The sequence below is a fragment of the Sapajus apella genome, unplaced genomic scaffold, assembly GCF_009761245.1.
Source record: "Sapajus apella isolate SASKATOON/1434 unplaced genomic scaffold, GSC_monkey_1.0 scaffold2, whole genome shotgun sequence".
Taxonomy (NCBI): Eukaryota; Metazoa; Chordata; class Mammalia; order Primates; family Cebidae; genus Sapajus; species Sapajus apella.
This window is the reverse complement of record NW_022436942.1, coordinates 18,312,620-18,384,708: the sequence shown is the minus strand read 5'-3', so window position 1 is coordinate 18,384,708 and position 72,089 is coordinate 18,312,620. Positions and strand designations below refer to the sequence as shown.

At 39.1% G+C, this 72,089-nt stretch overlaps 1 long non-coding RNA gene across 1 annotated transcript; it reads right to left on the bottom strand.

The window, feature by feature from the left end:
• Window positions 1-16,166: 16,166 nt before the first annotated feature.
• On the bottom strand, window positions 16,167-25,539 carry LOC116558795. The gene is made up of 3 exons (XR_004272171.1): window positions 25,529-25,539; window positions 19,179-19,188; window positions 16,167-16,277 (listed from the first exon to the last, which is right to left on the bottom strand). It is a non-coding gene; the product is annotated as an uncharacterized LOC116558795 (long non-coding RNA).
• Between the last annotated feature and the right edge of the window lie 46,550 nt (window positions 25,540-72,089).

Genomic DNA, 72,089 nt, shown 5'->3' with positions numbered 1-72,089 from the left:
GGAAAGGAATCAATCCCCACTGTCGAGTGTTTTTTTTATTTTTTATTATTAATAAGGTTACCTAATCCCATTCATAAGGGAAGGAGCTCTCATGGCCTAATTACCTCTTAAAGGGGGTCCCATGTTCAAACAATAGCACTGACATAATAGGTTCACAGAATTGGCAGAAGATCTTACTATTCATGTCAAATGAGAAGTGTTTGAAGGGACTGAGGATTAGTTGGAGTATTTGAGACTAAAAGGAGATTTGATTGCTGTCTTCAAAAGTTGAAGGGTTGATAGTGAAAGAGAGATTTGCTTGGATGTAATTGTTGAAAATAACAAGGAAGCATATTATGGCTCATAATGAGGATTCTAATAATTAGAGTTGCTATAAGTTCAGATGGTTTTCTCTGTAAGCTAGTTGGACTCCTGTCCCTGAAATATTCACAGGTAAGTTGTAACACAGTGATAACAGATGCTGAGGACATTTTTGCCTGGAGTTAGAGTTGTTAAGCAGATAACCTTAGTAGGCTATTTCAGCTTTTGAAATCTAAAAGCTGAAAACTCCTGGCGCTTTTCGGCCCTGGAATCTTCTGGTCTGTGGGCAGTGCAAATTTGTTTGGAAATGCAGTGTGCACTCACCAGCACAGCACTTGAGCTCTTATAAGGGACAGACTATCTCCTCAAGCAGTTCCCCGACCCCTGTTTACCTGAAGAGACACCTCGTAAAGGAGAGATCAGGCCGACAACTGGTAGGCACCCTTCTGGGACAAAGATAACAGAAGAAGAAACCAGCAGCAACCCTTACTGTTCTGCAGCCCCCAAGGGTGATCCCCAGGCAAGCAGGGTCTGGAGTGGACCTCCAGCAGTCCTACAGTAGAGGGGCCCAACTGTTAGAAGGAAAACTAAGAAAGAAATAATTTCATCATCAAAAAAAGGGACGTCCACTCAGAGACCACATCCAAAAGTTACCAACTACAAAGACCACAGGTAGATAAAGCCACTAAGATGGGAATAAACCCACACAAAAAGGATGAAAACACCAAAAGCCAGAACCCCTCTCTTCCTCCAAAAGATCACAACTCCTCACCAGCTAGGGATCAGAGATGGATGGAGAATGAATCTGATAAATTGACAGAAACAGGCTTCAGAAGGTGGGTAATAACATATTTCTCAGAGCTGAAAGAAGATGTGCTAACCCAATGCAGATAAACTAAGAACCTAGAAAAAAGGTTAGATGAGATGCTAACTAGAATAAACAGCTTAGAGAAGAATATAAATGACTTGATGGAGCTGACAACACAGCACGAGAACTTCGCAAAGCATACTCAAGTTTCAATAGCCGAATCGTCCAAGCAGAAGAAAGGATATAAGAGATTGAAGATAACTCAATGAAATAAAACACAAAGGCGAGAACAGAGAAAAAAGAGTGAAAAGAAATGAAGAAAGCCTCCAAGAAATATGGGATTATGTGAAAAGACCTAATCTATGTTTGTTAGGTGTACCTGAATGTAACATAGAGAATGAATCCAAACTGGAAAACACTCTTCAGGATATTATCCAGGAGAATTTCCCCAACCTAGCAAGCCAGGCCCCATTCAAGGCCAGGAAATACAGAGAAGACCACAAAGATATTACTCAAGAAGAGCAACACCAAGGCACATAATTGTCAGTTTCATCAGGTTGAAATGAAGGAAAAAATGCTAAGGGCAGCCAGAGAGAAAGGTTGGGTTACCCGCAAAGGGAAGCTCATCAGACTCACAATGGATCTCTCTGCAGAAATGATACTAGCCAGAAGAGAGTGGGGGCCAATATTTAACATCCTTAAAGAAAAGAACTTTCAACCTAGAATTTAATATCCAGCCAAACTAAGCTTCATAAGAGAAGGAAAAAGAAAATCCTTCATGGACAAGCAATTGCTGAGAGATTTTTGTCAACACCAGGCCTGCCTTACAAGAGCTCCTGAAAGAAGCCCTAAACAAGGAAAGGAACAATCAGTACCAGCCACTCCAAAAATGTACCAAATTGTAAAGACCATTGACAAAATGAAGAAAATGTATCCAGCAATGGGCAAATCATCCAGCTAGCATCAAAATGGCAGGATCAAATTCACACATAACAATATTAACCTTAAATGTAAATGGGCTAAATGCCCCAATCAAAAGACACAGACTGGCAAATTGGATAAAAAGTCAAGACCCATCCATGTGCTGTATTCAGGAAACCCATCTCACATGCAAGGACACACATAGGCTCAAAATAAAGGGATGGAGGAAGATTTATCAAGCAAATGTAGAGCAAAATGAAGCAGGAATTGCAATCCTAGTCTCTGATAAAATGGACTTTAAACCAGCAAAGATCAAAAGAGACAAAGAAGGATCAAAAGAGATCAAGGATCAAAAGAGACCATTATTACATAGTGGTCAAAGGATCAATGCATCAAGAAGAGCTAATGATCCTAAATATATACACACCCAATACAGGAGCACCCAGGTACATAAGCAAGTTCTTAAACACCTACAAAGAGACTTAGATTCCCACACAATAATAGTGGGAGACTTTAACACTCCACTGTCAATATTAGACAGATCAATGAGACAGAAAATTAACAAGCATATCTAGGACTTGAACTCAGATTTGGATCAAGTGGACCTAATAGACTTCTACAGAACTCTCCACCCCAAATCCACAGAATGTACATTCTTCTCAGCACCACATTGTACCTACTCTAAAATTGACCACATATTTGGAAGTAAATCACTCCTCAGCAAATGCAAAAGAATGGAAATCATAACAAACAGTCTGTCAGACCACAGGGCAATCAAATTAGAACTCAGAATTAAGAAACTAACTCAGAACCACACAGCATCATGGAAACTGAACAATTGGCCCCTGAATGTTGACTGGATAAACAATGAAATGAAGGCAGGAATAAAGATGTTCTTTGAAACCAACGAGAATGAAGACACCAGGTACCAGAATCTCTGGGACACATTTAAAGCAGTGTCTAGAGGGAAATTTATAGCAATAAAAGCCCACATGAGAAGCGAGGAAAGATCTAAAATTGACACCCTATCATCAAAATTGAAAGAGCTCGAAGAGTAACATCAAAAAAACTCAAAAGCTAGCAGAAGACAAGAAATAAGTTAGATCAGAGCAAAACTGAAGGAGTCAGAGACACAAAAAACCCTTCAAAAAATCATTAAGTCCAGGAGCTGGTTTTTTGAAAAGATCAACAAAATAGACCACTATTCAGATTAATAAAAAAGAAAAGGGAGAAGAATCAAACAGATGCAATAAAAAGCGATAAAGGGGATATCACCACTGATTCCACAGAAATACAAACTACAATCAGAGATTACTACAAAGAACATTATGCACATAAACCAGTAAACCTGGAAGAAATGGACAGATTCCTGGATACTTGCACCCTCCCAAGCCTAAACCAGGAAGAAGTTGAAACTTGAATGGGCAGCAATCAGTAGCCTACCAACCAAAAAAAGTCCAAGTCCAGATGGGTTCACAGCTGATGTCTACCAGATGTATAAGGAGAAGCTGGTACCATTCCTTCTGAAACTATTCCAAGCAGTACAAAAAGAGGGAATCCTTCCCAAATCATTTCATGAGACAAACTTCATCCTGATACCAAAACCTGACAGAGACTCAACAAAAAAAGAAAACTTCAGGCTAATATCCATGATGAACATAGATGCAAAAATCTTTAATAAAATACTGACAAACCAATTGCAACAGCATGTCAAAAAGCTTATCCATCACGATCAAGGAGGCGTTTCTCCAGGGAAGCAAGGCTGATTCAACATACATAAGTCTATATAAGTAATCCACCACATAAACAGAACCAAAGACAAAAACCACATGATTATCTCAAAAGATACAAAGAAAGCCTTCAACAAAATTCAACAGCCCTTTATGCTAAAAACTCTCAATCAACTAGATATCAAAGGAAATTATCTCAAAGCAATAAAAGCTATTTGTGACAAACCTACAGCCAATATCATACTGAATGGGCAAAAACTGGAAGCATTCCCTTTGAAATCTGGCACTAGACAAGGATGCCCTCTCTCACCATTCCTATTCAATATAGTATTGGAATTTCTAGCCAGAGCAATTAGGCAAGAAAGATAAATAAAGCATATTCAATTAGGAAAATAGGAAGTCAAATTGTCTCTATTTGCAGATAATATGATTGTATATTTAGAAGACCCTATCACAGCCCAAAATCTCCTCAAACTGATAAGCAACTTCAGCAAAGTCTCAGGATACAAAATCAACGTGCAGAAATCACAAGCATTCCTATACACCAATAACAGACTATCAGAGAGCAAAATCGTGAGCAAACTCCCATTCATAATTGCTACAAAGAGGATAAAATACATAGGAGTACAACTAACAGAGAATGTAAAGGCCCTCTTCAAGGAGAAGAGGTCAAACCACTGCTCAAGGAAATAAGAGAGGACACAAACAGATGTAGAAATATTCTATACTCATGGTTAGGAAGAATCAATATCATGAAAATGGTCATACTGCCCAAAGTAATTTATAGATTCAATGCTATCCCCATCAACCTACAATGACCTTCTTCACAGAACTGTAGAAAACCACCTTAAACTTCATATGGAACCAAAAGAGAGCCTGCATAGCCAAGTCAATTCTAAGCAAAAACAACAAAACTGGAGGCATGATGCTACCTGATTTCAAACTACACTACAAGGCTACAGTAATCAAAACAACATTGTACTGCCATCAAAACAGAGATATAGACCAATGGAACACAAAAGAGGCCTTGGAGGCAACGCCACACATCTACAACCATCTGACATTTGACAAACCAGACAAAAACAAGCAATGGGGAAAGGACTCCCTGTTTAATAAATGGTGTTGGGAAAACTGGCTAGCAGTGTGCAGAAAGCAGAAACTGGACCCCTTCCTGACGCCTTACACTAAAATTAACTCCAGATGGATTAAAGACTTAAACACAAGACCTAACACCATAACAACCCTAGAAGAAAACATTGGCACAGCCATTCAGTACATAGGCATAGGCAAGGACTTCATGACTAAAACACCAAAAGCATTGGCAACAAAAGCCAAATTCGACAAATGGGACCTAATTAAACTCCAGAGCTTCTGTACAGCAAAAGAAACAACCATTAGAGTGAACCGGCAACCAACAGAATGGGAAAAAATTTTTGCAGTCTACCCATCTGACAAAGGGCTAATATCCAGAATCTACAAAGAACTAAAACGAATTTACAAGAAAAAAACCAAACCCATCCAAAAGTGGGCGAAGAATAGGAACAGACACTTTTCAAAAGAAGACATATGTGAGGACAAGAAACATGAAAAATGTTCATCATCACTGATTATTAGAGAGATGCAAATCAAAACCACATTGAGATACCACTCCATGCCAGTTAGAATGGCGATCGTTAAAAAATCCGGAGACAACAGATGCTGGAGAGGATGTGGAGAGATAGGAACACTTTTACACTGTTGGTGGGAGTGTAAACTAGTTCAAGCATTGTGGAAGACAGTGTTGTACTTCCTCAAGGACCTAGAAATAGAAATTTTATTTGACCCAGCAATCCCATTACTGAGTTTATATCCAAAGGATTATAAATCATTCTGTTATAAAGACACATGCACAGGTATGTTCATTGCAGCACTGTTTACAATAGCAAAGACCTGGAACCAACCCAAATGCCCATAGATGATAGACTGGACAAGGAAAATATGGCACATATACACCATGGAATACCATGCATCCATAAAAAGCGATGAGTCTGTGTCCTTTGTAGGGATATGGATGAACCTGGAAACCATCATTCTCAGCAAACTGACATGAGAACAGAAAGTCAAACACTGTATGTTCTCACTTATAGGTGGGTGATGAACAATGAGAACACATAGACACAGGGAGGGGAGCATCACACACTGGGGTCTATTGCGGGGGGCCAAGGGAGGGACAGCAGAAGGGTAGGGAGGTCAGGGAGGGATAACATGGGGAGAAATGCCCAATGTAGGTGATGGGGGGATGGAGGCAGCAAACCACATTGCCATGTGTGTACCTATGCAGCAATCCTGCATGATGTGCACATGTACCCCAGAACCTAAAGTACAATTAAAAAAAAAATTTTCTTACCTCCTCTCAGTAATATAAATTACTTATTGTAAAAGTCATAAAGTAACTGTTCTTCAGCCTTTAATTCATTATGTACTTAATTATTACAAAAAAGCATATTTTACAACCAAATGGAAATTTCAAGAATTGTCATGGATTACATGATGTTGTATTTTTAAAAATTTGATTATTATAATACTGTAATTTCTAACTTACCACCAAAAAAGAATAAAATAATACTCATGCCTAATTGAAACTCATCTATAATCAAGCAATATGAGGAATTAAATACAAAAAAAAGACTGTATTATAAAATTTCATGCCCCAAATTACTTTGTGCAGGTCATTAATATTTATAACTAAACTGTCCTTTGATGTGCATTAATAATGTACCTTGGGATTACACAAAGAATAATTCATAAATATTCTGGAAATGGGGAAGAGGCTATAATTAAATCACAGTAATTAACATGGATATTGGATTATGATTTGAATGAATCACAAATTTTTACTATGTAGGTTGATATGTTGATTTTTCCATGAGATTCAGAAGGTTGAGATTCAGCATTTAGAAAGTAGAGATGTATGAAAGTAACTTTCTAGAAAAAGAGCTTTTCTTAAAGTCTGTGCTCACAGTTCATATGAACTTGTAAACATGAACTAGTCACTGAGAAAGTACATTAGGCAACAAAATTATATATTCATTTATTAAAGATTTTTAATATTCAGGTTGTCTGTTGCAGAGCATAATGTTAATTTCTTTATTAATTCAACCAAGTTTCACTGATGTTATGCTTTTTAACTGATTTTTTAAATGTAAATTTAAAAACCAGTATTGCCTTGTCTATTAGGAAATTGAAATAACTTATTTTAATATTTAATCCTTACGATGTTTGGAACTTCTTTAATCTTCAGGCAGAGCGGTTTTGTCAAGATCAACTTTATTAATAATTTAGGTTTTCTTCTAGACTTGAAAGCCTTCATTGTGTGCTGCCACTATAGAGCTGTATCAAACCACTGGGCTCCCATGAAAATGTATTATCAACATTCAAACTGTAAATGTGAGCTGGAATTTTAATATAGACATGTTAATTGTTGTCTTTACTGTGACATATTTATACTCATATGGATTTTATCACTAGTGGTTTAGGTGGTTCCCAGATCAGCTTTTTCTTCTTTTTCCTGTTTCAGAGAATGGCAATAGCATCTGCCCCAGTCACATGATTCTGATGCCTTGACTCCTTCCCTACTGCCAGTCACATGCTTAGTACATCTACGATCTCAGTTTCTCTGGAAAACACCAATTTCTTTCCATCTTCCCTATCACTGCCTTAGTCTGAATCACCATAATCTCAGGATTTCAGCAATGGTCTTCCTTTCTTTAGTGCCGATATCTTTCAATCCATTCTCCTTATGGTAGCTGAAGGAATCTTTCTGAAATACAAAGCTGATCACAGTGTTCCATCTACTCCTTTTCAATTTTGAGTATCTTCAACATCCTGTTGATGGTTTAAACCTTATTCTGGTCACATAGTACCTTAGCCATTTCACCTGCAATGAATATTTACTCCACTCCAATTCACCATTCTCTCTACTGCTCCAACTTCAAAACCATAAGTTCATACATTTCATTCACTGAACAAGATGTCCTATATTTTTAGTTTAATTCCTCAATTATTTATGAAACCAGTTCTTTGATGACACTGAGTGCTTTAATCAACATTCTTTCTATTCGTCCACCCTCTCTTGTCTTCACTTTTCTTCCTTATACACTTTGAATCCATTAAAATAACTATACAATTTGTTATATAAATGAGTAATTATGATTGTACTCTGGGAAATCTACACACCTGTAAGGTCTAGCCTTGCATATTCTCCAGGCATATGCCCATACGTCCAAGTGTTGCACAGAGAAGCCATATGGCAGACAGGTTGGAGTAAACATAAATTTGTGATCACCACCTACCTGAATGTTTTTCTTCCTCCAAAAATCATTTAGAGACAATCCTAATCCAATGTAGTAGGATTAAGAGGTGAGAACTTTGGGAGGTGATCACTTCATGAGCACAGAGCCCTCATGAATGAGATTAGTGCTTGACATGATTTTGTTGGGGTTCAGGGGTTCAGGGGTGCCCTCAGCTCCCCTGAGAGGATGTTTCTCCAAGGTTCTTGGTCTCCTGTTCTCTCAGGAATGGAAGAGGGGACCAGGTGTGCTTGCAAAATAAATACCAGTCCCCAAACAGAGTTTTTGCAGAAAGGTGGTTTTATTTAGGTAGAGAAAGAGAAAAAAAAGGAGAAGAAGAAAGAGAACTTCCACACGAGAGAGAGAGAGTGTGTGTGGAAGGGGATCCAAACATGGAGTCCAAGGGGGTGTGGAAGAAGGGGACTTTTAATCTGGGAGGAACCCCCACCTTCTCCAAGACCCCTGGCCAATGAAAGGAGTTCCTCCGAACTTCTGCTGGAGTGATTGACTTTTGATTCTTCCCACACCTGCAAAAATTAAAACAAGAGTACCTTAAATCTCCCAGATGGAGAGAGATGGGTGGGGGGCATAGTCCTGGGGCGTTCTTGCCTTTAAAACTATGCCCCTTGTGGACCCGGTAAGAGAATACATTCCCACATTCCCCCCTCTGAACAGGAAAGCCCAACTTCTGCTGGAATACGGGCATCGATCGCCCTTTACTTCCTGCTGAAATGGGGCATAGAAGTGGCCCTGCAGTTAAGGTTTCCTCCAGAGGGGAGGCTTTCAGGGGTGCAGATTGATCTAGGGGTCCATGATAGAGCCCATGAGCCAAGGACATCTGGGGTTTCAAAAGCAGAATTATTTGTGACCTTATGGTTCTAGAAGAAACAAATGTGACAAAAGGGTTAAAGATGAGAGGCCCAGAGGTCAACAATTATATGGTTATAAATGAGCCTAGAAGAGAATAGAGCCAGGACAGTCAGTTGTTAAATCAGCTTTACAGTATTGCTTCTTGAAGGTTTTTAGCCCTGTCTTTGATTGATTCCCAAGTTCTATTTGCAAAACAACACTTAACTGGTTACAAAATAGCATTTTTCCTAGAAAGAAACAGGTTCCTTTCCCACTATGAAAAGGATACTCAGAGTTTGAGAGATAGCAAAGTTGAGGGTTATAGTCCTGTTAATGCCAGGATATAAATTAGACTTATGCATGGTTACTTCCCTGAGGATCTTGTTGGAAAAGCAAATGTAGAACTTCTAATGGCTCACAGGATACAAAGGGTTGTCTCCTGGAACTTCAGCTGGCTGAGTGGAGGGTTTATGACTTTCTTCAGGACGTATCCAAGGCTTCAGCCGAGCGTGATGAATCCATGAGTCAATTTCCACTACCTTAACTGCTGTTGGGGTGGACAGAATGACAAAAAATTGTCCTTCCCAGGATGAGCCTAGAGAGGGAGAGTCTGAGGGGAGAGAATTAACAAGCACTAAGTCTCCAGGGCAGGAGGGAAATGCTGAGACTGCGCCAGTGTCCAGGAGAAGACTGACTTCCTGGCCCTTTATGGTTATCTTTACCCCGAGGCCATTGAGGGTGACAGGTCGTGCTGGCACTTGCTCCAGGCACCTTCAGTCCTGCCATTGGATCATCTCAGGCCCTGGGGACCTTTTTCCCCTGGGAAAGTGTGCTTTCCACTGATTACCTTGGCACAGCAGGCATGGATGAGATGGTGGTCCATTTCTCTGAGGACAATTTCTTATAAAATGTCCCTTCAGATTGCACTGGTAATAAGCTTTGCCAACCTGGCCACTAAACCGAGCCTTTCCCTCATTTGAGCCCCTGGGGTCTGCTTGCTTGAAAGCCATGACTAAGGCAGCAGCTTTTCTTGATCTCTCCTGTTCCTTTTAGCCTGTTCTTCCCAGTGTCTATTATAGAACACCGAGGTTGTCTGATTCAGTTATGATTCTATACTCTGTTCTAGCCCTAAGGCCAGTTTCTGAAGCTTCCTCCTATCTGCTGCTGACTGAGTGATAAACTTGTCCTTTAGTATTAACTGACCCTCTACGAAGTCTGGCGACAGGGGAGTGTACTTTCTTAAGGCCTCCTGCAATCACTCAAGGAAAGCTGTTGGGTTTTTTCCCTTTCCTTTGGGGGCCAAGTTTTCCACCTGTCAGGGGTATTTTAGCCATGCTGTTCAGCAGAGGAAGATGAGCCACCTCTTCTTCAAAGGTCGTGTGTCAAATTGGTCCCAATTTTCCAGGATAAATTTTAGTGGGGACTTGAGCTTGGGAATAGAAGCACCCATCTGAAATCAAACACAAGGGATGCCTGCACTCCCAGTTAAAGAAATTATAGTCACTTCAACCTAAGGCATCCCTCAGGTAAAATGAGTACTGAAATGAAACATCTTGCAGTCAGTACCCCAAGATTTCATGTGCCCAAGATGCGTGATCTATCTTATCAGAGGGCCTCCCATGTACTGGATTTGAATCATGACCTACCAGCATCATGGGACTCACACTCATGGTCTGCATGACCTCCAGTGACTACCATAGAGGCATGGAATGAAAAGGGCTATTGGGTTGGGTAGTCATGTGCCAATAAGCCCTTGATGAGGCCAGTGAGGCTCAGGAGATGGGTACCAATATTCCCCAGCAAAAGTCCAATTTACACAGGCCAATATATAAAACTGCCCTAAAAGGGTAAGCTTCTAGAGAGGGACCATTAGAGCACACAGCTCAAAGAAGGCAGGCCAGGTTCTGAGGCCAGAACAATACTCCCAGGACCCAGGCCTTCTCTTCCCTAATCCATTTTCCATTGTAGGAAAATGTCCTTAAGGTTGTGAGACCTGCCATTGACTATTTGGGCCCTGGAACTGGTTTAACTATGATCTTTTAGATGGAAAAGTTCTGCCAGAGAGAGAGCCAATTCTAAGCAAGACAAATTATACACCAAACACAAAGTCCCATAGCCTTCAGTTTCTGAATTTCCCCAAAAGATTTCCCCAAATCAAGATTGACTCCACCAGGGATTTGAACCAGCAACCTTGCAGTTGCTTGTGCTAAGGCAAGGCAGAAAGCTTTCTTAAGTCATATTTTGAATGAGAATGCTGCAACCTGAGGTAGTGTCCCAGGCAGAGCTGACAGCCAGCAGCCATTTCCTTCCTCTCGGCCAGGAGAGAAAAAAGCCGCTTGCCACTGTCAGTTTAAAAGCCAGGCCTCTGCACTGCCCTGCTATGTGCCAGAGGGGAAGGCCTGCCCCGCCCCTTGAGGCATTTCCTTCCACCATGATGTCAGGACCATGTGCATACCCTGGGCCACTCCCCCAGCCACTGCCCACACAAGGACCCGTGGCCAGCAGGTGAATGCCCCTGGGGAGCCTTTTTACACTGCTGCCTGGGACAGGGGAATGCCGCAGAGGCCTGTCAGAACCATGCACCAGGCCACGGCACTCCCATGCAGGCTCTGGTTGCACACAGACTTAGGCTATACCTCACCCCTTACCCTGCTGTTTTCCTCCACCCAACTGCAGCTTGCTGCGCATGCTCAGGCCCACCCCCAGGGCTGGGCTGTTCCCAGCCAGCAAGGAGTGAAAGGCCCAGGGGAAGTGCTCCCCTTCTCCACCCTGCCGGCTGGCACCTGGTTCTACAGCATTTGCCTGTCCCATCTCTCACAGGTTTTTGCCCAGAGAAATAGCCAAGAGGGAGAGGGAAAGAGAGACAGAGAGAGAAAGCCAAGAGAGGGAAAGGGAGAGAGCTTGGAGGAAAAAAAAATCTGTTCTTTTAATTCCTGCTGGCCCTCGCCACTTAAGACAGGCTGGGCCATGCTCCTGCAACTCAGTGCTGCCACTCCGGTTCCCCACAGCCCTGCCTGGCTGCGGCTGCTTCAACTGTTCTTAAAGAGACAGGACAGAATGGGGCTGGATTTACTTACAGTTAGAAGTCTTCTCCTCCTGGCTGGCTCACCATTAATTGCTGGGGTTCAGGGGTGCCCTCAGCTCCCCTGAGAGGATGTTTCCCCAAGGTTCTTGGTCTCCTGTTCTCTCAAGAATGAGACAGGGGACCAGGTGCACTAGAGAAATAAATACCAGACCCCAAACAGAATTTTTGCGGAAATGTGATTTTATTTAGGTAGTGAAAGAGAAAAGGAGAAGAAGAGAGAGAACTTCCACACAGTGAGAGAGAGTGTGTGTAGAAGGGGATCCAAATATGGAGTCCAAGGGGATGTGGAAGAAGGGGACTTTTAACCTGAGAGCAACCCCCACTTTCTCCAAGACCCCTGGCCAATGAAAGGAGTTCCTTAGAACTTCCACTGGAGTGATTGACTTTTGATTCTTTCCATGCCCGTGAAAATTAAAACAGAGACTGTTAAATCTCCCAGAGGGAGAGAGATGGGAGGAGGGCATGGTGCTGGGAAGTTCTTGTCCTTAAAACTACACCCCCTTGTGGACCTGGTAAGAGAGTACATTCCCTCAATTTGTGCTGTGTTCCCACCCAAATCTCACCTTGAACTGTAATAATCTCCATGTGTTGTGGAAGGGACTTTGGGGGAGATAATTGAATCATGGGAATGGGTTTTCCTTGTGCTGTTCTTGTGATGGTGAATAAGTCTCATGAGATCTGATGGTTTTATAAAGGGCAGTTCCCCTGCACATGCTGTCTCTCTTGTCTGCCACCATGTAAGATGTGCCTTTGCTTCTCCTTTGCCTTTCTTCATGATTGCGAGGCCTCCCCAGCCACACTGAACTTTGAGTCAATTAAACCTCTTTCTTTTATAAATTACCCAGTCTCTGGTAGTATCTTTGCAGCAATGTGATAACTGACTAATATAGTAAATTGGTACCAGTAGCATGGGGAGCTGCTGTAAAGATACCCAAAAATGTGGAAATGACTTTGGAACTGGGTAACAGGCAGAGGTTGGAACAGTTTGGAGGGCTCAGAAGAAGACAGGAAGATGTAGGAAAGTTTGGAACTTCCTAGAGACTTGCTGAATCGCTTCTCCCAAAATGCTGATAGTTATATGGGCAATAAAGTCCATGAGGTGGTCTCAGATGGAGATCAGGAACTTGTTGGGAACTACAGCAAAGGTGATTGTTGCTATGTTTAGCAGAGACTGGAGGCATTTTGCCCCTGCTCTAGAAATCTGTGGAACTTTGAACTTGGGAGAGATGATTTAGGGCATCTGGTAGAAGAAATCTCTAAGCAGCAAAGTGTTCAAGAGGTGACTTGGGTACTGTTAAAAGTATTTGGTTTTATGTATTCACAAATATATGGTTTGGAATTGGAACTTATGTTTAAAGGGGAAGTAGAGCATAAGAGTTCAGAAAATTTGCAGCCTGATGATGTGATAGAAAAGAAAACCCACTTTCTGAGGAGAAATTCAAGCTGGCTGCAGAAATTTTTATAAGTAACAAGGAGCCAAATGTTAATAACGAGACTACAGGGAAAATGTCTCCACGGATTGACCTGGATGTGACATGGACTCAAAGGAGATAATTTTCAAACTTTAAGATTTGACTGCCCCACTGGATTTTGGACTTGCATAGGCCCTGTAGGCCCTTTGTTTTGGCCTATTTCTCCCATTTGGAATGGGTGTATTTACCCAAATGTTTGTACCCCCATTGTATCTAGGAAGTAACAAACTTGCTTTTGGTTTTACAGGCTCACAGGCAGAAGGGACTTGCGTTGTCTCAGATGAGACTTTGGAATCTTTCAGAACTGTGAGTGATCTATTTCTGTTGTTTATAAATTGTCCAGTCTAAGGTATTTTGTGATAGCAGCCCGAACAGACTAAGACACCACTCTCAGTGTAAACTCAGCACTGGCATGTCATTCTGTTGCTTTTTTCTGCTAAGCTCATGCCTCCATTCATCACATGGACTCTCACATCTTTTCATTTCTCAAACTCCCACTGAAGACCTTGCCTCAAATTCATTGAGAAAACAAATTAACAAAGGGGAAATTCATCAGACTTTCCTCACAAACTTCCATATCTATTTTCTCCTTTCCAGAAACAATGAAAGTTTGTTTCTCTTTTACTCAAAGATTTATTTTTCCATGTGTGCCATAGCCCTTTTCTTCTATCCTCATCAAAAACTACCCTTTTACCATTTCCTCTCTTTTCTGTATCATCATTTTTCCCCTTCTCATTTGGTTCATTTTCATATAAACACAATTGACTGTCTCCCATTTTAAATAAACTCTTCCTGGACCCCACATGCTGCATTAGCTGTAAGCCATTTCCCTTTGCTTTTCATAGCCAAAGTTTTTCAAAGCGTTGTCTATAATTTTTCTCTCTAATTTATAATCTTTCATTTATTACTTTTAAAAATTACCAGCTAAAAAATAGAAACTAACATTTACTTATTGAGAGGCTACAGTGTACCAGGCACTGTTGTAGTGTTTTACATGTATTAGTTTGTCTAATTCACCCCAATTGGGTAGGAAATATTATTGACTAAATTTTACAAATGAGGAAATTGGGAAGCAGAGAGTAGCAAGATCAAGATTTGAACCCAGTCAGTCCAGCCCCAGAGGCTGTGCTCTTAATAATGAAACTACTGCCTTAGTAGAACATTATGTACGCTTCTCCACAGCTCCAAACATTTCCTCCATTTTCAGAGCCAGTGTTATCATTATTTTAGTGCATGTCCTTCCAATAATGTTTTGACATTTTAAGGCATATATATATATATGTGTGTGTGTGTGTGTGTGTGTGTGTGTGTGTGTGTATATATATATATATACATATATATATACACACACACACACACATATGTAAATGTATATATATAGAATATATATATTCTACCACAAAATTAAAGTAAAAATAAAGTTTTTAAATGTGTTTTCATAGTAACATAAATATCCATAGACTTACCATGTAATTCGGCCTCATTCGCTTAACATCATATTTTGGAGATCTACTTACACTGACATATAGTTTTACTTAATTTATTTTAGCTCCTCTGTGGTATTCAATTATACTTATATACCATAATTTATTCATTTAGTCTACCATTTTTGGACTTTTAAGTTGCTTGCAGTTTTTATGGCATCACAAAGAAACAGCAGTAAACATGTTTTGAACTATTTATTTCAACTTTAATAACATGGTATCAGGAATTTTTTACTTACAATGAATTCTTTAGAATTTGCTAAAACGTCTTTTGATTTTTTAATTAACCTGTGTGTCAATTTGTGAACACATCAAGTATACCTGAAAAGAATGTGTATTTAATAGCTGTGGATAAAGGATTCTTTCTTTTTCCCTTTGCTGTTTTGGAAGTTATATATTCTATTTTTATTTTTATACAGGTTGTCCTTATAATGTATGTTTACTCTTAAATTTACAATATTTAAAATTAATTGGCATCTCCGTTTAGTTTTGGAATGACTTAAGGGAGTCTTAGAAAGTTTTGAACTTCAGTTTTCAGCCTCCAGGCTAATATTTCATGTGATTTTTGTCTATTATGTGCAATTTTATTTTTTATACCTTTCTCAAATTAGTCAATTATAATTAATTATAAATAATTTAGTGTTTATTTACATTTACCCACAGGTTTATAAAGGTTTTGCTGACTATTGCTTCTCATTCTCTTATCCTTCTTTCTGTTTTTAATTTTATTTTTGCTGAAGTGTATCCTTTAGTAGTTCTTTTAGGGAGGGTCTGTAAGTGTAAATGCTCTTAGTCTCCGGTACTCTGAAAATTTTTTAATTTTTCACAGGAATTCCTTTGCCCTAGTTTAGAGAAAAATGAAATTCAAGGTTGAGTTATATCTTATGAGTACTTTTTAAATTTGTTTTTTAAATTGGCACAAAAAATGATATATATTTATTATATACAACATGTTTCGAACGATGTATACATTGTGGAATGGCTAAATTGAGCTAATTAACCTATGCATTACTTCACATACTTATTATTTGTGGTAAGAACACTTAAAATTTACTCTCAGAAGTTTTCAAGAATACAATGAATTACTATTAACTATAGTTACCATGTTGTACAGTAGATCTACTGAAATCATTCCTCCAGTCTAAATGGAAGTTTGTATCCTTTGACTAATATTTTCTCGACAACCACTCCCAGCCCCTTGTAACCACTATTCTACTCTTTATTTCTATGAGTTCAATGTTTTTAGATTCTTTATATAAGTGAGGTCATGTAGTATTTGCCTTTCCGTGCCTGGCTTATTCTACTTCACATAATTTTCTCCAGGTTCATTCATGTTGCCACAAATGACAGGATTTCCTTCTTTGTAAAGTCTGAATAATATTTGATTGTGTATATATACCACATTTTATTTATTCATTCATCTTTTGATGAATACGTAGATTCGTTTTATATCTTGGCTATTGTGAATGGTGCTGCAATGAACACTGGAGTGCAGATATCTCTTTGACATCATGATTTCGTTTCCTTTGGATATTTCTTTGGATATATACACAATAGTGGGATGACTGGCTCACATCTATTTATGTTTTTTTGAGGAATCACCATAGTGTTTTTCATACTGGTTGTACTAATTTACATTCTTACCAACAGTGTACAAGAATTCCCTTTTCCATACTTTCTTGTCAACACTTATTATCTTCTGTCTTTTTGCTAATAGCTATTCTAACAGATGTGAAGGGATATCTCATTGTGGTTTTAATTTGCATTTCTCTGATGATTAGTGTATTAGTTCATTTTCACACTGCTATAAACACCTAAGACTGGGTAATTTGTGAAGAAAAGAGGTTTAGTTGACTCATAGTTACCTAGGTTTAACAGGAATAATGACTGGAAGGCCTTAGGAAACTTAAAGTCATGGCAGAAGGCAAAGGGAAAGCAAGGATCTTCTTCACATGGTAAGAGGGGAGAAAGTGAGCAAAGGGAGAAGTGCTACATGCTCTCAAAACTGTTAGGTTTTGTGACAGCTCACTCACTATGACCAGAAGAGCGTGGGGGAAATCTGCAACTATGATCCAATCACTTCCCACCAGACACCTCCTCTAACAGATTGGCATTACAATTCGAGATGACATATGGGTGGAGACACAGAGCCAAACCGTATCAATTAGTGACGCTGAACATTTTTTTCGTATGCCTGTTGGCTCCCGTGAGTACTTGTAAGCTATTATCTTATTGTTTCCTGATTTTTGATATTGCAGATCCTGAGTCTAATTATCATTTTATTATAAGTAATGTTTTTTCTCTGGAATACTTTTAAGGTCTCTTAATTACTGCAGTGCCAGAAAGAAAATTTTAACATGGGTTTGTTTTTCTATTTATCCTATTTGGAACTCAGCATCTTCCTTCAGTTTTCTTTGAATATTATATTTTCTCCATACCCTCTATCGTTTTTGGAATTCTGATTAGATGTATGTTGGACCTACTTATTCTTGATTTCTTCTCTCAATTTTTCTCTCATAATTTCCATCTCTGTTTCTTCCTTCAGAGTTATTTAATCAGGTTTCTTTCATGTCACTATTGTTTCTTTAGTTATGCCAATTCATTTAGCTCTTTACATGTTTGTCCCATCCCTGAGGTCTTAATTTAGTGGCTATATTTTTCAGTTCCAAAATGGTAGTACATCATGCCTGTGTCCAGAATCCTGTTGCCTTCTCTGTTTGCCTACTCCCTCTCTAGGTGGTCTTGTTGATTTCCAGTGGTTAATGACTTAGTTTTATATCTCTGGCCTAGAACGTTCTCCTAAGTTCCTGACTTACATAGATACCCAACTGCTTATGTGACTTATATTTTAAATAGACACCTCAACCTTAAAATATACAAAATGAAACTATTTATTTCTCTTGGAAGACTTCCCCCCTGATTCCTCCTTCTCTCAGTAAGCGATGCTACTACTTCTCTGAAAGATCAAGTCAGAGTCTGAGACTTGATCCTGAATTCCTTTTACTCCCTTTCTGCCTACAACTACCTCTTCTGCCAGCTTTAATGCTTTTAGCTTCTACTTTCTCTCTCTGCTCCCACAAAACCATTTTCATCTCTTATCTGGGAGACTGCATTTGGCTCATAACTGGCCTCCTTGTGTCCACTCTCGCCTCTTATAATCCATTCTCAGCACAGCCAATGGAGTAATCATCTAAAAATAGAAATTATATCACTAACATGCTTAAAATTCTTCAATGGCTTGTACTTGAACTACACTTGGTATACAATTCTTCTCCTTCAGAATTCTTTGGTCTTCAAGGTCCTGTGTGGTCTGACCCTTGCTCACTTCTTTTCTCATCTCTCTTCCCCTTGACCGTACGTTCCCGCCTTGTTTTAGCTGTTTCCCACATTCCCGCTGTGTTACCATGTCACTTGGTGCCCTCCTTGCCTGAAATACTTCTCTCTTATCTTTACATAGTGGATGTTTCTCAGCTGCCAAATCTTATTGTAAATGTTATGCCACAATGTTGCCTTCCTCAGCCATGGAATAGATTCCCTCTGAGATCTTGTCTATAACAAGTTTTTCTGTGTAAACAGACTACTTGTTTTCTTCACAGAAGCTCGCATTTAGTAGTTACTTATTTGTTAGTATCTTTTACCATAGATTTCAAGTCCCACAAAGGCAAAGCCATTATGTAATTTTTCTTACCACTACACATCCTGTATCTAGTGTTGTATCTGATAGCTTCAGATAAATTCATTTTTCTTTCATTCATACAAGTATTTATTTAGTGCCTATAGCCAGACTCTGGTAGATTTTAGAAATATAACTATGAGCAAAGACAGACATGGTTACTGCCCTTGCAGAGGTTGTAGTCTTGTGAGTAATACAAGCAATTACAAAGTAGTATAAGTGCTTTAACTGAGGAAGTATGGGGTGGGAGGGAACATATAACATGGAAACCTAAACCAGTCTTGATATTGTGGGGAGTGGGGTGCATCAGAGAAGACTTCCTGGAGGAAGTGACATTGCATCTGAGGCCTGATGAATCAATAGGAGTTTACCAGATAAAGTATAAAGAAAGGATTGTATTAATAGTGTGCACAAGCCTTTGGAGGTAGAGGAAATTGTGGTGTAACTGAGGAACATAAATTCAGCGTGGCTGGAGCATAAAGGTGAGCAATAGAGAGAGGTAAGTTTGCAGGGTTGTCAGTCAAGCACTAACTTAATACTATGTTAAGAAATAGAAAATATTTCTAAGAAAAATAAGAAACACTAAAGAGTTTGGGGGAGGATCCAAGATGGCTAAATAAGAACAGCTTCTGAGTGCAGTTCCCAGCAAGAACAACGCAGAGGGTGAGGGCCTATTGCATTTTCAAACAAATTTTCACAGTCCACAGACCAGGAGATTCCCAGGCTGAAAAGTGCCATGAGTTTTCAGCATGGCAGTTTCAGCTGGTGTCAGGTTGGCACACGGAAACTCACACAAATCTGGGTGGTCATTTGAACTGGCACCTGGAACACCTGGGAGACAGAGCCACCTATTCAACTGAAAGGGAAGGGGCAGAGACAGGGAGCCAGGCTATCTGGCTGGGCAGAAACCACCCCCACAGAACAAGCAATCTGAAACGTTCCGGATTGAGAGTTTCCCAGGAAGTGCAGCTGAACCCAGGATGGTCCAGCTCAGTGGGGGGAAGGGTGACCACCACTACAGAGGTAGCCTGCCACTACCGAGGCAGTTCACGCAGCTGCTGGGCAGAGCCTGCGGCAGCTCAGCAACACCTCTGCTGGCAGACTGTGACTAGACTACTCCGTGCAGGGCAAGGCATTTATGAAAAAAGGCAGCAGCATCAAAGGAACTTATAAATAAAGCCAACCTTCCTAGGCCAGAGCACCTGGGAAAAGAGGCGGTTATGAGTTCTGCTGCAGTAGACTTAAAAGTACCTGCCCAGCATATCTGCATGGAACAGTGGAGCTCCCGGCACAGCACTTGAGCTGCTATAAGGGACAGACTGTCTCCTCAAGCAGTTCCCCGACACCCATGTACTCAAAGAGACACTTCATAAAGGAGAGCTAAGGCTGACATCTGGCAGGTACCCTTCTGGGACAAAGATAACAGAAGAAGAAACTAGCAGCAACCCTTACTCTTCTGCAGCCCCTAGTGGTGATCCCCAGGCAAGCAGGGTCTGGAGTGGACCTCCAGCAGTCCTACAGTAGAGGGACCCAACTGTTAGAAGGAAAACTAAGAAACAGAAAGAAATAGCTTCAACATCAAGAAAAAGGACGTATACTCAGAGACCCCATCCAAAAGTCACCAACTACAAAGACCACAGGTAGATAAAGCCACTAAGATGGGAAGAAACGAGCACAAAAAGGATGAAAACACCAAAAACCAGAATGCCTCTCCTCTTTCAAAGGATCACAACTCCTCACCAGCTAGGGATCGAAGATGGGTGGAGAATGAATCTGATGAATCGACAGAAACAGGCTTCAGAAGGTGGATAATAACAAACCTCAGAGCTAAAAGAACATGTGCTAACCCAATGCAAAGAAACTAAGAACCTAGAAAAAAGGTTAGATGAGATGCTAACTAGAATAAACAGCTTAGAGAAGAATATAAACGACTTGATGGAGCTGACAACACAGCACGAGAACTTCGCAAAGCATACTCAAGCTTCAATAGCTGAATTGACCAAGCAAAAGAAAGGATATCAGAGATTGAAGACCAAATCAATGAAATAAAATGAAAAGGCAAGAATAGGGAAAAAAGAATGAAAAGAAATCAACAAAGCCTCCAAGAAATATGGGATTATGTGAAAAGACCTAATCTATGTTTGATAGGTGTAACTGAATGTGACAGAGAGAATGAATCCAAGCTGGAAAACACTGTTCAGGATATTATCCAGGAGAACTTCCCCAACATAGCAGGCCAGGCCACATTTCAATTCCAGGAAATAAAGAGAACACCACAAAGATATTCCTCAAGAAGAGCAACCCCAAGGCACATAATTGTCAGATTCATCAGGGTTGAAATGAAGGAAAAAAATGCTAAGTGTAGCCAGAGAGAGAGGTTGGGTTATCCACAAAGGGAAGCCCATCAGACTTACAGTGGATCTCTCTGCAGAAACCCCTTAAGCCAGAAGAGAGTGGAGGCCAATATTCAACATCCTTAAAGAAAAACACTTTCAACCTAGAATTTAATATCCAGCCAAACTAAGCTTCATAAGAGAAGGAAAAAGAAAATCCTTCATGGACAAGCAATTGCTGAGAGATTTTGTCAACACCAGGCCTGCCTTACAAGAGCTCCTGAAAGAAGCCCTAAACAAGGAAAGGAACAATCAGTACCAGCCACTCCAAAAACGTACCAAATTGTAAAGACCATTGACACAATGAAGAAAATGTGTCAACTAAGGGGCAAAACATCCAGCTAGCATCAAAATGGCACAATCAAATTCACACATAACAATATTAACCTAAAATGTAAATAGGCTAAATGCCCCAATCAAAAGACACAGACTGGTAAATTGGATAAAAAGTCAAAACCCATTGGTGTGCTGTATTCAGGAAACCCATCTCACATGCAAGGACACACATAGGCTCAAAATAAAGGGATGGAGGAAGATTTATCAAAGAAATGGAGAGCAAAAAAAAGCAGGAGTTGCAATCCTAGTCTCTGGTAAAATGGACTTTAAACCAGCAAAGATCAAAAGAGAAAAGAAGGGCATTACATAATAGTAAAAGGATCAATGCATCAAGAAGAGCTAACAATCCTAAATATATACGCACCCAATACAGGAGCACCCAGGTACATAAAGCAAGCTCTTAAACAGCTACAAAGAGACTCCCACACAATAATAGTGGGAGACTTTAACACTCCACTGTCAATATTAGACAGATCAATGAGACAGAAAATTAACAAGCATATCTAGGACTTGAACTCAGATTTGGATCAAGTGGACCTAATAGACTTCTACAGAACTCTCCACCCCAAATCCACAGAATATACATTCTTCTCAGCACCACATTGTACCTACTCTAAAATTGACCACATAATTGGAAGTAAATCACTCCTCAGCAAATGCAAAAGAATGGAAATCATAACAAACAGTCTGTCAGACCACAGGGCAATCAAATTAGAACTCAGAATTAAGAAACTAACTCAGAACCACACAGCATCATGGAAACTGAACAATTGGCCCCTGAATGTTGACTGGATAAACAATGAAATGAAGGCAGAAATAAAGATGTTCTTTGAAACCAACGAGAATGAAGACACCAGGTACCAGAATCTCTGGGACACATTTAAAGCAGTGTCTAGAGGGAAAGTTATAGCAATAAAAGCCCACATGAGAAGCGAGGAAAGATCTAAAATTGACACCCTATCATCAAAATTGAAAGAGCTCGAAGAGTAACATAAAAAAATCTCAAGAGCTAGCAGAAGACAAGAAATAAGTTAGATCAGAGCAAAACTGAAGGAGTCAGAGACACAAAGAACCCTTCAAAAAATCATTAAGTCCAGGAGCTGGTTTTTTGAAAAGATCAACAAAATAGACAAACTGCTAGCCAGATTAATAAAAAAGAAAATGGAGAAGAATCAAATAGATGCATTAAAAAGGATAAAGGGGATATCACCACTGATTCCACAGAAATACAAACTACAATCAGAGATTACTACAAACAACACTATGCACATAAACCAGTAAATCTGGAAGAAATGGATAAATTTCTGGACACTTGCACCCTTCCAAGCCTAAACCAGGAAGAAATTGACATCTTGAATAGACCAATAACAAGGGCTGAAGTTGAGGCAGAATTAAAACTTACCAACCAAAAAATGTCCAGGTCCAGACAGGTTTACAGCTGAATTCTACCAGACATACCAAGAGAAGCTGGTACCACTCCCTCTGAAACTATTCAAAGCAATACAAAAAAAGGGAATCCTTCCCAAATCATTTTATGAGACCAAAATCATCCTGATACCAAAACCTAGCAGAGACTCAACAAAAAAACAAAACTTCAGGTCAATATCCATGATGAACATAGATGCAAAAATCTTCAATAAAATACTGGCAAACCGATTGCAACAGCACATCAAGTAAGCTTCATTCTGGGGATGCAAGGCTGGTTCAACATACACAAGTTTATAAATGTAATCCACCATATAAACAGAACCAAGGCAAAAACTACATGATTATCTCAATAGATGCATAGAAGGCCTTTGAAAAAATTCAACAGCCCTTTATGCTAAAAACTCTTAATAAACTAGGCATTGAAGAAGCATATCTCTAAACAATAAAAACTGCTTACAACAAACCAACAGCCAATATCATACTGAATGGGCAAAAACTGAAAGCATTCCCTTTGAAATCCAGCACTAGACAAGCATGCCCTTTCTCACCACTCCTATTCAATACAGTATCGGAAGTTCTAGCCAGAGCAATTAGGCAAGAAAAAAAAAGTAATGGGTATTCAATGAGGAAAAGAGGAAGTCAAATTGTCTCTGTTTGCAGATGACATGATTGTATATTTAGAAGACCCTATCATCTCAGCCCAAAATATCCTTAAACTGATAAGCAACTTCAGCAAAGTCTCAGGATACAAAATCAGTGTGCAGAAATCACAAGCATTTCTATACACCAATAACAGACTAACAGAGAGCCAAAGCATGAGCAAACTCCCATTCACAATTGCTACAAAGAGAATAAAATACCTAGGAATACAACTAACAAAGGATGTAAAGGACCTCTTCAAGGAGAACGACAAACCACTGCTCAACGAAACAAGAGAGGACACAAACAGATGGAGAAACATTCCATGCTCATGGTTAGGAAGAATCAATACAGCTAGCGCTTGACTTATGACCACGATTGGTTCCGATAGACTGGTCGTAACATGATTTGGTCGTAAGTTGAGTAGGCTATATGTACAGTACTGTGAAATGATGTTATAAAAATCTTTAAGTCATATTTTATCATAAGTTTCTTTCATTATTGTTATATATCATAATTTTCTTTGTTCATTTTATGCCATTTGTATCATCTCTACACCATTTTGTTTCTTATTTTTACATTCGTCAGGTTTAAGTAAAACACTGCATTACCAGTACAACCGGTTTAATATTTGCAAAACATACAAAATTACAAAATACAGGTGCATACAAAAATATAAAATACAGGTGTAAAAAATACCATAGGAAACATTTTCCCAATTGCAAAACATATCAAAATATATAAACGTGTACAAAACATTTTACTGGCCATTTTTGAATTTGATCTTCCATCCCAATATATAGCAATTTCTCCATTTCGTGGATGGGCCCACTTTGTTGCTTTGTTATAACTGTTGATCCCATGGGTGCAGAACCTTTCACAGCTTCACGAATTCTTTATCTTTCAAAATCGTCGACACAGTCAAGTGTGACAACTTCGTATCACGTGCGATCACATTCACTTTCTTTCCTCCTTTGTACTGCTTAATTACCTTCATTTTCATGTCGAGATCGATGGCCTTTCTTTCCTTCTTGGCAGGCTGAGGCGTAGACAAAGACAATTTCCTCTTGGTAGACATCTTGGGAGGGGTTTGATGAAAAATACCCAAGATACAAAACACAAATTGCTGCACCGAGTCTGGGATAACAGTTGAAATGGTGCATGCAGAGATGGTAGTGCTGCCAGAAGCTGGTCCACACTGTCGTACGCCCAGCTGGGCAACGTTTGAGCTGCCAGACGCAGAGCAGGCGTGGCTAGCCATTGTGGTCGTAAAGTCGAATGGTTGTAAGTTGCATAGATTGTAAGTCAATCAATACCTGTATTGTGAAAATGGCCATACTGCCCAGAGTAATTTATAGATTCAATGCTATCCCCAACAAGCTACCAATGACCTTCTTCACAGAACTGGAAAAAACTACCTTAAACTTCACATGGAGCCAAAAGAGAGCCTGCATAGCCAAGACAATCCTAAGCCAAAAGAACAAAGCTGGAGGCATCACACTACCTGATTTCAAACTATACTACAAGGCTACAGTAATCAAAACAGTATTGTACTGGTACAAAAACAGAGATATAGACCAACGGAACAGAACAGAGGCCCTGGGGCAAAGCCACACATCTACAACCATCTGACATTTGACAAAGCTAACAAAAACAAGCAATGGGGAAAGGATTCCCTGTTTAATAAATGGTGGGAAAACTGGCTAGCAGTGTGCAGAAAGCAGAAACTGAACCCCTTCCTGACACCTTACACTAAAATTAACTCCAGATGGGTTAAAGACTTACACATAAGACCTAACACCATAAAAACATTAGAAGAAAACCTAGGCAAAACCATTCAGGACATAGGCATAGGCAAAACACCAAAATCATTGGTGACAAAAGCCAAAATAGAACTAATTCAAACATTGTGAAAGACAATATGACACTTCTTCAAGGACTTAGAAATAGAAATTCCTTTTGACCCAGCAGTCCCATTACTGGGTATATATCCAAAGGATTATAAATCGTTCTACTATAATGACATATACACATGTATGTTCGTAGCAGCACTGTTTACAATAGCAAAGATCTGGAACCAACCCAAATGCCCATTGATGATAGACTGGACAAGGAAAATGTGGCACATATACACCATGGAATACTATGCAGCCATAAAAAATGATGAGTTTGTGTCCTTTTTAAGGACATGGCTGAATCTGGAAACCATAATTCTCAGCAAACTGACACAAGAACAGAAAATCAATCACTGCATGTTCTCACTCATACGTGGGTGTTGAACAATGAGAATACATGGACACAGGGAGGGGAGCATCACACACTGGGGTCTGTTGGGGGTGGCCAAGGGAGGGACAACAGGAAGGGTGGGGAGGTTAGGGAGGGATAACGTGTGGAGAAATGCCAGATGTTGGTGATGGGGGGATGGAGGCAGCAAACCACATTGCCATGTGTGTACCTATGCAACAATTCCGCATGATCTGCACATGTACCCCAGAACCTAAAGTACAATAATAATTTTAAAAGCAGCGTTAAAGAGTTTTTCAGGAGGTGATGGATATGATTGTGTTTGCATTAAAAACTTCTGAGGATAAATTGGTTGGGGAGAGATGAGTTTTCTGCTCAGCAACAGGCAAGGTATCATGGCATGAACAATTGGGTGAACATTGTTCTCAGATGAATAGTAAAATTTTAAAAATGCTTATTTCATACTGTAGTTATTCACAGGTATTGTAATACAAGTAATAGATTCACTAAAATAAATTGAATTGTATAATTACATACTCTTTCACTGGGACTAAGAATGGAGGAAGGGGGAAGAATTATAGGGGAACAAATAGACATTTATAATTTATCAAAATAAGAATTCTGGCTTGTGGCTGTTGATTTCTCAGATTTCAAGTCACAGTTTAATGTTATCACTTCAGCATAATATATTTAAAGTTCGAAAAATGTAGATAACCAACATTGAATTGTAATAAAAGGTTTGTCTCTATTAACTAACATATACCAAGGCAAGGCACCTATGACTAGGAGCTTTCCTGTTACCCATCTGCACACTGGTTGTTGTCTCTGTCTCTGAGCCAGCCTGGCTGTCTTGCGGTGTGGCATGTGGAGACATCTGTGGTGGGGGAGGTGTTGTACCAGTTATCGTGAGAGATCTGGCTATAGGAGTGGGGGAGGGGAATGTTGATGGCCACAGCCACGTAGTAGAAAATTCCCAAGGAGTGATAGGTTTGAAAGGATGATCTTGATGAGCTGAAGTAGGCATAACAATTCCGTTATAACCTTGGAGTTACACAGTGCTTTATAGTTTGAAAACCTTTGTTTATCACTACTTATTTGAATGTCACAGTTACACTTTGATGTATAGGCTTATTCCCATTTCACTGGCAAGGAAAACAAGAGTCTCATTATGTAAACAACCTGCCCCAATCACACAGTTGTGAATGGTATAAATCAGTGTAAATCATATCTTATGAGTTTCTTCATTGTTTTTTGCAGAAGTTCATCTCTATCTTTTATTTAATTAGTGCTAGTAGTTTGTACTCAAATTAACCACAGGTTGTAAAATGATCTTGAAAAGAAAAACAGAAAATCACTTTACAAAGCATCATTGTGGGGTAATGACATAGTCTCTCAAGCTAATCATCCAAATAGAGGTATCAAAACATTTGATTTTTAATGGAAAATTTCCAAACCTGCACTTTATCCTTTTCTGGTTAATGTATTCTTTGATCTGTGGTAAGACAGTGCCCAGTGGATGGAAGGTACTCAGTATGTATTGACTTATCATCATAAACAACTGCTATTGTACGTGAAGCCCTTCTTGATACTTGCAAGCCTCTTTGCCTCTTTCCTGAATGACTCCAAGCTACTATGCATTTACTGGCTTAGTTATTTCTGTTTTTGCCGTTGTTGTTAGGCTGTTACCCTGTTGCAACTTTGCAATTATAACAATATCCCTCACTCCCCTGCTAACTTGCTATTTCTGATCTTCTGTGGTCTAGGAAACCAAATATTCAAGTTATTTGAACTCCACTGATTAATTTTATTTCTTCTATTTTTACTGTGATTGCTTTTCTAGTGCTTAAAGGGAGAGTTTAAATGGTTTGCATGAGTGTTAGGACAAGGTGATCCAGCAACAGACTTACTCAAATTGGATCCTGGTATACAGACTCCCTGGTGGATGCTTAATATGCTGGGTCTTGTTTCTCCTCAGGGGCTAAAGTTATGGGACCAGAACATGAGACAAACGTAACCCTAAATTATGTGCTGTCTATATATTTTAATCAGAAGCTTAAAATCCCTGCAGACTTTGCTTTTGCAAGTCACCGATTTTGAACTCTGTTGCTGTGTCTGATTGCTCATGTAATATTAAACCCTAGTTGAGCCTTAATTTCAAGAAATATGAACCAAACTCTGTAAACGCAGATTTCAAGAACTGCTGAACTATGGGAAGTCGTTTCTTTTCTTTTTTTTTTTTTGCAGTTACTGAAAAATGCAAATAATGAACGGTTTCTCAGAGACGTTTCTGAATTCAGCAGTCATTTTTAAAATGGACAGAAATTATTAATGGTTGGCATACTACACCACATGTTCCATTTTATTTAATGATATCTTCATTTGAATGTCTGATAGACATTTCAAACAAATGACAAAACAGACTCTTAATTTTACCCTCCCTCACCCTGACCTAGTTTCCCCAAACTTTATATTTCAGTAGAATCATGACCAGCCACCAGTTACTCCTGCCCGAAACTTAGAAGTCCTTTTAAATTTCTTCCTTTCCCTCTCCTCCTGTAAGCAACCCATCAGCAAATCTTATTATGTCAATCTCAAAAAAGAAAAGAAAAATTATAGTCTTTTTCTTTCCAGTTCTTCTCCCACAGCCTTGGAGGAAGTCATCTCCCTGGCGACAGTGGCCCTCTCTTGAACTATTCTCCCGCTCTAGAGTATATGCGTGTAACTCCTACAGAAGGTGATATATTAAACTTTTCTGAGGGTATGCTGGTTGGGGAGAGATCAATGAGTTTTTTTCTGCTGAGCAATTGAGTAGGAGATCATGGGATGAACAATTGGGTAAATGTTGTCCTGGCTCCTCTCTGCTTCTCATTGCACTTAGACTAAAATACGAATTCTTTACCATCCCTGTTGGCCTTGGCAACATGGAGCTCATTAGAAGCTCCTGTGAGAAGTTTTAGTGGCATTGTGCATGTGTGTGGCAGAATGCCGAGGGTGGAGGAGGTAATAGCAATTAGATGTTGTGGCTAACAAGTCATTACTTTCAGGAAGCCTGGTATGAAAGGGAGGAGAGAGGTAGAAGGCAACAAGAGAGGTTGTAGGGGTTAAGGCGGTGGGTTGTTTTTTTGTCTTTTCTTGAGAATGAAAAGATGTAAGCAGGCTCAAGTGGGGAAGGAAACAGAATAGGAAAATTTCACCCATGAAGACAAGGAGATGACGGAGTAATGTCACTGAGGGGACAAGAAGTGTTAAGTGGTTTAGTCTTAGACTGCAATAGCCATCTCGTTATATAACAAATTACCTGAAAATTGAGCATTTTAAAACAATATTTATTATCTCACACAATTTCTGGAGAGCAGGAATCTGGGAGGTGCTTACTTGAGCTGTTCTGGCTCAGGAGCTCTTGGGAGGTTGCAGTCAGGCTGTTGGCTGAATTATGATCTCTGAAAACTGGACTGGAGCCAAAGCATCTGCTTCCAAGATATTGGCAAGAAGGTTTGGTTCCTCACCCCATGGGCTTCCCCTTAGGGCTGGGCTGCTTATGAGACGGTTTCACCTAGATCATGTGACCCATGACCTAAAAGACAATGAGAGAGCAAAAGCCCAAGGTGAAAGCAGTGGTGTCTTTATAATCCAGCCACAGAGTAGCATGCCATCACTTCTGTCGTGTTCTGTTGTTCACTCAGATTAACTTTGCTACAAAATGTGGGAAGAGACTATAGAGCATGAATCCCAGGAGACAGGGATCACTGAGGTTCATCTCAGAGACTGCCCACCCCAGAACTCAAAAAGAGTATCTTTGCTTTGTATAAAAAGAACGTGACAAAAAAGGGGAGAAGGCTGAGAGAGAGGCTGACCAGTGGCCCCAGTTTTCTCAGTGAAGTGGATGGTAAAGTGACGTCCTGAGAGCGAGAAGGAGAGGTGGACTGGGGAGGGAGAGTGAGTTTTGGAGTCTCCATTCAGGAGAATGGGAAAGGAGGGCCTTTTATGTGTAGAATGGTCAGGTAGAATGGAGGGCTCAGCTGAGGTGGGAAATCGAAAATGTGCACCAGAAGCACCAGTGTGCCTCATTGTGTGAGCTTTCTCTCTCAGATGTAATGAAGTAGAAACGGAGATACTGGCTGATTGGTGTGATCTGGGCTAGTGCTTTTGTTAAAAGGATGGGGGTCAGGCAAAAAGAGCCAGGATAGTGCTAAAAAATATTGGGGAATGATAGAGTTAATGTATTGTGGAGCTGGAAGGGCTTGAAACCCAAGGAAGCTGAAAGATGGTGAGAAAAAGGACAGGTGGAAGAACTTTCGGTTTTGATACAGTTGAAGTGAAGGTTTGAAATTAGAGGAGAGAAAAAGGGCTGGGAGGCAGGAGGTGGTGATTTTGGAGTCAACACATTCCATATAATGGGTACAGGAAAATGTGTTTAAAGTAAACTAGGTTTATAAAAACTAAAATCTGTGTCTCCCATACAAAATGGAATTACTCAATTATTTATTATGTGTCCACAGATGCGTGAGGTTCCATGGGCAATAAAATCAGTAAAAGTACACTTTCTTCCATTAAAGCCTCTACTATGATTTTTTGATTTACTAAAAGATTTTTTCACTTTTCACAGAAATCCATCATACATTTTAAAAAATAATAAACGTTTTCCTATATGGGCATATGATGATGACATTTGACACATACAGATGGGTCTTGTACACCAATTTTAAAAAGGTATTACATGTGGATTTTTTTTCTCAGCGTTCCCAGTTTAGAAAATATTTCAGGAAATTACCTTCTTATAATAATAAATGTTTAGCCACTGTACAGAACAGGGGTGGTTCTCAAAGTGCGTTCCCTGGCAAGCCATATAGGTACCTCCTGGGAACTTGTTAGGAATGCATACTTGGGTCCCACCCAGATCCACCACATCAGAAACACTAGGGGCGGCGAGACCAACCGAGCAATGCGCTTTAATGACCCTTCAGGTGATTCTGATACCCACTGACATTTGAGAATTAGGATAAAAGTTCATAAAACAACCAAACCAAACAAAACGAAACCAAACCAAAACTCAGTAGGCCTCTTCCCTCTTTGGGTTTTTAGCTTTTGCTTCAGAATTACTGACAAAAGCCATTTTTAACTTTGCTGCAGATAGCTCGGAGTTTTAATGCTACCATTGCTTACTGGCATATTTTAAAACTTTTATAGTCAGCTTCTTATAACCTTCTTCCAGACACTTTTTACAAAAATTTCATGGTGTAAAGTTCACCAAATGAAGTAAAAACCTTACTCTGCAAGAAAGAATTTCACTTTATAATGCATATTTGTAATAGCTGAAATTAAGATTCAGGGTCCTTCTTCTAGATAATGGATTTGGTCATTTTATTGTCCATTAGCAATTTATTTACCAAAGCTTAGCCCATAAAACACAGTTCAAAGAAGATGTGGTTCAAACACTCAATTGTTAATCACGCACTGTATTGATAGTAGTAACTATTTGAGTGTACTGTCTTATATATAATTGCTGGATATACTATTTTCCCCAAAACCTTGTGTAAATAAAAAAAGTGTCAAATTTCAGTTTTCTAAAGTAGAGAAATTATTCAGTAATGTTGAGGAAGAGTCTTCCACACAAATGAATTCTCTAGGAACCTAACCTATATTTGTGTATTTTTGGCTATTTCATATTAGATTTTTATCAATAAAATCAGAAGATAATTTGGTTAGGTCACCAGATTTTGATTTTTCTCGATTGTGGCTCTATTAAGAATACATTTTATAATCTTCTTTTACTGTAATTAAATACATGTTTATTGAGCACCTACTATTTTCACGAATGGTATTGAGTTACTGTAAGATGAATAAAAAGATGAATGAGCTATGGTTCCTGCCCTCAAAGGTTTATAATCTAATGGAAGAGTTGGCTGTGAAAACAACTCTCTATAATGCAAATCACTAAATTTAAAACAATATTTTTAAGGATTATTGGCAATCCTAGTTTCATTTTTATTCCTGTTAACATATTTCATATGATGTTAGTTGGAATTCAATTGATTGTATGTGACAGGAAGCCAAAACATACTGGCTTAAGCAAAAAGAGAGTTTGTCACTAATGCAAGAGAAGGTTCAGAGACAGGGCTGACTTCAAACATGTTCAAGTTTAGAGATCAAAGGTATGTATGAGAAGCTGATTTCCCTTCATCTCTCAGCTCTGCCTTCTGTTGTGCTAGCTTCATACAGCTGCAACCATGTGCAATGAATTCAGACCTACCATCCTTTCAGGTTCAGGCCTGGAGGGAAAGAATGAAGGTCCCCAAATCCTAGGGAAAAAAATTCTGTTTGTATTATTGGTTTTTATTGGGTGGAACATGCTGGTTGGCATAGGCCTGGGTAATCAGTTCCACTCTTGCAGAAACCACGTGGACTGGGGTGAGGGAAAGGAATGATTCTTAAGAAGGAAACAAAAGCACCATTTCCAGAGGAAGACTGAACAGGTGCTGAGAGCAGAAATAAGGGCATGCACCACACATTCTAACCAAGATGTGGCAGTTTCCAAGTATATGTCCTTGTAACTTGTCAGCCTCTACATAATCAAAACATTTTTTCCCCATTTATTTCCTATAGTTTTTAGTGCTTCAACTTTTTAAGTATCCTTGTCTCAGGCCATTTCTCTAAAGTATTGAAAACCCGAATAAAACAATTTAAAATGCATTGTTATTTTGGAATTTGTAAATGACTCTATTTGATGATATAGAGATACATTTTTATTAAGTCAAATTTTTAAAAAATCTCAATAAATTACACAATTTTATCTACAGACTATTATTAACAGGTTCTACCTATATTATCAACAAGTTCTATAGCACTTCAACCTCTTTACCATTTACTTTACATGTAAATATTTTTAGTTGAGAGGACCCATCCCTAACATTTTTTCCTCAAGAGCATTACTTTGCAATGTTTCCTCCCTATCGTTCTAATATAAAGTGCATAATGACAGCTGTGTAACAGTTGCACTGGGTTTACGTTTGCTGAATAGCAACTGTTCACAGTACTGAATTTGAAGGGTTATATTTGGGTCTTTACAGTTGACATTCATTTGTAAGCCACATTCTACATAAATGGCTTTAAAAGACCCTATCCCTAGTTTTCTGCTTAGTTTTAATGTTCCCTTCTACTCCTGATATTAATATTAGCTCAAGATAACCTCATTTTCTTGAACTTACCCCAAACAATTTGCAAAGCTTTTTGTTTTTTGCAAATTTGCATGATTAGTAAGACTTGCTAGACCTCAAATGGAAATGGCAAATGCTGTGCTCCAGGGAAGCTGGGAAAAGCCAAATTTCAATCCCTTTATCACCAAAGAAAATGAACTTTATTCCAGGGAAGGGCTGAGCTGATATTGTCAGTGGTGAGGTGAGAGAGAAATGAACTATGGAATTAGAATTTAAAATTCACAGCATGAATCTGAATATTAGAGAATAACTTATACATCGAACCTTCTGATGTTTAACAGAGAGAAGCATTCAATTTGCATTTCATTAAATAGTAGAACTCACATGGGATACCAGTTTTTTTTCTAGTAAAAAAAACTTACTAAATTACCTTTCAACCATCTGTTTAAGAAATTCCAGTATATTCTCCACATTTATAAAATGATATCTAATGTTTCTTATTTACAAGGGCTGTAAGAATTGATGATTATAAAGGCTCAGTAAATCTTAAAACTAGTTTAGTGGTAAAGTTATTCAGCTTTCATCAATGGTAACAGAAATATTATACCTTATCTTTAGATCATGAACATGGAAGACTCATGAGGCGCATTTGTTTTTTACATATATAGATTTTTAAAAAGTCATGCTGACTATGGAATGCAAGTAGAGTATTAACTAATATAATTTATTTGTACTTTCCTTATTTTTTTTCTTTTTTGTTACCCATACCTATTTTTTAAAGATAAAAGAATGATTTACGGGTCACAGGATTGTTCTAAATGATTGAGTGATAAAATGCTACTATTCTCATAACTTCAGTTTTTGTTTCTGAGTTTGTAACTTGGTATCATTAATGAGCTGACACAAATATTATAATTTTATATTTAATTGACTATCAGAATCTAGATACATTTGGAAAATTTAACAATAGTATTTGACTTATATTTATGCTATATATTTGCTGTATTTGGTTAGTTCTTTCATTGAAATTTACTTTTTTGGTATACCTTAGCATACCTTCTTAGTCAATTGAAAGTAATACAATATATAATAAACAAATTCAGTTCATGCTACTTCATTAAAGGCCTGGAGTTGCTTACTCATTCATCTCACATGTCAGATAGCATATGGACACTTTAATACTATCCTTTAACAAAAAATGACCTAGTTTTGTTCAACAGTCCAAAGGATGTCTATAGTAAGATTTTAAAGACCAGCAGAAATGTAGGCTCTTAACATTGCTGATTGATAGGGGACATGTTTTTGTGCAGGAGTTTTGAAATACCTATAAGATTACATTATAAATACTGTTATTGAGAATGGTACCAGTTCTTAGATAATATTTGAAAAATTCTTAGAAATTATATAAGTCAATGCTCTTGCTTTATAAATAACAAAAAAGATATGCAGGGAGGTTAAAATGCTCATTAGTACAAGAGTTGAATCAGCAAAAATCCTGAGTTTTTAAATTTCCTTTTTGACAGGGTTATTAAATCTGTGGATTGATATATTTATCTGTTTTGAAAACTTTTTGCCATTAAATCCTAAATATTGCGTCTGTCCTATTTAGCCTTTTCTTTCTGAGGTTACAACTAAATGTGTGTTAGACATACATATCCTCTATGTCTTTTAATTTCTGGTCTGTATTTTTCATTCTTTTGTCTCTCTATGCTTTATTCTGGTGAGTTTCTTCTGACTTGCAGTTTAGTTCATTAATTTTTGTTTGGTAATATTTAATAGGATATTAATTACCATTTTCCTAACTGAATGATATACTCATTGGATATACTTCAGTTCATGTAACAGTTGTCTTACTTTTTAAATTTAGATTGCATTCAATTTTTCACTATTATAAACACAATGCTAGTAAACATATTTGTGCTGAAATTATTTCATTTTAAAATCAGGATTATTAATTTAGTATGCATTCTTAGAAGCTAAATTGCTGGGTAAAGGGCATGAATATTTTTAAGTCTCCTGAAACATATTGCTAAATTACCTTTCCTAAGACAAGTTAGATGTTTTTACTCCATATTCGAAATTCTCCCCACTCCTTTGCCATATTGTTTCCTGGCCAAAAGGTTTGTGTCAAGGTAAATATTGCCTTTGGAATAGTCTAATATAGTTAAGAATGATAGTGAAAGACCAATTTTTAATCATACTGTGAATGTGACAATAATTGAATAGTTTTTCTTAGGACGAAAGAAATAATTAGGCCTATCACTACTTGCAATGACATTTGCAAGATGTAAATGTCATTGCAAGAAGTTATAGGATCTGATCATTTCTTGAATTTACTGATGATCCTCTTGATAGCATTTTGTATAATGCATTTTATTCACATCAGAATTCTCAGGGATTTTTTTAAAGAAATAATTATGTTTTTGTATTTTTATATTTTTTGTTATTTTGCCTGACTAAATTAAAATGACTAAAAGAGCTTTGACGTAGGAAGTAGGGAATCTGCTAAGCCTTTCTTAGCCATATAACTATATTATTGAAAAGTCAATTTCTTCTCTCCGATCCTTAATTTCCTCCTTTGTGAAATAGAAAAAAAACTGTTTTCGTGTGCTTATAGCTGCCTGGCATTGTTTAGCCATGAGAAAACTTCTCCTCTTCATGTTTGAAGGTGGGGGAAAACTAACATAAAGCAACAAGAATAACAAAAAAATTATTTGATGTGCTGGGCCTAATTTATATGTAAATATAGGCTCTGTCATATTGCCTAGATATTTAAGTACTGTCTTCATGGTTTATTCTAGGAAACTGATGTATATCTCTGCTTGAACGTTGTTCTTGAACTCTGTAAAACTATTTTAATATGTATATTTCGTAAAATAAAAAGAAGAGGCACAGTGATTTTGGAAACGCTCTGGCTGAAATAGGTTCTAAAAATGCTGAGGTATGTAATTATCATCATTTTTCAGTAAAGTTACTTTTGCACCAACTCTGGAGTTTTGTAGGAGAGTTAGCAGCTGAAATGAGCACACCAGAGTGTTTAATGATGACCTGCGGTAGTTAAGAAGCTCCTGGTCAATGACAGGGTACAGAGAATGCTACTCCAAAATGTGGTACCTTGGCATATTGAGTATTTTAAGCTGAAGGATATTTTGAAAATCTCAGAGTAGAAAAATCTCTCTGAACTTCTCTCCTAAAGACCCTCATGTGACAGGATCCCGCCGTATCCACAGAGGGAAAGAGCGTTACACAGAAAGGCCAAGAAGAATCTGAACAAACAGACCTGGCTAAGTTCCCTTCAGTTGATCATCAGTAGGTCACACCCTCTTTTTGTCCAGTCATACATTTTTTTTGTGATGGACTTTTGCTCTTGTCACCCAGGCTGGAGTGCAATGGCAAAATCTCGGCTCATTGCAACCTCCACCTCCCAGGTACAAGTGATTCTCCTGTCTCAGCCTTCCAAGTAGCTCGGATTACAGGCATGCGCTACCATGCCTGGCTCATTTTTTTGTATTTAGTAGAGACAGGGTTTCACTATGTTAGTCGGTCTGGTTGCGAACTCCTGACCTCAGATGATCCACCCGCCTTGGCCTCCCAAACTGATGGGATTACAGACTCCCAGCCTGTCCAGTCATACTTCTACACGACTCTCTGTTCTTCATCAAACCCAAGCATGAAAATAAATCAGTACACATTAGAAAAGGACACATATAAATATGAAATTGAGTTGTCTCTGTTTTCACTGGCTCTTTGGGTCTTCATCTGTGAAGGCTCCGGTGTCATGGGAAGCATTGCTCAGATACCTTTGTTATGCTTTTCTCTTATTAACCTGTGCTTGTTATAGGGGTGTCAGCCATGACCCTTGTGAATGCATGAGGAGAAGAAATTACTCTTTTTCTCCCTTATACCTGTGTAGGAGTACATAATTCTGTATCCTAACTCCAGAATCTCTTAGGCGTATACTTGACATTCAACTGAATTCTGACCAATTTAAAATAGAAAAATAGAAAAGTAGAGTAATAGAATTTATTACCTGTGATTCCTTGACAAGACCTTTGTATTCCCCAAAATATAAAGATTCAGATCCATAGATGTCGTATGGATGACTCGATTAGTTTAATGTTTCTGAAGCATTTTTGTTGTGTGATAAGCCTGTGCTTTTGCTGGTATTCTAATGGTTTCATTACTCATCACAGCTAGTTATCAACTCACCCCCCATTGCCCAAAGCATCTGCTTTTTGCAGTAGTAAAAAGTAAAATTACAAAAGGGGCATTTGGGGTAACTGACATTTGTCATTCAGCTGAAGGGTGTTCCTCACAGGCTTTGAAAGTGCCCAGGACAAGAAAACCTTTGTTTGGGACACGCATACCTGCAATTACAATTCCCAGAAATGTAACTCTATGCTGATGGACCACTGACTTCTGTATTTTTAATAAATGGAGCATAATATTAACCACAAGTCTTTGTTCCAGTAACCATGTCATGAACAAGCGCATCAATACACAGTGAAAGAGGTCACATATAAAGTTGAAATTAAAGTTGTCTGTGTAGTCAAAAAATCTAAACCTGGGGACAAAAATGACACCTGTGCCCTACATATCACTCAAAAGAAAGAAGCAAGTTTCAGAAGTTAGGGAAATAAAGACAAGTATTTCAAAAATAAAGTTTGGCTGAAAACATAAAAAGCCACAGGGACAGCATGACCTGGGATGGCTGTAATTAACATGTAAAGCCTTCCACAGTGACTTCTGAGAGCTGTTCTTTTATCTGCAGTCTGCAGGCTGAAGGCAGACAGTTTTGGAATGCAGATCTAATCTCACAGGTCTGTAATTTTGGGGATGATTGAGGTGCTAATTGCTCTAGGATTTTGATTGCCAAATGCGGTTTAACCGGGATTGTTAACCATCTTCTCATAAGACACTCTTCTTTTTTAAGTAGAGTTGAAATTTCCTTGGGAAACTTGAAGTTGGAAATTGCTAATGAAAATCCAGTCTCTGAAAAATGTCCACACAGGGGTGTAGCAACTTTAAAAATTCCAAACAGAACAAGCAGATAACTGAGGGCTGATTATTATTAAAGGATTATTTAGTTTTTGAAAGTTTTACTATGGGGTTCCTTGGATTCATTAACAATGATCACATTCTAGGGGAAGTAGGGTAAAGACAGAAAAACTTAACCTAAGCTGTTAGAAATGATTTACATCGGGTGGTCTATTGCAGGTGAAAACAAAATATGCCTGAAATTAAGTGGAAGAATCAGGTTTGACACATGCCCACTTTCCAGGAGCTAATTTAGGAAGTTAAGCGCCTCCTATAGGAAAGGCAACATGTAGCTGACCACGTGATGGCACCTCTTGGTACCTTCCTTGGTCAATGTAGGTGATTGTGTATGTTACATGATTGTGATTGTTACATGATTGTGATTGGCCAGGGCAATCGTGGTTGTTACATGAAGACTACTGTTTGGATTCAGATTTTTGTTTTGGCCTGAGTTACTTTGGGGTAATAATGATTTTAAATTGCTTTTATGTGACTTGGTGGCAGATTTGATTTTGTCGGTTTGGTTGCTCACAACAACACTTGGTTTGAAAAATCTAACAAATCACAGGTAATTTCTTTTGAAAGTCCCAAATTGGTGAAGACAAATTTTTGATAAATCTCTAACAAGTCATACATTTTTAAACCTAAGAAGTATTTGCTTTTTCCTGAGGGCTTCCACACCTCTCTCATTTGAGGGCAAATCATCAATACTGTTTTTGTGGGGATGAGGAATGGCTGGTGGAAAATTCTTTGGCTTTGATTTTGTTCAAGATAAGTGAAAGTTAGAAAAATTTTAAATGAATACCTTGTTCACATCATGCAAACAAACAAGCAAAATATCCTTAAACAAATGTTAAAAAAAAAACCATGCATTTCTCTTTCTCTCACAAATATGGAAACTACAAAATAAGTTTGCATTTTCTAATTTGACCACATTCCCTTCACTACTCCTAAGAATATTTTATCTTTCTGTTCCTTCTTTTTTCTTTTCATCTATGAATAGTAAAATGAGCTTCACATACTTGGTTCTGAGAGGGGTCCCTGGTTACAGGAAACAGTACAGAAAAGTTAATACATAGGTTCAATCCTTTGAAGGAGGCAATGGGTAGAAAAAGATAAAAACTTGTTCATCATTCAACATAGACCTCCTTCATTTTAAAATAAAATTTCTTGGTTATAGATCAGTTTTATGAATGTTTATTTTTCGTAGTTCCCAGTATTACCCATAACACAGATTACCCATTCTAATTAGACCAATTGACTCCTCTATGTTCTGTCCACTGAAAACAGAATCACTGTCTTGGATGTTACAGAACAAAGTTATGTCCCAATAGCCAGCAAGTCCTAGGGCAAGGGGAATATTGTTTAGAGTTTGCAGTGCTGGTTTTGAAGTTGTATTTTGAGGCTCTTAAACTCAGGTATTCGGTCTTATTGTTTCCAAAGATGGACCTGGTGTGCATGTTCATAATGTTAAATAGCACACTGGAGTTAAACATCAATGCATAGTGTTACTGGGTGCCAGAGCAGGACTGCGTGATAAATATCGCTTTAGGAAAAAATGTATTTACACACATGCTGGCAGTTCATTTCCAGGTGGGAGCCTCATGTCTGCCCCATACACTGCAACTTCAATCTTCCCACTGTGAAATTTTAGACAGCTTGTCTGCAGAGGCTCTGCCAGACCTATTAATATTTATACATTCCATTCACACTCCAGTCAGAGCATATATGTTGCAGATCTTTCTGATTTGGAAGCTATTAAGATTCATGACCCTTTTAGTTATTTACTTCTCACGGTCTAGGAGCCTTTGCAATCAGCTTACATTTAAGAAGAAAGCACAAATCATTACTGTTCAAATATGTCCTGTATTGTGACCATTTGTAGTCCATCAAAAGAGTGTTAAGAACTTTAATGCATTCATTTATCTCAAGACGCAGGTTATTAGATGAGGCATTCTTCTCCTAGAAAGGGATAGAATAGCAGAGGTTCTTACACCAAAAATTGCTTTTTTAATTCCAAATTAGGGACTCTCACTGAAGTTTCATATGTTATTAAGAAGCAATATCTAATCAATTTTTTTCTTCTTGAGAGCAGACATTGTTTGAACAAATGATAGAGGTGATGTACCAGATAGAACACAACAAAAGACAGTCAGATTTTTAGGTGTGCATTAGGCCTGTCTCTAAAGAATCTGTTTTCTTAACACAATCAGTTTTATGTGTCTCTGGTTTACAACATATTGTGAAATTGGAGCTAGGTCTTATATTTAATTAGCTTGTGGGATTATTTGGTATGTTTTATTGGTAGCTATAAGACATTTAATCCTATTCTATAAAAATACTCTTATTCTATTGAAAGAAAAGAATTGAGAACATTAGAAGAATATGTATGGAGAGGAAAAAGAGGAAATTAATATTTGTGCAGTGCTCACTATATATTAAGCATTTTACATTTATTAATTATTTTGAACCTTGCAACAGCCCATGAGGTAGGTATTATGATCCCATTTGCTGACCAGAAATGGAATCTTAAGTAAGTCAAAAGTCTTACCCCAAATCACGCATCGTGGGGGAACTGCATCTCTTCCGTGGCTGAGCTGGTTTTTCTTTTGGAAGAACTAGAGAAAAACAATTCTCCCACAGTAGGCACAAGGCCTTAGCACTGGCTCTCTGAACCACCTCAACTAAAATAGGACATTATGATGACTCATGTTTAAGTATATTCAGTGCTTAGTAAATTTTGCAACACATTGAAATGGGTGAAATAAGCTTGAGGGAAAGAGGTTCAACCAAACAACTCCTTTTATATTAAAGACAAACCAAGAACAACAAAAGAAAGCATAAAAATAATTTATACCAAAGTCACAACAGGCTTTGAAATGCTGTTTATTTGGGCAAATGACAAGTTTTTAACTTTTTGTTGCTTTTCAAGATGACCATCTTTTTGTCCATCTGGTTTTCTGAAGAGTGGGCAGAGGATGAAGAACTGACAAGATTAAATAAATGTTTATAGCCTTGATTTTATTTTCTACTTGTATTCTTTCTGTGGCATCACCTGGCTTAATGAGAAGTAGCCCTTTGATGAGGACAAACTTTATACTTGAGAAGCACTCTCTTTCCTTCCAAGATTAAGTTTAAAGACAAAATCCTTCTGTTTCGTTCAAGTGCTGGCATTCACAGCCTGTAAGGTCACTTCAAGACATCTCAGGTTTTGTTGTGATAAAGAAAAATAACTCAGGTTTTGTGCACCCAGTTACAAACCTAATTTGGTGATTCCTAAAATTTTCTGTAGGTAGGAGGTTAAAAAGTGTAGATGTTTAATCTCTGTTTAATCCTTAAAGTATGTGCCAAAAAAGGATTTTTCATATGATAGTGAAAATAGCTCTTTCATGCGTATTTTCACCAGCAAAAGGTTTAAGTGGGGTTTTGAAATAGCTTCAATTATCCCTTTATCTAGCTCAGTTATTCTCATTTCAGTGATGCCATTTGCATCTTGTCAGAGATGTTTGGGGACAGAGGCATTCTAACAGGAAATTTAAAAGTAAAAGAGAGATGACATAGCCTTGTTACCCACCTGAATCATAATTGTGTTTTAAGAAGCTGATGGTGCTTCAGGAGCACTAAAATATAGCTATCTGGCATATTATTATTATTAGGATTACTAACCATTATAATATTGTTAATTGCTGTCACTGAGCTACTGTGCAACAAAGCCTTAAACCCAACTCCTGTCTTTCTGAGCCCAGAGTCCAAGCTTTCCTAAACACCCTGTCGTGTTGTTTCTCTGACCCTCCTCCTCCACCCACCCAACCCTCACTCCAGGCCGGCTAATTGCAGCTTCTTGCTGAATTTCCTCATCACGACACACCTGTTCTGATTTGTAGCTCTCTGTCTATGTGATGGTCCCACCTGCTGGGCTGTCACCTCTGAGAATAGGGTCAGTGCCTTATATATTACTGTATTTTAAGCCATTAATGTAACAGAAATGCAGATTCAGTCACTTGTTACTTGCACAGTCCGATTAACAAGAGTGAGGTCTGATACAAAGAAAGCGACTTTTGGCCAGTGCAGTGGTTCATGCCTGTAATCTGAGCACTTTAAGAGGCCGAGGTAAGCAGATTGCTTGAGTCTAGGAGTTCAAGACCAGCCTGGGCAACGTGGTGAAACCTCATCTCTACGATCGATCAATCATTCAGCTAGCCAGCCAGGTGTGGTAGTGTGCACCTGTGGTCCCAGATACTCGGAAGGATCATTTAAGCCTGGGAGATGGATCAAGGCTGCAGTGAGCCATGATCATACTCCAGAATGGGCATCAGAGTGAGACCCTGTCTCAAAAAACAACAACAACAACAAAAAACACAAACAAAAGGAAAAACAAAGCAGTTCTTTATTCCAAAGATAGCTTAGGGGAAGAAGTACAGGTTTCTTGCCTTAAAGGTACTGCTTCTTTTCTGGGGCAGAAAGCAGAGGCTTTTAAAGGGGAAGTTGGCATGAATGGCACACAGGGAGGGATGCAACAGGTGGGGATCTATGTGACTTCATGCCTTACCCACCAGGTGGCCAGCCAGGCGCCACTGAGGACAGAACTAGATTGTAAAGTGGCTGTTGTTTCAAGATGCTCTATTGGTGGGAAAGAGTATCACAGCGGCTTACTTTAAGTTGTAAATTGCTCGAGGCAATCTCCTGGTTGAAGAGATCCCAGTTTTGAAGCTTCTAAGCATACAGTTAGATGAACTAGCATTGTAGGGAGTATCTGGTGAAGGGAAGGTACAAGGTTATAATTACATTTCTAAAGAGCCAAGTAGGAAGTGGGGAACAGGGGAAGAGGAGGAAAGAAGAAGAAAAAAATAATTTAAAAAGTAACTCATTCTTTTTTTCTTAGACAAATGAGGGCCCTTGATTACATTAGTGGTAGTTTCCATTTGCTTGGCACAGAGTTGTCTCTTCATAAACATTTGCTTAGTGAATGATTACTCTCTTGAATAGTTACTATTTTATAACTTTAGGCTTTAATGCACTTTTTTGGAGTACAAAACTTTGGAAATAGAATCAACATTTTTAATAATTGCCAGCCTTCACAAAGAAAGAGGAGACAAGTTAAACTCATCTTTGAAAAGGTGACTCTTTTAAGACTCTCCCCCAACCATCACGAAACACGGGAAGAGGAAGCAGTAAAGCAAACCTGTGGCTTTGGGAGACACCCACTGCCAAAAATAATTGCAGTTTGGGGTGGAAATATTTTTGATACCCAGGTTGGTGGTGTGCCACTGGTAACAGGATCAGATAACAGTTTTTATTGTATTTGCTTTCAAGAAAATATTCACATCCCTTTGAGTACAGGTTTCCTGTAGTATCTAAATCAATAGTGCCTCTAGACTCCATGTGACATTAATCCAACAAAAAATCAAGTTCTTGTGCACCCAGATTTCCACTTGCACCTGTCACAACCAATTAAATTGATAGTGATTACAGAGATTACTTGACTTGCTGAAGATCACATGGCCAGGAAGAAGGTTCAAGGCCAGAACCCAGGTCTTTTGCTCCAGTGTACTTTACATTTATCGGCTGCCTCTAGGCTAGAACACTGCAGTTGTGTTTTCCACTCTTACTTCAAGAGGTTGTTATATATCATGAGGTTAAGTACCCTGTAGTTGTAGGCAGGCTGTAATATATACAAATGAATAGTATTAATATTCAATCTGTTAACAAGCTTTCCTCTCTGTAGACTCAACCAGGCAAATCTGGCCTCTTTAAGTTTCCTCAACAGTCTAATTCCAGGAAATACCTGCATTAAAAAATCTCAGGCACCTAAACTGTGAAAATAAAAATGAAAAGAACTTGTGTCCCATTGATGTTTAAGAATAAACAGACTTTTAGAAAACTCAGTGTTATGGCAAAAAAGAGATTGAAGAAAGATATTGGTAAAGCTCAAAATTTGGAGAGTATTTTTTTTTTCCTTTTTCATTTTATCAGCCTGCCTCTATCTACAATGTTAATTCTTTTTTTCTCTATGTTTAACTTTTCCCCTCCCAACTCAAGAAAGTCTTACTGAGAGAAAATACTTTGCAGAATTATTTAATTATCACTAGATTTCTTAGCGCTAATAATTAAGCTTTAATATTCACTCTCTATTTTTTATCACAATAGAACGACTGGTTTTTAGCTGTGCACCTGGCTTCTAGAACAAAGACTCTATTCCAAACTTACCTTTTAGCCAGGTGTGATCATGTGACTAAGCACTGGCCAATGAGATATGAGGAACAGAGATGTGTGGGACTTCTGAAACTCTTACCCCTGAAAGCAGGTGTGAATAGTGTTCACCCTTTCCCCACCCTCTTTCTTCATCCTGCTGCTCAGAATGTGGATTGGGATGAGCTACTTTGTATGAGGTAGATGAGAGCAGAAACCTGAGGCTGTTGGAGCCTGGGTCTTTTTTTGCATGTGATGGGGTCTTGCTGTGTTGCCCAGGCTGGAGTACAGTGGTGTGATCATAGCTCACTGCAGGCCTGAACTTCTGGGCTCAAGTTTTCCATCCTGCCTCAGTTTTCCAAAGTGCTAGGACTACAGGTGTGAGACACCATAACCAGATGAATCTAGATCTTTTAATAAATTTTATGAGACAGACATTCATGAGAATAAATGAGCATTGACTTATGGACTAGATGGTCACAACTTCATAGCTTCCTAGGGCATTTACTATGTTTGCTATCTTAATCAAATAGTGTGTTTTTAGCCTATGCCAACCATATAGGCTATGAAACATGGTGCAAAGCTAGACTTTTCAATTTCCTGCCTTTCCCAAAGTCACGAGTTAGTTATTTTCCAGTCTGTATGATGATTTGGAAAATACAATAAACTAAACATAATCTTGCAGACACATGGGTGTGCACAGACACACAAACACACCCTGTTCATCTATGGTAAATGTCTGTTGATTTTTGTTAAGCACTGGATGCCATGCTTGTGCATTTCCTCACACATTAACTAATGTGGTTCCCACCACAATCTGTGAGGTGGGTATTTTATTAACCCCATCTTACAGATGAAGAAACAGTGACTGTTTTCTGAGTGCTCTCTATGTATAAAGTGTTTCAAATACATAATTCCATTATTTATGTAAGTGTTTCGATGTATTTATGTTCTAATCTACCACAACTGGATATCACCTCACACTTGTTAGGATGACTGTTACCAAATTGACAAGAGATAACAGTGTTAGCGAGGGTGTGCAGAAAAGGGAACCCGAGTACACTGTTGATGGGAATGTAAATTGGTATGGCCATTATGGAACACACTATGGAGGCATTAAAAATTAAACATAGAATTACTATATGATCCAGCAATTCCGCTTCTGGGTATATACCCAAAGGAAGTGAAATCAGCACCTCGTAAAGATATCTGCACTTCCGGGTTCATTGCAGCATTGTTTATAATAGTCAAGATATGGATACTTTATCCCGTTTAGTATTTACCTCTGCAGTAGTATTTATACCCATTGTACAGATGAAAGGACACTGAGTCTGAGAGAGGGGAAGTGATGTGCCCAAGGGTGCACAATGGGATTCATCTCCAGTCCATCATCATCCTGTCTGATGCCTCTTCACAAACCTGCTCCTGCCTCTCTGTCATGCCTCACTATCTCACCACCCCACATGAACAGCCGCAAGAGGTTACGGAACCAGCCTGTCTCAGAATCATCTGACAGTTGAATGAAGAATTCTGACTTTGGCCTCTATCTTCTTTTAAAGACTGTGTTGCTTACTATGTAATAACTGAAAGCAAGATTCCACTATTATTTTTAATGACAGATTAAAATAGAGGATGAAAACAAATAAGATGTAAACACTTTGGTAAATGTTGTATGCCAACATTCTGAGCTGAGAATTTCACACACAATTGATGTCTAATAATATACGCATTCAGAAGAAATAAATAAAATAAGGAATAAATGAAAAGAGCAAAATATGCATTTAACCCTGCTCAGCCGTTCTTTTGGACACCAGTGGTACGGCTGTAAATACAGATCTACATGTTTCAGTGGAGTTATATTTAGGGTTCACTTATTTAATTTAGTGTATATGAGAATTGAACACATATTTCAGAAATCACATTACATAAACACGTGAGGCTAGAACCACTGTATAACTAACTCACCATTGTAGTTACTAGAATGCCCAGCAGAGAATCTTGCAGGCTTGTATAATAATGAGTGAAGAAGAATGAATGTTCAGCTTTCTAAATTCTGGCTCAGCTTTTTTGCTATGTTCATTTATATAGGTGGTGCAAAGAAGACATTTGAGATAATTATAAGAAAAGTAATAATTGTTTCTACTCCCAATTTTTTTTGTAACATCTACATTATTAAAGCAAAAAATTATTTCAGGTTTTTAGTTTTTATCGAAGAAAATTGTTCTTAGTGTTCTGTTTCGGTTTGATGTAGTCATTGTGATAGTCTTTACTTTAGTTAGATTTCCCAGATAATTGTGACTATTTCTTTTACCAGGCCAGTGGTAATGTTGAGTGATAAGGAGAGGCAATGAGAGTTAAAGAATGCTGAGTCATTGTCTTTTATGCACTCAGGTGAATATATTCTTGAGGATTAATTTTGTTTTAACCTATGTCGAAAGCAGTAATATAGGACCTCTGGTTATTTCTTGCTCTGAATCATGTTTGGCAAAGCCAAACATTGTGAGGATAAACGCTACACACTATTTGTGGCTTGCAGTTCTCATCTGAAAAATTATTAAGGATTCCAGTCATGACACATCCCAGAGCAGAAATTCTCAAACACACTATTGTCAACTGGCCAAATATTCTTAGGAACTGCACATGTTTCTTATGCTGGAAAATTACATTGTGAAGAACAAATTCGTTTTTTTTTCTACTGTGGACCGTAGTTGAATCGAACCAAGAGAATCTTGTCAGGGATTTCTTCATAAAGGCTGTACTGCTTCCATGTCTAGGCTTAACCCCTTGGAGAACATCCTCGAGGAGATTAATGCAGAAAACGCAGGCATGCTAATGAGGTGAACCTGCAAGGCACATTCGATAGAAACACAGTGAATTCTTGAGCTAATTGCTACCAGTCTGACTTAAGTAAGATAAGTGAGAGGCACGGTTGGTGCTCTTCTACCCTGAAAATCCTGTTTGCTCTTCTGAAAAATACCAAAGTTACAAGATTACAAATTTGTTTTAAAGCCCCAGCAGTGTGTCTCAAAACAGGAGGGAGTGTTCTAATTGGAATAATTTTTTCTTTTAAAATAATTTTATTTTAGGTGCCATGTTAATGATTTTCCAGCAGTAAAATCCCGAAACAATGAATTAAATTTCAGTAAGATTATTCTAATTCTATCCCCTTTTGCCTGAAAAAGTGGAATACATGCCATGGAAGAAAGTAATAGTTAAGCACAGTAATTTGTTATGCAGCAAGAAAAAGACCAATACAACTTTCTGTAGACCAAATTTTTTTTCTTGCTAAAGAAAAAATTACTTGATGATATTAAAGCATGGGTAAGGCAGACTTTATTCAGGACCATCATGATTGGTATAGAGACCATAGCAGTGGGATTTTACAGTCAGAGAGAGATTAATTAGGCTTAACTCCGAATACAGGATGGGCAAGTGGAAATTTATAGCCAAGAAGCAGAGTAGGGAGTTGTTGATGGAAAACTTCTAAGAGGTAACATCAGGAATAAGGGAGATTCTGGCTAACCTCACCTAATAGGATTCTTGCTAAAGACAGGCCAGGTTGATCAGAAACCACCTGGGGGATAGTGGAGGATGAGGAACCTTGATCAGGCCTGGAGGGTATCAGATACTGAGGGTGAGGAGTTCTTGCTAAAACCAGATTTTATGAGGAAGTTCACAAATGGGCCTACGAGAAGATTGAGAAACCCCACTAAGGTTTGGTCAAGCAAAGAATCGTAGTTAATCTACAGCATATTAATTCTATGCCCTTAGTAACAAGTGTAATAAATTTGTGACTTGTCTTGGGAGGGTTAAGTGTCACAGGGTCTGATGAAGTTTAAAATTTTCAGATAACTGCTTTGCATTCATGTAGTCTTAGTTTAAGGCTACTCATTGGAATGCCAAATAGATATTTCAGTCGTTAAAATAACTAAAGGCCATTGTGAACCCCACATATCTAAGACAGGTCTCAGTCAATTTAGAAAGTTTATTTTGCCAAGATTAGGGACACACCAATGACACAGCCTCAGGAAGTCCTGATGACTTGTGGCCAAGGAGGTTGGGGTACAGCTTGCTTTTATACATTTAAGGATACATAATGCATCAATCATTTTGTGTATGATTTACATTGGTTTGATTTGGAAGGGTGGCACAACTCAAAGAGTGGGGGCAGGGCATCCAGGCCATAGGTAGATTTAAAGATATTCTGCTTGGCAATTGGTTGAAAGAGTTATTATCAGTAGAAAGGAATGTCTGGGTTATGATGAAAATTTGTGGAGACCTAGATTCTATCATGCAGATGAAGCCTCCAAGTAGAAGACTATAAGTATTTTTTTATTCAGACTTAAGGTTTGTGTTGACGTTAGTGCTGGAGGGGTATGATAAGGCATGTCCAACGCCTACTTCCCGATAGGCCTGACCAGTCTTTTGGGTTAAATTTTAAGGTACTGTGGCGGAGGAGGGAGTCCAGTCAGATGGTTGTGGAGGGCCTTTGAATTTTATTTTTGGTTTACACTATCAATGCATTTGTGACATTCATAAGGAGGCATGGAATCTACAAGGGGCAAAATTTGGGTAGGCCAGCATTTTGTTGAGGAAGGAAAGCTTTTAAGTGATGTGGAGCAGTTGTAATGGGGATCCAGAAACAACCGCACAGGAATGGTTTTTAAATACCATCACTTGGCCTGGAAGCAATTCTTTTCTCCACTTAATATTCACCAACCTAGAAGGTATTCATGGAGTGTTCTGAGTCACAGGGAGCCTCTTGGACAATTAGGTCTTGTTTCCTCAGTTTAAGAATATGTTAAGAACATACAGGAACAGAAATAGTATTAGATTTAGAATTACTAACTGCTTTATGTAAGAAAGAGGAGAATTTGAACTAAAGCAGCACAGTCATTAAGATCACTGATTTTTGGTGAGCCAAGATTGAACCATGAGAGAATTTTTTTTTAAAATTTATTTTATTGCATTTTAGGTTTTGGGGTACATGTGAAGAACATGCAAGATTGTTGCATAGGTACACACGTGGCAGTGTGATTTGCTGCCTTCCTCCCCATCACCTATATCTGGCATTTCTCCCCATGCTATCTCTCCCCAACTCCCCACCCCCGACTGAGAGAATTTTTTAAAAGTACATTATAACATCATTTTAAGACAGTTAAAATATCAGCTAAAACATTTTAAGACTTTGGAAAGGATTCATACTAATATAATTCATAACACTAATGGGAGTTGTATTATCCATTATGAAATTATTTGACACCATTACCAATCTAAAGGCAGGAAAAGGTTACTTCTGAAATATAATTAACCTGTTTTCACTTGGGAAGAATAGGGAGTTAAAAATAGAGTTATGATCCTCATCTGTATCTTTCGGCAGATTCCCCTCATGAATGAATGGAAACTTCATAGAACAATGGAGGCTGCCACATTACTAATTTTCCAGAAGAGCCGTTCAAATATAGATGGTCTAAAGTTCTATTTTAATAGAGCAAACACAATAGAATCTAGAGTCCATGTCTAATTTGAAAGTTATTATTTTGACTCACCTTCATTCAGAGTATTAACGGTATTGGCTTAATGAGAGGGCACATAGAAAATAATTTACAAACACTTTCTGGGTACAATGACAACACATAGTGAGGAGAAAGTGCATAGGGTGGCTGCTTCCAATTCATCTCCACAAATCTTGAAATTGGGAATTTCTTGACACTCTTCAATTTCTACCCTAAGGCCACAGAGATCTTTTAAAAATCCAAAGTATTAAATGGCAGCTCCGACTTTATTGTTAAAGCTCACGTTGCTTAGGTGGGCATGCCCGGCCTGTCAACATCTGTCCCCTGTTGGGCCCTCTGGCCTCAGCTCCTCCAGCAGCTCTGCTCAGTCTTTGGTCAACCCTCTGGCCATTTCCAGACATCTGCCTCCAGGCCTTCTCAGTGTTGTGGCCTCTGGCTCCAACAAACATTATTCATCAGAGTGTGGTTGGTTCAGTTGATCCTATAGGATTGGCTCCTATAGGAATCCTACCCAGGGTGTCAGTTTAATTGAAACATCTTGTTCTGTCTGTCCTTTCCAGCAGTACTTAGGCTGTGAGTAATTGACTCACAAACTGCTTTCCTTACTAGACAGTGATTTCCCTGGGAGAAGGGTTACTCACTCAAATTTTGTGTTCTTGAGACTAGTGTGCCAGGTGCTATCCTAAAAGACTTAAGAGCTGTAATGGGAATCCAGAAACAATCACACTGGAAAGGACACTTAAATACCATCACTTGGCCTGGAAGCAATTCTTTTCTCCACTTAACATTCACCATCCTAGAAGGCATTCATGGAGTGTTCTGAGTCACAGAGAGCCTCTTGGACAATTAGGTCTTGTTTCCCCAATATAAGAATATGTTTAAGAACATACAGGAACAGAAATAGTAAGAGTATTATTATTTGAATTCTTAAAATACCCTTGTGAAGGAGGTATAAATCTCCATTATATCAATGAGGAAATTGAGGCCCAGAGAGGTTAAGCAACTTATTCAAGGCCACAGAGCTAGTAACAGGTGGAGCTAAGATGTAAACGTCCAGGCAGCCTGGCTTCAGAGTCTGTTCCCTAATTGTGTGCTCTACTGCCTTACCAGTGCTTGGCATAGTGAGTCCTCAATGCACTGTGGTTGGGTGAATGACTCTATGATAGAAGAGGCTAATACTGAAGCAGGGAGGCTTCCTGATTGTGGGCTGGTGTACGGCTTAGAGAGGAATTGCACACGTTCCAATTAGAATAGAGATGGTTGGAGTGAAGAGGAGATTTTCTGGGGAAGTTATTTTACTATCTCTACCAAATTTATGATTTTCATTTCCTGTAGTTCATCATGGACTTTCCTTGAGGTTAGGAGATCCTCTGGTATGTATAAGCACATGAATTAAACAGTTTAAAGAAAAAAAGCATACCAAGTCAAAAAAAATTCCTAGTTTTTCAGGTACGGAATGTTTTTACTGATATACATACGTGGATGCATGTAGCCAAGTAAAAGGAAAATATTATCACCTTCTTTGCACCCATTACTCTTCCAAGTCCTGTGGAAGATGCACAAAACAGTAGAGGCAGTGCCTGAGTTTGACTGCAATGTGGTCCAGTATATAAAATAAATTTTCTTGTAGAAAAAACCATACTGTAATTGGTTATGTGCTTCATATTCAGCTCTGAGCACCATAGCATTATAAACATTATTAACAATATGATAAAGCTACAGCCACCATAAATATTTATAATAATTTAAAATAATAAAATTATAATCCAAATGCTATAAAAATGAGCGTAAATCTACCATATACTGTGATGGTAGTTGAGGCTCTAATGTAGTATCAAGTATATACATAACACTTAAAATATAATTCTATTCTGTCATAAATTTGATTGAAAACTAATATGACAGCTTTGATTAACATTAAATATTTAATTAGCAATAATTTTCTATGCCTTCTAGAAGTGTTGAAGGGCTCTGCTGGAATGATTGGATGACCTAGGTTCCTTAAAAGCCCTGTCCAAGGAAGTTCAGCTAATGCCATCTTTTTTCCTTCCTGAATTTTGCTGTAGCAAGCAGAGACATTGGAAATAATTCTACTCCCTTGTAATGGCCTCAAAGTACTGCAGTAGTTACTGAAATGTTGTTGAAGATTTTATGGTGATAAGGCTGTAGTTTGTCCCACTGCAAAGCATTTAAGAAGTTAGAGTTAACCCTCACATTCTCTTCTTCCCCGCTTCCACTGCTTCTACTTACTCAAAGTAATAAGCGTATTTGCTTTGATGCAGACTCACTTAAAGCAAACAGTGAGAGCTTAGTCTCTTCACGGTGTCCCGATGCTAGTGAACGAATAACATCAGGTGACAAGAGTGGGTGAGAGTGAGGTGAAAGGTAGAGAATTCTTATAAATTCATGGCTTCTGCTCCCTAAGTGCTTAGGGAGATTAAACAAATTCCTGGTTAACAGTCAGGAACTCTGTGGTATGGAATTAAATAAAGTAGGTATTGAGAAAAGGCAGAGTAGTCTGAAAGGTTTTGGGAAGAAATTGCACTGACCTGGACCATGAAAGATGAACAAAATCTGCACATTGGCACAGGTAGAAGAAAGGCAGATAGAATTTCAAGAGCAGGACATGGCCTAAGCAGGAAGAGCTACCTCAAATTTTCACTACTTGAACTTACATCCACAGATAGTGGCTGGATCCCATTAGATGGTGGCTGGAACCACATTTCAGGGTCTAGCTGTAACACCAAAGAGATGTTATTTCTTGTCTGCCTTTGCCTGTGACCAGCTTTGTCTATACCGATTGCAAATGGTTACAATCTGTTTTTACGGAAACCAACTTACATATTAGATAGTTGTTAATTTCTATTTAATTACCTAGAGTATGTTACTAATTACCATAATGGTTAGCATATTATGGCAACAAACACCTATTATCTGTCATTTATAAGGGATAGGAATCCAGGAACTGTGTGGCTGGGTGGTTCTGGCTCTGGGTCCCTCATGAGGTCACAGTGAAACTGTTGACCAGACTGTGGTCTTCTGATGGGATAGAGGATCCTCTTCTAAGCTCATTCATGTAGATGTTAGCAGGAGGCTTCAGTTCCTCACCATGTGGGCCCCTTCATAGGGAAGGTCATGACTTGGCAGTTGAACAGGCTGAGCATGTGATCCGAGAGAGTAAAACCAAGACAGAGCAACCAAGATGGAAACGGCAGTGCCTTGTATAATTTAATTTCAGAAGTCACATACCCTCACCTATGCTTTATTTTGTTGATCACACAGACCAACCCTGGTACAATTTGATAAGAAACTATATCAGGGGTGGGGTTTATCAGTGGCCATTTTGGAGACTGGCTACCACAGTCTCTATAACTTCCCAATAAAGTAGCATTGATACATAGGTAGTGTTTCAATAAGAAAGAGTTAGAATAGTTCATCCAACAATTGCAGACTCACGGAGAGTCTTTGAGACCCTGTTCTAGTCTTGTGATTCTAATGTTCTAGGAGGTTTAGGATTACATTAGAAAGTGCTCATTGATTGTATTGGTTTGTTTTCATGCTGCTGATAAAGACATATCTGAGACTGGGAAGAAAAAGAGGTTTAATGAACTTACAGTTCCGCATGGCTAGGGATGTCTCACAAACACGGTGGAAGGCAAGGAAGAGCAAATCACATCTTACATGGATGATGGTGGCCAAAGAGAGCTTGTGCAGGAGAACTCACAATTTCAAAACCATCAGATCTCATGAGACTTATTCACTATCACAACAACAGCTTAGAAAAGACTCATCCCCGTGATTCAATTACTTTCCACCAGGTTTCTCCCACAACATATGGGAATTGTGAAAGTTATAATTCAAGATGAGATTTGGGTGAAGACACAGTCAAATTATATCATTCCATCCCTTGCCCCTCCCAAATCTCATGTCCTCACATTTCAAAGCCAATCATGCCCTCCCAACAGTCCCTCAACGTCTCAACTCATTGCAGCATTAACTCAAAAATCCACAGTCTAAGTCTCATCTGAGACAAGGCAAGTCCCTTCAGCCCATGAGCCTATAAAATCAAAAGCAAGTTAGTTACTTCTTAGATACAATGGGGGTACAGGCATTGGGTAAATACAGCCATTCCAAATGGGAGACATTGGTCAAAACAACGGGGCTGCAGGCTCCATGCAAGTCCAAAAATGCAGGAGGGTAGTCTTATCTTAAAGTTTCAAAATGATTTCTTTTGACTGTATGTCTCACATCCAGGTCATGCTGATGCAAGAGGTGGGTTCCCATGGTCTTGGGCAGCTCTGACCCTGTGGCTTTGCAGGGTACAGCCTCCCTCCCAGCTGCTTTCATGGGCTGGGGTTGAGAGTCTTCAGCTTTTCCAGGTGCACAGTGCAAGCTGTTCGTGCGTCTAACATCCTGGGGTCTGGAGGATGGTGGTCTTCCACTAGGTGGTGCCCCAGTAGGGACTCTGTGTGGAGGCTCCAACCCCACATTTCCCTTCTGCATTACCCTAGCAGAGGTTCTCCATGAGGGTTCCACCCCTGCAGTAAACTTCTGCTTGTTTATCCGGGTGTTTCCATACAACTTTGGAAATTTAGGTGGAGGTTCCCAAACCCTAATTTTTGACTGCTGTGTACTCTCAGGCTCAACATCACATGGACACTGTCAAGGCCTGGGGGCTGCACACTCTGCAGACAAGGCCCAAGCTCTATGTTGGCCCTTTCAGCCTTGGCTGGAGCAGCTGATATGCAGGGCACCAAGTCCCTAGGCTGCACATAGCACGGGGACCCTTGGCCTGGCCCAGGAAACCTCTTTTTCCTCCTAGGCTTCCAGGCCTGAGATGGGAGGGGCTGCCATGAAGACCTCTGACATGCCCTGGAGACATTTTCCCTATTGTCTTGGGATTAACATTTGGCTCCTTGTTACTTATACAAAGTTCTACAGCTGGCTTGAATTTCTCCTCAGAAAGTGGAACTTTCTTTTCTATTGCATTGTCAGGCTGCAAATTTTCTGAACTTTTATGCTGTTTCCCTTTTAAAACTGAATGCCTTTAACAGCATCCAACTAACCTCTTGAATGATTTGTGGCTTAGAAATTTCTTCTGCCAGATACACTAAATCATCTTTCTTGAGTTCAAAGTTTCACAACTCTCTAGGGCAAGGGGAAAATGCCTCCAGTCTCTGCTAAAACATAGCAAGAGTCACCTTTACTCCAGTTCCCAACAGGTTCCTTATCTCCATCTGACACCACCTCAGTCTGGATTTCATTGTCCATATCGCTATCAGCATTTTGGGCAAAGCCATTCAAGAAGTCTCTAGGAAGTTCCAAACTTTCCCACACTTTCCTGTCTTCTTCTGAGCCCTCCAAACTCTTCCATCCCCTGCCTGTTACCCAGCCCCAAAGCTGCTTCCACATTTTCAGGTATCTTCAGCAATGCCCCACTCTACTGATACCAATTTACTGTATTAGTCTGTTTTCACACTGCCGATAAAGACATTCCTGAGAGTGGGAAAAAAAAGAAGTTTAATGGACTTACAGTTCCACATGGCTGGGGAGGTCTCACGAACTTGGCAGAAGGCAAGGAGGAGCAAGTCACATCTTACATGGATGACAGCAGGCAAAGAGAGCTTTGGCAGGAAAACTCCCATTTTCAAAACCATCAGATCTCATGAGACTTATTCACTATCACAAGAAGAGCACAGGAAAGACCCACCTCTCATGATTCAATTGCCTCCCACCAGGTTTTTCCCACAACATGTGGGAATGGTGGGAGTTACAATTCAAGATGAGATTTGGGTGATGACACAGCCAAACCATATCAATGATATTTCAAGTCCTTACCAATGGGTTACTGAAATGTGAATATATGTTTTATAATCTCTAAATATTGTTTCTGATATCTCTACTTACAAGCAAATAATATTTTGTAATTGGACAAAAGTGGAAATTGTCACATGTAGGTAAATTCCCAAAATTTGGAGACCTGTTTCAACTGTAGCAATAATCTTTTGTTCTGGCAGATGATATCATAATCACATATTTTCTTTGAATGAGGCTCTTTGCTCAGTACAGGAATTATTTGGGAATATATACACACACACACATATATATATATATGTATATATATCTGTATATTTGCTAATCCGTTGTATGCTGTTCAGTAGAACTATTATATTTATTATACATGATTATACTAATGTTCCTTATTTAAGAATCCCTCCTGTGGAATTTTAACTTATCCAGAATTTATAAAGTAAGGAATGAGTCAGTGTTTGTTCTCTGAAGACAGAGAGTTTTATATGTGCAGAAGAATAGGGCTTAGCCTCAGCATTAGAGCAGGGCCAACAAACTGTAGTCTGTGGGCCAAATCCAGCCTGTCACCTCTTTTTGTAAATCATGTTTTATTAAAATACAGCTGGCGGGGTGCGATGGCTCACACCTGTAATCCCAGCACTTTGGGAAGCCAAGGGAGGTGGATCATCTATGGTTGGAAGTTCAAGACCAGCCTGGCCAACATGGCAAAACCCCGTCTCTACTAAAAAAAATACAAAAATTAGCCAGATATGGTTGCAGGTGCCCGTAATCTCAGCTATACAGGAGGCTGAGGCAGGGAGAATCACTTGAACCCGGGAGGTAGAGGTTGCAGTGAGCCAAGATCATATCAGTGCACTCCAGCCTGAGGGACAGAGTGAGATTCCATCTCAATCCATCTCAAACAACAAAACAAAACAAAATAAAACACCAAAAAATGAACAGCTGTGTCCATTTTTATATTTTCTATAGCTACTTTTCAGGTACTATGGCAGAGTTGGGTAGTTATGACAGAAACCTTATGGCTCAACTTATTTAGGTTGACACAAAAGTAATTGTGATTTTTACCATTGAAAGTAATGGTAAAAACTGCAATTATTTTTGCACCAACCTCATAATTGACTAGAAATGGGAATATAGAAGAAAATTCAATATACTTGTTTGGCAGATGGGGAATGGGTGGGAAAAATTAATTCCTTTGGTTTTAGGCATTTAGAAGTTTCACAACTTCTTTGTTAGGTGGGTAGAATACATTTTTACTTATTTAGAATTGAGGAACTGAGAGGTGTGGTAACTTGCAACTGTCGTTGTCACAAACCAAGCACGAGACATAATTATGTCCAGAACAGGCATCTTCTGACTCCAAGTCCAGGCAAAGGCTCTTGCCTTTGTACAACATGGCCATTCCCTGAGCTGTGTGGTGTGCTCAATATAAGACATACACAACCTAAGATTTTGCAAAATTAGTAGAAAATGGTTAGTAGTTATAGTACCGGCTTATTACTTTCTTAAGAATATCTTAGTCTGGTGTGGAGAGATTCTCCTCCTTATAATGTAGTCACACATAGATTTAAGGAGATTTCTGAAAGAGAGACTAAAGATAGAGACTGAATGATTTCTAAATTATCAAATTCCTAAAGGGAGGCATAAATGTGGTCAGGGTTACCAGGGCAAGTCTTATGAGATCTTAAAATGCCAGTGTAGAAATAATGCATCCTCAAGGTTTAGAAACTACTCAAAAGAAATGTAAGATCTTATATGAAGGAAACTGAGTCTATAGGCAACTTCTAAGAACAATGTGAAAAAAAGGACAATGTTTTCAATTCCATAGCAATGAAATATTGAGAATATCTCACCAAACTACTATGAAGACAGTCACAAATTAAAATCTTTAATAATTCCACAAGAGGGTTCCTTACTTTATTTTCTTCTTGGTCTTCTTCAAAGTTGTTCAGTGATTAATAGAGAAAAACTTAAAAGCTCTGGTTCTAGAATTATTATAACAATAATAAAAATTTTCTTTTCAAGTAACTCATTTGAGCCCTGAAATTAAGACATTTCTGCAGGAGGACAAACACTGAATGACTAAGTTCCATAGTAGTAGGGCCCCCTTAAGTCAAGGGCATCAAGGCACAGTCAAGCTCTGGGCATGAAGAGACACCATGGAAATTAGACCAGCAAGTAGAAAAGCTTTATCTACACTGGGGCCTGGGGGTGGGGGGGCTAGGGGAAGAATAGCAGTGGGTGAGGGGCTAGGGGAGGGATAGCATTAGGAGAAATACCTAATGTAGATGACAGGGCGATAGATGCAGCAAACCACCACCATGGCACATGTATACCTGTGTAACAAGCCTGCACGATCTGCACATGTACCCCAGAACTTACAGTATAATAAATAAATAAAAAAGAAAAGCTTTGTAGTAAAGACTGACATTTGTTTCTCTAGCCTGAATCTCTTCCCCCAGTTCTAGATCTGCATGTCTAGGTCAATTTCCCCCCAGCATCATTTGGATGTTTGAGAAGCATTCAGATTTAACATGTCCCGAATGGAACTTCCGGTCATCAATTTCAAGCTTGCTTCTCTTTTAGTCTTCATTTCAGTTCATCTTTCCAGCTATTCAGGTTCAAAACCTTGAAGACATTGGCTCCTTTCTTTTATACCTTATGTCCAGTGTACCTGCCAATCTTATTGTTTCTCTCTGCAAATATATCTACAACTCATCATTCTCGCAATTACTACTGCTGCTTTCCTGGCCTGGGTCACCATCATTAGTAGTTTCCTAACTGAGCTTCCTGCTTCTACCTCCACCAAACACCAGTGTGGCCTCTTTATTCAGTCTCTTCTCAATACAGCAGCCAGAATGATCCTTTTACAATGTAAAAGTCAGAGCATGTCATGTCTCTGGTCAAGACTCTGTAATGGCTCCCCTAATTAACTCTAAGTGAAAACCCTTACTATGATTTTCAAGGCCCTGCATGTTCTCTCTCTGTCCTTGCTATTCTCTCCCCATCCTCTCTGTTCCAGCCACACTGACCTGCTTGCAATTCCTTCAACATGCCAGGTATGCTCCCGTCTAGTGCCTTTGAACTTGTTCTTACCTCTGCTCTTGGTCCAGATAATTGCCTGGTTTACTCCCTCATCTCCTACAAGCCCTCACTCAAATGCCACCATTTTAGAAAGGCTTTCCTTGGATACCTTAACCAAAATTGGAAGCTATTCTAACTTCCCAACTCCATGTGTATCTCCCTTGCCTTATTCTACTTTTCTCCACGGTATTTATCACCCCCCTAACATAATCTACCTTTTCTTCACTTTCCTGGCCTGTTTGTTTACTGCTGTATCCTTAGCACCCAGAACAGTGCCTGGTTCAGAGTAGACAATAAATGTTTACTGAACAAATAAATAAATGACCATTATTGTTACTTGATGTGGTTGGAAATTCCTGAGGTTGGCCTTTGTCATCCTTCTTCCCACCAGTCCCCTAGTTCAGAGAGCTCATTTTAATTCCAGGAACTCCATTTCTTCCATCGTGAAGGTCCTTGTCCTCATTTTCTAAAGAGTTTAGGAAGCGTATTCCATACCCTGTTGCTCTGAGAAAAGTAAGTCTTTGTTTGGAAAGTGTTGACCAGGTACCCAAGTGTGATGTTAAAACAGCTCACTGGGAACTGTTTCTTCTTTCTGCCCCTTCCTTATGGGAGGACTTGCCCTCATTTGAGTGGACTCTGCTGAGGGTGTCGTTGGGATGAGACAACCCCGAGAAGCTTGTTTTATAGCTGGAATGGAAGACAGAATGCCCCTGGAATGAAGACACCATGACCCAGAAAGTAGGGATTTTACGGGAAGGGACTGGACGCGTGTGTATCCTGAGCTTCATGGACTTCCATCTCTCTTAATCAGCGTATATCCACTAGTACTAGAAATCAGACATTGATAGTTTCATGACCTTATAGGTGTTCCTGTGAATTAGAAGTCTGACCCCATCATTTTATCTGTACCTAACCTCCATAGAGTTGGCAATATTTTGAAAATCCTAATTTTTGGAGAGGAAATATTTTATAGTTTGACTTTAGATTTATAACAAATTCTCTTATTCTGAATACAAAAGATCCCACACAGCTCGCTAGAAATGTTGGCATATGCTATTCCTTACTAGGTGACACAAAAGAAGCAACAGATGATATGAAGGCCAATAACAAATAGACTGTACAAGAGAACTAAATGTGGCCTGAGAAGGACTCCATACTTCTGTATTCGAGTCCTTGTGGACAAACTGCAACCTAACTTAACAGGTAGACAAGATTGAAAACCTAACTTGTGAGTTTACACCTGTCACAATGCCTGAGTGTCAGCTAATCCCAGCAGCCATACTTCAACCAGTGATACACTGCTAAGCATTCAAACTGTTCAAATAAGGTAAATGCAGACCTGTAACCAATCCAGCCATTCCTGTACCTCACTTCTGATTCCTGTACATCACTTTACTTTTATTGTCTATAACTTTTTTGTTTTGGCCAGGAGGCACCCCTAGAGTCTCTCTGAATCTGCCGTTTTTCTGGGGGATGCCTGATTCATGAATTGTTCATTGCTCTATTAAACTCCCTTAAATTTAATTAGGCTGAAGTTTTTCTTTTAACGACTGTCGGTAAATGGACTGTCCATAATTATTATACTGGTGCCCTACAGAAGGAGTATCATTTAGGAAACCAGTATGGTGTTTGGAAATACAAAAGCCAAATTGGGCATACTGTGGAATTCTGATGAAATGGAATGAAAAGAATGTTTTGACAATTGAGGGTTTTGGGTATCCGATTAAATGCAGTTGACGTTATCTGTACTGCTGTGATTATGGCAAAATGCCATGGGATAAATATTCTAATAGCATCTCTCTTCCAAATTAATTGCCACATCTCCCCTGGCTTTGGCTTTGGAGAACCTGGGTCTCATCACGACTGGCCTTTCTTGGTAGCTGGCTTTAATCCTGTACACCTTCAGTCATCTTGGATAAGACTAAGGGGTCTCACAGGTGTGGTTTGGTGGAGAGTCAAATCCAATGGCCTGAGACTGTCATGCAAGTGAAGCTTCTGGGAGCTGTAGTTTCTTATGCTTTATAGGGTTCTGTCTTTAGCTAGTCTCTAACTAGTTGTGGTGTCCTAGACAAATCACTTCCCCTGATTAGCCCTCATTTTTTCTATTTTTCAAATGAGTGGGCTAGATTGATTTTCTCTATTGTCCTCTACAGCCGTAAAGTGCCAGGCTGTCAGTAACCTGCCTAACAATAATGACTGCTCACCTTTCTTTCTTGTCATAATAACATTAATAGAATAGCTTTGATCTGTATTATGCTTTACTTGTTTTTAACATCCACAGAAACTGTGCAGATCACTTGGGCTAAGAATCATTCAGCACCTCTGCAAATAAATCTCCCTTTTCAGGGAGTGGTGTTTAGAAAAGCTTTACAAATGAAATGATCCCAGAGCAAGCGCTTGTAAGACATTCATAAAGAGAAAGAAAGAAAGGCAAGGGGAAAAAGCAAACTGTTTTTCTTCAACAAATAATGAGAATCTGTTTGTTTACATGCTTCTTTACATGCCTAACGCTTTAAGAAAGCTTTGTTGCTTAAACTGTAATTTCACAGTCAATTAATCTACCACATATTGTATGCTGGTATCTGTAGGTTGCTGTTCTAAGCACCCTAATCTCACAAACTGCAAATTTTTTCTTCCTTTTTAGGTTAATTTAAATGTGACTGCTGATTTGCACTGGATTTGTAGGGGAAAATACTTCAAATATTGAATAAGAAACCAGAAGAGCCTTTTGTTAGATTTAGCTCCATGTTAGATATGGCTTATCTTTGACTCTGGTGTATCGGAATATGAGATTTGGACCTTAGAAAGCAGTTCCATCGTGTGTGTGCGTGTGTGTGTGTGTGTATATGTGTGTGTCAAAGTGCAGAATTATGTTAAAGTGTTCAGAGGAAACAGTGTAAAAGAGTCACATGATTCCCTTCATGATGTTCATGAAAATCAATTGAGAAATAAGCAAATGGAACGTCTATGAGCTGGCTGGCTTCTAAAGGAGACAAGAGGGAAGAGTACTAGACTGTGTCAGGGTTCTCACGTTTGAGTCCCAGCTCCGCTACTTGTTGGAGTGACCTTGGGTAAATCCCTGTACCTTGTTGGCCATCAGCTTCTGAAAATTGATTGAGCTGATTAACTGCTAGGCTTTCCATGCTTTTAATGTACATGATTCTATGATTTGAGTCTTTCCATGAATCTTAATTGTTATTAGAGACATGTAAGAGAGGAGCCATAGAAATAAACACATTTTCATTTCCAAATATTTTGGAATGTACATTCAACACATGAAAAAAAAAAAGGTAAGTAACTGTGGTCGCTGACAGAGATTTCTGCTGGGGCTGAGGACAGGGTTGTGTCGTTGGTGCTCGTGGCTTCTCCAATCACTTTGGCTGAAAAAAACATTTTAAGGGTCATCATCTAGTGTTTTAGTTTATGTCTGAATGAGATTGTAAACTCCCACAGGACAGGAATTCTGTCTTTTGTGTTTTATGTTCTATAAAGTACCATATAGATTTACACAGCTCTATAAATTATAAGAATAAAAATAAGTGCTGATCCAACACATTCATCCATTTAATATTTAGCAGGTTTTAGTGATGCCTTCAATATTTTATCCCTAGATATTTTATGGTGTTTGGAGTTTTTATGACGGTCTCTCAGAGACAGACTTTAAGTTTAAATTTTGCCTTTTGGAGAGGCATCAATTCCGAATGCTCCTTCTGGGGCCCATTCTTTAGCCATCGAAAGACTCATGGCTGACTTACCTCAGGAGCCTCTTTAAGGCCATGTGCTGTTGCATTAGTCAGTTCCCTTTGGGTGACATACAGCACTTTTCATTGCTATGTATACTTTTCCAATTTTGCACAATTTATGGGCAGCTCTTTTTAGATGAATCTTTCTAAAACATTGACTTCATCATGCCATTTTCTTGCTAAAAACTTGCAATGTTTTTAAAATTAACTTTTAACTTCGCAGCTTGAAATTCAAGGTTCTCTATCGGCAGAGAAACATAGTCTAGTATCTTTCACTTGTCAACCATGCAAGTGAGCAAGCAAGCAGACTAATTACCAGAAACTTCTCTTGAGTCACCTCTCCTCTGTCACTGCTTTATCTGTTTTCTTTATAGCAAGGCTTCTTGGAAAGGCTTTCTGTACTCAGTCTCCACTTTCTTATCTTCTAGTCACTCTTCAGCCCACTCCAATCTGTCCCCGTCACTGTACCATAGCTACTTTTTTCATGGTTACCAACAATCTTCATGTTGCCAAGGCCAGTGGCCACTTCCGTGCCTTAACTTCTCACCCGTGGTCAGCACATTCTTCTGGTTTTCCTTTTGCCTCTTTTACTGTTCCTTTCAGCTTAAAAAAATTTTTTTTCTATTGCTCCCATTAGACTTTGGAATGTTGGAGGGTTTCCAAGCTCAGTCTAGAGTCCTCTTCTATTTCCTCACTTTTTATCTGACTAATTGTACTTGGTCTCATGGCTTTAGATATCCTTTACAGGCTGATGAGTATTCTTTTTAATACCTCTAATGACTCCCCTGTACTCGAGACTTCTGTAACCAGCTGTCTACTTTCAATCTCACTTGAATATTGTAGCTAAACACAGTCATCTCTCTTCCCTGTATCCACTTTTCCTACTAGAACCTTGATATTATTTGGGGTAGCAATGTGCATAGCTGAGAATATTTTCCAGACTCTCTTCCAGCTATGAATAGCCGTGAGAGATGCCAATCAAAATCTAGGGCTTTCTGGGAATTGTTTAACCTTGATATAGACATACATCATTCCTGATATGGTTTGACTGTGTCCCCACCCAAATCTCATTTTGAACTGTAGCTCTCATAATCCCCGCCTGTCATGGAAGGGGCCCAGTGGGAGGTAATTGACTTATGGGGGTGGGTTTTTCTCATGCTGATCTTGTGATACTGAATAAGTCTCATGAGATCTTATGGTTTCATAAGGGACTTTTCTCCTGTTGCTCAGCACTTCTTGCTGCTGCCATGTGAAGAAAGATGTGCTTGCTTCCCCTTCCGCCATGACTGTAAGTTTCCTGAGGCCTCCCAGACATGCTGAACTATGGGTCAATTAAGCCTTTTTCCTTTATAAATAACCCAGTCTTGGGTATGTCTTTATTAGCAGCATGAGGATGGACTAACATACTTCATCATTTTGCTTCTTTCTTATTCCTGCCTGAAACTTGGACCAGAAGTTGGAAATAGAACACATATTGTAATCATGGGGCAGCCATAGAATAAAAGCCATTATTTTTTGGGTGCTTGAGCAGGAAGAAAAAGGGAGCCTTAAGTAGCTGTATCAACCATGATATGGTTACATCTTCCCGTTTTGTTTTTTTTTTCTTTTTGCTATATGTGAAAAATAAATGCCTTATTAATTCAGCTCTTGCTACCAAGTTTCTGTAGGTAGTTCCTATCCGTGAGAGATATAGGTATAAAACAAGCATAAAAAATAACATGTCTAATAAGAAACTCTCTTGATTTGTGCCTGTCCACTGACCAAATTCTTTTTCAGGTCATCCCCATTTCAGGAAGAAGTTTCACCATCTTCCATATTGCTCAAGTCAAAAGCCCAGATGTCATCCTTAGTTCTTCTCTTTCCCTTCTCCCGCTTTCTGTCAAAATCCCCAGCATGTACTGCAGGTTCTGCTTCCAAAATACACCTCTAGACTGTTTACTTCTCTCACTCTTGGGACCCCAGGGGTCCAGCCTGTGTCTTTGCTGCAGGCCTCTCCTGTACACCTCCCAGCTTCTCTCCTTACCCCTCCCTCCAGATTCCATTCTTCTCATAGCTACCAGTGAGCTTTAAAAAATACAAATTACATCACTTAAGTTGCTTACCAGAATGACTTGCCCAAACCTAAAATAATTTAATGACTTTCTGTTGCAATTAAAATAAAGGGTAGAATCTGTCCTTGACAATCTGTCTCTGTCTGCTCTGCTGAGGTTGCTTACCCCTCTTCCTCCCTCTCTCCCTGTGTGCCTGCCATATCAGCCTTCTTTCTGTCTTTGAATATGAGTGTGAATGATTTTTCTCCTCAGGACACATGCTCTTGCTGTTCCCTCTGCCTGATGCCTGCAGATTGACTCATCTTCATAATTTAAGTCTCAGCTCAAATGTTACCAGAAAGGGGTCCCAATTCAGACCTCAGAGAGAGTTCTTAGATCTCATGCAAGAAAGAATTTGAGGCAAATCCATAGAGTAAACTGAAAGCAAGTTTATTAAGTAAGTAAAGGAATAAAAGAATGGCTACTCCATAGGCAGAGCAGCCCAGTAGTTGCCTATTTTTATGGTTATTTCTTGATTATATGCTAAACAAGGGGTGGATTATTCATGCCTCCCCTTTTCTAGAACTTACAGGGTGACTTCCTGATGTTGCCTTGGCATTTATAAACTGTCATGGCGCTGGTGGGAGTGCAGCGGTAAGGATGACCAGAGGTCACTCTTGTTACCATCTTGGTTCTGGTGGGTTTTGGCCTGTTTCTTTACTACAACCTGTTTTATCAGGAAGGTCTTTATGACCTGTATCTAGTACCGGTCTTCTGTTTCATCCTGTGACTTAGAATGCCTAACCATGTGGGAATGCAGCCCAATAGGTGTCAGCGTTATTTTCCCCAGCCCCTACTCAAGATGGAGTTGCTCTGGTTCAAATGTCACTACATAAACAGCATCTCCTGAGAGTGAACTTCTCTCAGCACCCTGATGGAAGCAAGCAGTATCCTCTGACCTGGAATGCCTATTCTTTTATTTATCTCCAAATCAAATCAAATCTACCTCAAGGCTTATCATCTCTGGGAGACTTTCCTGGATTATTCCACTCCACAAAGATCTTTTTGTTTCTTGATCCCCATAGGACTTACCTGTGCCATTTTTCCAGAATACGACTATACTAGACCTAGTCTTGTGCTGCTGTCAAGTTGTTTGGTATGCATGCCTCATTTTCCTATACAGAGTGTAAGCTTTGTTTTTGAGACAGGACCTCACTCGGGTTGCCAAGGCTGGAGTGCAGTGGCATGATCTCAGCTCCTTATAGCCTTGACTTGCCAGGCTCAGGTAATTCTCCCACCTCAGCTTCCTGAGTAGCTGGGATTACAGGCATGTGCCACCATGCTGGCTAATTTTTTGTATTTTCAGTAGAGACAAGGTTTCGCTGTGTCGGCCAGGCTGATCTCGAACTCCTCGACTCAAGAAATTTGCCCTCTTCAGCCTCCCAAAGTTCTGGGATTACAGGCATGAGCCAATCACTGTGCCCAGCCTAGTGTAAGCTTTTTGAAAGCTTACAGTATATTAGTCCATTCTTGCACTGCTATAAAGGACTACCTGAGACTAGGTCAATTATAAAGAAAAGAGGTTTCATTGGCTCGTGGTTCCGCAGGCTGTACAGGAAGCGTGGTTGGGGAACCTCAGGAAACTTACAATCATGGCAGAATGCTAAGGGGAAGCCAGCATGTCCTACATGGCCGGAGCAGGAGGAAGGCCGAGAGTGAAGGTGAAGGTGTAACACACTTTTAAACAGCCAGATCTCACGAGAACTCTCTCAGGAGATGGCACTAGGAGGCTGGTGCTAACCCGTTAGAAAACACCCCATGATCCAATCACGTCCCACCAGGCTCCACTTCCAACACTGGGGATTGCAATTCAACATGAGATTTGGGTGGAGACACAGTGGAGATTTTGGGTGGAGATTTGGGTGATCCAACCCATATCAGCATGTTTTGAATTTTCTTTAATAACTTGAGTGCTTGACTCATGGTGGGGGCTTAAACTATGTAATAATTTGGAGATGTTCATATTTTCTATAAAATGGTGCTTTTATAGAAATCATCTGCTTTTGTCTTTACCCTGGAGGGCTTTTGAGGAAACTAGTTCCCTGCTGGATTATAAAAAGAATCTCTAATGCTTTAATTTTTCATTTTATCTCTGTGGCTAAAATAAAGGTAGGCTCCCAATATGTTAGAAAATAAAGTATGTTTTGCAATAATTTTCTTTCAGTGGGATTCAGAACTGAAAGTGAAGATAGTCATGGTATTGATCGACATTTCTTTATTCCAGGAATATGCATACATGTTGGTGGGAAAGGCAGAGCCTAAAATGTGACCGTGAACTTTAGCTTTTACAAGTTTTGTTCCAGTGCAGGAGAAAGTTGCATTTGTCTCTATTCAAAATGATGCTATGGATCATTTTCAGGAGGGCTGGAGTTCTGGTTGATTTTTCCAGAAGTGATTAGCAATTACGGATTTGTGCAGATCTGCCCATTCTTCTTTCCTGGTATCCATGGCAACGAAAATGATACATCTTTGAGAAGCTTAATGGGGACAATCAAGGGAGGTTATCTTGGTGAAAAGCAAGCTGGTCAGTTTGAGGTTCCAATCCCCATCTCAGGTCTCCTTAGCACCAGTCATTATCAGGCTGAGTGAACCAGCCCAGGAAATAAATAATTACTCTGTAAGGGTATCATATTCTTACTTTTTTTTTTTTTGAGATTTGTAAGAGAAGTAATAACTAAAATTTAGTCAAAATTCAATGAACCTAGAACTAGCCATCTCTTTACAATTTGTTCATTTCTCATGGCAGTGAGGCTGGCAAGCCTGCAAATGAACCCTGCTCAGTCCTGTCCAGATCCAGCTTTGCTTTTTATTCAGAAAAGTTAAGCTGAAGTTTAAATCCAATCTATAATAGAAGAAATGAATCTTTAATAATATGAAAGGTCAAAACCCAGAAAAATTTCAATTGGGGTTATCACAGAACACTCTTTCTCTGATATAGTTACCATATTTTAAGGGGATTGTAAAATTCTTTATATGTTTACAAGGAGGATCTAAGGAGCAATAATGTCAAAACAGGCACTCAGGAAACATTAAGTAAATTTAATATCACTCCTTACTAGTAAAAGTAAAGAGAAGCTTCAATGTAACAATTTGAAAATTATGAAGGGAATATGTCCACACTAAACGTTGTAAATCAATGGAAATTGCTCTACAATGGCATCTTGGTTATAGTTCTTAGAGAAAAGATGTCTTTTTCTTTTTACATCCCAGGGCTCCATTTTTACCTTTTTATTTTAATCGAGGTTGTATGAGAGAAATAGTTTTCTCTTTGGAATGTATCCATTGACTTGGCACCTAACGCATCCAGTTTATTCTGTGTGTCTAGGCAATATTCTGTGCGTCTCAGTGAAAATGTCATCTGCGCTATTGGTCTTTGCCAAACTTCTACTGGTGCTTACTGCTTAGGTAATAGAAGACTAGAGGACGATGTGTATGCATATTTTGGTGCTGAGAGTTTTCCATGAACAGATGGCAAAACAATAAACTAAAAACATATGCACTGCATTGTAAACATTTCTTCCTGAGTGATTTGGCAGACTATTATCAGACAAGAAAAGTGAGGGTGTTCAGAGCCATGGGAAAAATTTAATCCTTGAGAATAAGGAACTAGGCAGGAAGTTATTTGCATATTTAACTTTCAAGAAAAAGAAGTGAGTTCCTCCAACTAAGATTTATTTTCAGACTGAACTGTGGGAGACCCATGTTTTCTATCAGTTTGGAGATTGACATCTTCTCTTAATTACTCAAGAGTCTTCTTCACAGATTTCTTTAAGAAGTTTGTTAAATGATTTATTTTTAAGTTTTATCTTGTCTCAGAAAATCCAGAGTGCTTTAATACAGGCTGCTATTGGGGACTCCCAGAGTGGGTCTTTCCTGAAAGAACTTTCTGAAGTAGACTCAGGAAGATCTGGAAAGAGAGACTTAGATACTCAGTTTCAGTTTTCTAAGGAAAGCTTCACAAAAGAGCAAAGGAAGGGACAGGTTCCAAGAAGGACTTCTCTAAACAACCAGTCAGAGCAGGGAGGTCATTTCCTCTGTGGGCTGCCCTTGCCCCTGGTCCTCTGTAGATCTGTAGATCTGGCACCTGAGGCTTACACCAGTTCGGAGCTCCTTTCCAAGGCATCCCTCTGGGAAGGTACTGAGCATTCTGTCTCCTTCACATTACCACTACTTTCCCATGGAGCAACGTCTACCTTCCAGTGATCTCTGCTTCTCCGTGGTGAAGCCCACTTGGTGATGGGAGCACCATCTTATTCTGGTCCTCTTCTAAGGACATGTAGCATCACACAAATCATAGTGTGATGGTTACATGGGCTTAAGAAGAGGCCCATGTGGGACAAGATGACAATTTCCAGTAAACAAAATAATGGCCAAGAGGAGAGACAATGTGTCAAAAAGCGTGTGTGTAGATTCTCATGAGAACTGCAGTGAGGAGGATGACACACCTCTCCCAGTCCTCGGGCACCCACAACAGCTGGCTCTAGTGACCACTTCTAAGCAGAGGGGAAAATGACTTTTTAAAACATTTATAGACTTTGTAGGGCAATTATGGGTTTACAGAAAAAAATAAACAGCAAGAACAGAGTTCGCACATACTCTGCCCCCTCCCCGCAGTCTCCCTATTGTTAACATATTGCATCGATGTGGTACATTTGCTACAATCGATGAGCCAATATTGATAGGTTATTATTAACTAAAATCCACAGTTTATGTTGGAGTTCAGTGTTTATGTTACAAACTTCTATGGCTTTTGCCAGATGCCTAATGACATGTTTCTACCACTTTAGTGTCATGTAGAGTAGTTTCATTGTCCTAAACATCCTCTGCACTCAATCTATACAACTTGTTCTTCTACCCCTCACCTAGCAACCCCTGGCAACCACTAATCACTGATTTTCTTACTATCTCTATAGCTTTGCCTGTTCCAGAATGCCATATAGCTGGAATCATACAGTTTCAGACTGGCTCTTCTACTTAGCAGTGTGAATTTAGGTTTCATCTGTGTCTTTTTGTGGCTTGATAACTCATTTCTTTTTATGACTGAATAATATTCAGTTCTTTGAATGCACCACATTTTGTTTATCTATTCACCTATCAAAGGTCCACTTGTTTGCTGCTGATTTTGGCAATTATGAATAAACCGCTTTAAGAGCTGTATGCATTTTTTTGTGGATGCAAGTTTTCAGCTTATTTTGGGTAAGTACTAAGACACAGAATGCTGGATAGTATGGCAAGAATGTATTTAGTCTTGTAAAAAACGGACAAATTGTCTCCCAAAGTAGCTGTACCATCTTGCATTTTCACTGGCAATGAATGAAGGTCCTCAGTGCTCCATCTCCTCACATCCTTGTCAGCACTTGGTGTTGTCAGTTTTGGGTTTTAGCCATTCCTATAGGTGTGTAGTGGTATCTCATTGTTTTAATTCACATTTCCCTGAGGCAGGGCATCTTTTCATATGCTTATTTGCCATCCATATATCTTCTTTGGTGAGACATCTGTTCAGATCCTGCCCGCTCTTTAATTGGGTTGTCTTCTTCTTGTTGAATTTTAAAGAGTTCTCTGTATATTTTAAGTACAAGCCCTTTGTTAGATTTGTCTTCTGCAAATATGTCTCCCAGCAGGTATGTTTCTGTCAGCCTATTGCTTGTATTTTTGTTTTCTTAACAGTATCTTTTAGAGCAGGAGTTTTTAATTTGGAAAAGTATTTTTAGGGGCAAGTTTTGAAATATCAGAGGTGCCAAAGTAGTTGTGGTTGGTGGCTGAAGAACAGGAGAGAGGAAGAATGAATTTTAAGAGTATTGCTGTGACCTACAGACTTCCTTCAGAATATTTGAGAAATGCTGGCAAAGAACTTGAGTGAGTCTGAACCCACGTTGTGGTTATTGGACTGTACTTGGATGTGAGGACTTGGCACCAGAACTGTGTGAGCACAGATCTCCTGTACTCTGTGACCCTAAGTGGCTGGATATGAATGTCACGTGGGTAATATATGTGAAGGGCAGAAGGCAATTGGTAAGGGTGCCACAAATGAGAGTGTGCTCTGTATAGGAGCATCGTGGGTACAAGGGACTGCCTGAGAACAGTCTGGATGCAACCAATGCCACCCCAGGGGGCCTCGTTGCTGCTCTTGTTCTGACCCCACCTCTTTCATCCCTTTGCATTGAAAGGGAAAGAGAGGAGTTAGCCTCACCGCAGTTCTATTTTATGTTATTTTTTATACTTTCAACTTTTATTTCAGATTCAGGGGGTACGGGTGCAGATTTGTTACATGGCATATTGCATGATGCTGAGGTTTGGGGTGTGATTGATCTCATCACCCAGGTTCACTGCAATTTTACAAAGGCTAGTTCAGAAGCTTTATTCTTGGTATCATAGTTTCCAGCTATACGCGTTTCACATACAGGAGGAAACTGTGGGTTGAGGAGTCTGAAAGAATTTAAAACCATTAATTGCGATTGTAATTAATTCAGAGCCCAACATTCTATATTTGTGATCATTAAGACAGTATTGATTGAAGCACAGTACCACATTTTCTATAATAAAAGGGATTTCTTTTTTTTAGTAAGTAAATAGATTAAACATGATGGCAAGGGATAAGATTTTCTCACTTTAGAAAACGCAGTCCACGCTGGACAACTGATCAGGTTCAAATCTTGCCTTTTCCATTTACCAGCCAAGAATCACCCCCTCTGAGCCTCGCAGCTTTCTCTTCTTAAAATGGCATCAATGTCATTACTGCAAATGCAAGGCTGGGCTGAGTAAGTGAAACGAAGCACAGGAACTTCCTGGCACCATGACTGGGAGGGGGTGATGCTCAGCACCTGTTCTTCTCATCCCCTTCCCTGTGTATGACAAGAAGTGCACTCATCTACGTCCTCTGCGGGAACGATCTACTCTCCATCCTCTAGGAAAAACCTGTGAACTCCTGCTTCTGTCATCTTGCTTATGGTTCCCTCTATCTGGTGTATGTCTTTGCTTTCCTCTTCAACTGTCCAACACTTTGATAGCTTTGCTAGTTGCTTTTCTAGAGGGTGGGGATGCCTTTCCCATTCTCAACCCCTGAGTCAGTCATGGCATTTAGTACCCACTGCAGTGCACTGCCTCGTGTTGTTCATACGCATGTGCCTTTCAATCACCTCGATCACAATCATATCCTCCAGCGTCACTTCTTTTGTCAGCATCACATTTTTGTTGGGTCCTTCATGATATCCTTCTAATATTAGCAGATTGAATGTAGTATATACTCACTTAATAATCTACATTTGGGTTATAAATCATCTCTATGAGTTCATTAAGTTGCCCTAGGACCTTCCTTACTATGCAATGCTTTGTTAATCCTATTTGGATTCCTTTGCAAAGTGCTTGCTTCTTTTAAAGTTTTTTTTTTTTTTAGAAAAAACAAAAAGTTAAGTAAATCGTGGCTCATCAAAAAAGATGCTTGGGAAGATTTTCTTTTTTAAACCATAGGGAAAATACTTGTGTTGTCATGTTAAAATTAAATTGGAGCATGCAAAAGTATACATATAGCATGATTACAACCACATACGCTATGGTTTAAAAAACACTGTGAAACTGCTAGTAATGAAAAAAATCAGATCCAAGCATAAATATGAATTCTTTTCTGAAACTAAAATAACTATTATTTTCTTTCCATTTTATTTGTAGAAAGAATGTTGTGGGCAAAAACATTCTCTGCATCATAACTACCTGCTGTGCATGAAGAACTATTCTGCTTCTTTCCACTAGAGGTCACTATGGTTCTTCAGTTATTATTA